General features: G+C 53.5%; 1 protein-coding gene and 2 pseudogenes across 6 annotated transcripts in view; 2 read left to right on the top strand and 1 right to left on the bottom strand.

Moving 5' to 3' along the window:
- Nucleotides 1-39,252: 39,252 nt before the first annotated feature.
- On the bottom strand, nt 39,253-39,685 carry LOC308530570 (cysteine-rich protein 1-like; annotated as a pseudogene). The gene has a single exon. The product of its transcript is annotated as a cysteine-rich protein 1-like (transcript).
- Nucleotides 39,686-47,971: 8,286 nt separating this feature from the next.
- LOC308530755 (histone-lysine N-methyltransferase PRDM7-like) lies at nt 47,972-61,153 on the top strand (annotated as a pseudogene). The gene is made up of 10 exons: nt 47,972-48,040; nt 48,134-48,257; nt 48,412-48,521; nt 52,026-52,182; nt 52,772-52,873; nt 53,073-53,344; nt 53,752-53,819; nt 54,925-55,118; nt 57,584-57,799; nt 60,977-61,153. The product of its transcript is annotated as a histone-lysine N-methyltransferase PRDM7-like (transcript).
- Nucleotides 61,154-68,119: 6,966 nt separating this feature from the next.
- The window catches only part of MZF1 (myeloid zinc finger 1), an 8,983-nt gene continuing 5,013 nt past the window's right edge, over nt 68,120-72,089 (top strand). The window contains exons 1-5 of one of the 4 annotated variants that reach the window (XM_081107259.1): nt 68,120-68,391; nt 69,877-70,329; nt 70,573-70,759; nt 71,805-71,872; nt 71,970-72,089. The exon at nt 71,970-72,089 is cut by the window's right edge and continues 1 nt beyond it. In XM_081107259.1, coding sequence (XP_080963385.1) covers nt 69,937-70,329; nt 70,573-70,759; nt 71,805-71,872; nt 71,970-72,089 — 768 coding nt within the window. In that variant the 5' untranslated portion in view covers nt 68,120-68,391; nt 69,877-69,936. Of the gene's footprint in view, nt 68,392-69,800; nt 70,330-70,572; nt 70,760-71,804; nt 71,873-71,969 lie in introns of those variants that run through there. The other 3 variants (XM_081107257.1, XM_081107260.1, XM_081107258.1) reach the window with 3 other exon arrangements.

Here is a 72,089-nt window from a genome sequence, read left to right as displayed (position 1 = left end):
AAACCACATCCGAGGACGGGAGGGAAATGCCACATGGCACCTGACAGCTTCTCCAATCGCACCCACCGATTCATGCCAAAAACCTGACATCCAACACCCACCCCATCACAGGGACTCAACCAACAGGCTCAAACACCGGCACGGCCGTGAGCTCACAAACTCCAGCCTGCACGGGCTCAGGGGCACAGCTGGGGGGGGGGGGGGCCGGACCCTCACTCCTCTCATGGATGGGGGCCCTCACCCCCCCCCAACAACACAAAAACACCTTCGCAGGCTTCCACTGGGAAGCCCATCCTTCACTCAACCACTCACACACAAACCCTTTGCCACCGTAACACATCACACCATTCCATACCCCAACGACAAACCAACCCTCCACAAAACCAGCTCCTCGCAACATGGGGGGCTGCCCTCACTTAAAACACTCTGGGGGGGCGGGGGGAGCAAGAAAAACGCACAGCACAATGGACACAGGGACCGTGGGAATCAAGGCACATAACAAATGCCAAAACACCTTTTTCAGGAACACCAGCTCACCTGCCACACGCTCACACTCAAGCAACCTTTTCAGGGCACATGCAGCCCGGCTTAGGCATTTCAGACTATTGGCCTCAGTGCAAAAAAGACAGGGACACACACTGGGGGAAGGGACGTGCCCACAACACAAACAACCCGGGGGCGCTCCCATCTCCACAACACAATGGAACGCCGACACTCCATTTGCATAACACAAGAGAAATGCAAATAAATACCCCACAAGGGTCACGATTTACAAAACAAAGACAGGGAAGCCCTGCATTCACGTGCAAAACAACCAAGCCCACAGGGAAGCGGGGGGGGGGGGGGCGGGGGGGGCCGACCTCACAAGGCCCACGGCAAGGTCAAGCTTCCAGCCCACGACTTCCTGGGCGCAGTGATGGCGAGCCCCTTCGGCTCGCTGTGTCCACTCGGCATTTCCAAAACCCGTCACTCAACTCTGGCGCCGTGTCACATACACAGATTTTTAGAGATTTGCAACCATAGGAAAACAAACACTTCTATTTCTGGTGATTTCTCTTGGTTTTTAAATACCATGAAACAAAGAAAAAAACAACCGAAAATACGAGTTCGCACATCACCTCTCACACGCGTATAGGAGCTTCACCATCACTGCACGACGGGAAACAACTCCGAGACCAGGAGGAACACCAGCCACCACCATCGGCACCCTTCACAACACACACAAAAAAGGAACACACTCGGACACTGGACACTCTCCCTACCTGCCAGTCTGCACTTCTTCTGAAACACACCTCCACACTGCCTACAGCACTTTCTGACCGAAAATTCATTCTGCCATTCCAGCCGACAACAAACACGGCTTCCACGACAAAAAGGACGGACCCACCACACACCCGCCTTTCAGGCACCCGCTGCAAAGGGACACCTCGACCCGAACGGCCCACTCACATCCTGCACGGATGATCACAACAAAATCTCTCCAACACACACAAACACACACACACACACACACACACATTCCTCCTCGCCGAGCTCTTGGCTCCACCTGCTGGACAACCGGGGACACGCATTCACAACTGCAGTCCTCTCACCAAAACCACATGGGCTCCTACACAGCTTCCTCACACCAAATGGACAACACGACCATGCTCTCCTCCCCCCAGGCTTCCATGCCAAGGAACACATTCATTCTCAATGCCGGTGCTTTGAAAAAGAATCTTATTTCTGGAGCGTCCTACTCGCATAAGGAATGAAACCAAAAAAAACATACAAACATGCATGGACCTTTCCACACACATGGCTTCTCTTGCCCCACCTCATTTTAAACACACTCAACTTGCCCTGGCAACTTCAAACGATTCACAACATTCACAAACCAGGACACACGGATGCGTGCTCATCACATTCACACTTAGCATGGGAAAAACAACACAACCATCCTCCTGGAGCATATGCACACTTCAACAGCAATGCCTAGGCATGCCACGGGCTCAAAATAGGCACACCGAGGCATCTTTCTTTCCGCTGACGGTGCCTGTGAAGGTTGCAAATGCACATCTTTCACAGGGAACACCAGCACAAGCCCATGCTGCTCGCTGCATCAGCTTCACACATACACCTGCTACAACCAACACTCTCTGCTTTCTGGAAAAACGGCACAAAAACAGCAGCTTCCACTCGGTCACACATGGCTCCCTCAATCACAGCGGCACCCAGGTCACGGAGGGAATCCACAATGCTCGCCTCTCCAGGACCATGGCGGCAACAATAGCTTCTCACAATACACAAAACACTCCAACGACGGACTGCAGGCTCCACCAGCGCGGACTCCTGCACAACGACTCCTTGCATCAACCATGCCTGCACACAGGGGAACAACTCACATCCTCAACGCACCTGCTCACACCAACCCAGGGCAGCGCTCTCCACGGCCTCCCTCGGCAGGCCTGCCAGCCTGGACACAAAAACCTCACAAGTCGACAACCGTCACTTCACTCCATTCAACCACGGAATCATGGCCCCCCTGGACAGCCGACAACACTTTCTGACATTTCTTGGGCCCCTTTTTTTCCGACACATTGGCTGGGACCTCACATTTCAGCACCAAGGACAGAAGCGCACTGTGTTTTTCTACAATGGCCACAAGAGGGCAGCAGACGATCGCTTCGCCTCACCAAGGCTCTCCCAGGCAGCGTCTTGTCGGGATGGCCCCTCCAACCTGCTGTCTTGCCAGTCCAAAGAAAAGAAAAACGCTTCAAAAGGCCTCAACAAAAAAGGGCTCCTTTCGAAATCGGCGCCTTCGCATGCGCAATGCACCAACGAAGCACACAGGGAAATTACGACCTTTCGCTCCCTTCCTCGAATGCAACGGGCCCAGGCCACAACATGCACAGCCTTTTCTCTTTTCAACAACACCTCTCCGGGCCTTCTCTCGAGAAAATACAACATTCACACAATGACCCCCTTTTGGGGGCTTCATCCTCAAACAAGCACATTTTCTTCTTCCATCTTTCACAAATCGGCCAAGGGAGGCAGAAACAACAGAAAACACACATACAAACATCCACCCCACAGAAACACATCCACAATCACTTGCCTCCTGCACTCACAGGGGAGCAAAGCCCTATCCCACAAACATGCCCTTCACTCACAATCACACAAGGGAGCCTGACACACGCAGCCACACACTCGGACTGATCACCGTGCCAACACACAAACATGCCCGCTTCCGACCTCACCACATTCATCGTGGCAACAGCAAAACACCATGCCTAGGCTCTGCCTCCACACACACAGCAAGGGACCACGCACTTCGGGACAATCACAGGAAACTGCTACACTCCACAATGCTACTCTTTAGCCTGCACCACGTGCTGCCTCCTCAAAAGGCTGACCACAGCAAAGCCTCAACAAGGGACACCCCACACACCTCTACCATTGGGAAACATTCACACTCCTTGCCACCTGTCCATCACCTACTATTTCTCCGGGTCACAGAACCACTTCTTCACAACGCATGTCCACGCAAATCATCTAACAACACATCTTCCTCATCAGACATTCACTAAATCTTCTAGGCTGTTCTGTTACCAAAAAAAAAACACAAGAACCAAGCAACGCTTACAAAAATGGACTTACATTCATGACGCGCGGGCACACAGGAAAAGGTCTCTCAAATTCTGCCTTACATCGCACACACACTTTCCCAGATTTACGCTATCTTACCCTCTTTCTCTCACCAACAACAGCTTTTCCACGTCCCTGTGCAGCTTCTTCAAGGGCCCTAGATGCTGCCACTTGGACATCTCGACCCAACATTTGGCCTCACACCAGCACTGACAACTTCGTAGGGACAACGTTTCATGGCCTCTCTCAAATGGGAGTACTCTGATTTTCATGATTATTTCACCCAGCAAACATGGACACAAACCACAAATACCAGGCTTCACATTTAAAACAACACTTTCTAGACAACATGGATGCTTCGGGGGGTGCTCCACAGGCTGCTGTGGACAGCCTTCACACCTCAACCTGACGCCTTCCTTCAGGATCACTTTCCCCTCCTACAACCACATAACGCCAGTCACATAGCTTACAAACACATGGGAGAAGACAGCTTCATTCTGAACTTCAACAACACTTGCACACCAACATGCAAACTCAAAAACCTCAGCTCCTCCACACTCACACCCACCTTGCCAACGCTCCAGACAACTTTCACCTCCACAACCTCCATCTGCACTCTTGACAAACTCACAAGCTTACAACACCCACACATCTTTCCAACCTTTCATCTGCGCTCAATTCACACCATGGGCACAACACAGCAGAACCCCACAAACACCACGATCGGACCTGGCCTCGCAGCCGCAACATGACTCACAGGCACATAGGGAGACACCTCAAACACATCATTTCTATGGCACCCTTCACTCAACCTGGACAATGGGACACAAAAAAAAGCTCAGGACACAACAACACAGGACACACGGACGGGGTGGCTCTGGCTTCCGCCACCCTCACAAACAAAAGTCACACCAACAAACGGGACCCAAGCCACAGCGGACGCACCTGGGACACCACCACTCCTACAGGACACTCTGGCACCTCCCACATCACACCTGGGCGGGAGGGGGGGGACTCTCCTCACATCCTGAACCTCACTCTCAGCCTCCCACACAGACAGCGCTCTAACCATTCACTCAGCAGGGCCATGGACCTTGCTGGCAGCCACATACTGCCTGCATTGTTTGAAGTGGGATTTCTTGAAGTCATCCTTTGCCTTTTAGCCTTTCTGGTGGTCTTCCTTGGGAGTGCCCTGCCTTGGCGGTTTTTTCGGGGGGGAGGCTTTCGTCGTTTCTCTGGGGGGTAGAGTCCTGAGGATGTGCGCCTACCAAGGGGCTCAATGTATTGCTAAGAGTCTTCGTGTGACCTCCTCCTAAGTGTCCTACTGTATTACTGTCCCATGAGGCGGTTGTCCTGAGTTTCTTCCCTTACGGAGTCAGTCCCATTCATCCCCTAACTGGAGGGAAACATACCCAGCTGGGGAAACCACCTTTCCCAAGAAGGTAGCCGTGCTCACAACACAGAGCGCTAACAAGGGGAGCAAACCTATCCAAAACACTATGCCCTAGACGCCAGGTCCCTGGGAACATCTGCTGTGCAGATGTCTGTTCCCTGCAGCCACGGTGTGTGTGAAGCAGCAAGGATGACACGGATCAGCGGATTGATTTTTTCTCTGGCACATCCATGTTTCTCTTTCTCTCTCTCTCCCTGACCCTGCCCCTCTCCCTGTGTGTCTCAGATCCACAACAAATTCAAAGTCAAGCTGCAACGTGTTGATTTTCCTTATACCCTCCCCCCAAAATGTATCCGAGTTTACTGCAACCACCCACTCCTTTTCTTCCTTAGTCATGGTCAGAATTCTGCTTCCTGAATGTTCCCATCATGTCCCATGCAAACCTGTGAACACACATCCACACAAACACCTGACCATACCATCCTGGACAATGTGCCCGTTCCTTGCGAAGTAACTGAGATTACTCCCATTGGAAATGGAAACAGATGGGACAAAAGGCTGTGCCTGAAGATGAAGGATAATGATTGTGAGCTGGAAAACATGTATGGAACACATGAAGGCGTGATCATTGCAAGCAGATACTGTATGTGGACGTTTGGGGCCGGCCGGGGGGCAGCAGCATTTGTCACGTGAATGAGGACTTGATTGTGACAAGCTTTTGTTCAACCCATGAGAGATAGTCAGCAGAGGTGCTGAGCCACTTGCCAATGGGTGGTCTTCCAAGGCGAGGCTCGGGACTGGGGTGCCCTTCGGGACCTGGGAAACAGAGCCCAGCTCCCAGCGTGCACACGGGCCCTGCCTCTGCATCATCAGCTCTAGGAGTCAGGGCTGGCTCCTCCAGAGTCAGCTCAGACCCACACAAAACAGTATTCCAAGGGGCAGGTTTCACCTGCTCCCCAGGTGCTGTGCCAAGATTGAGTCCATGTGGGAAACGGCGAGTGTCAAGCTCTGCCTCAATGCTTGGTTCTCAGACGTTCACGTCACTCCCCCCCTCCAAGTCCTCCATCGCTGTAGGGAAAGAGGTTCCCATTCTTGACATGGCAAGGACATCGTTTTTTCAAGGACTCTGTGCATACGAGTGTTCCACATCACAATGGATGCCATGTCCTTTGACATCTGCAAAAAAACACTCCCAGAAGCAGCTGCTCTGAAGACTTGCGAGTGCTGGCATCAGCTGGAAGAGACTTGTCGGGAATGCTCAAGTCCCCAAGACACTCGAGAGGGTGATGAGGTTTTTCAGGGGACATTGTGGAAAGGAGCACAGGTCTGTGTTCAAGAGCAGGTCAGTGGATCCCCCGTTTCTTGCACAGCCTCCAAAGGTGCTCTTGTTCTGTCAGTGCCCAGTGACTGCCATGACATCCTGTGCCAGAGGAAAGTGTATCAGAGACCATGAGCTATGCACACCTTGGTCCTCCATGTGGACTCAGCTACCCCTGGTCTGGAAGCAGGTCCAGGTGTTTGCACCTGAATTTATCTCAGCAGCAGCACAGACAGACAGATGGACAGACGGACAGAGACACAAGGGCTCTTGTCGAGGTTCCTGATGACAAACTTTGCTAATACTCTAATGCTCTTGTCCATATTTCAACTCTAAGGGGCATATGCCCATTCGGAATGACTGTTTTAGAGACGGAAACACCCAATGTTGTTCTTGTACCCATTTTTGGTACCATCCATGTCCCAACCATAGTGAAAAGAACAAGAGCTAGGATGCCCCCCATCATCGTGAAAGATGTGTTGTGTTTCCACAGCTTATTTCACACACCATGCAGGTGATATGCACGTAAATGCTGACGCAGAGGTGAGATCAGCAAACACCATTGACTTTAAGACAAGCACAGGGCTACTGCTCGCTCTGGCAAGTAGCAAAACCTACAAACTTCTCATGGCTTTGATTGGGGAGTCCAGCAAGTGACAATGATTAACAGGCATGCCTATGAGATCATGTGAGCTAAGTTAGACATTACAGCAGGGGTCCTCAAACTACGGCCCCCGGGCCGCATGCGGCCCGCTGAAAACATTGATCCAGCCCACCGGGTGTTTTTGCCACCGCTGCCTGTTGCTTAGCAGCCAACTCGTCCCGGCCCGCAGTGCGCATGTGTGGAATGCGCGCCGCACTCTCAGACTCCCCTCCTTCTCTCAGTCTCGGGTGTGATCGGATGAGTCACAAGCTTGCCTGTGCACAGCCTGCTGCTGCCTGAGGACCAAGGTAAGAACAAGTTAGAATTTATTTTTTTTTGGAAGTTAGGAGGTCTATTTCTTTTTTTTTTTTTTGAAGTTAGTAGAGCCTTTTTTCTGAAGTTAGGAGAGCCTTTTTAAGTTGGTTAGTTGGTTGGGGGTGGCTTCTAGGGGGGTTGCATCACAGTGATAATGCGAATGGTCAGCACTCAGAGGTCATGCAAATAGTCAGTGCTCAGTGGTCATGACAATTGTAAGTGCTCAGTATTAAGGCAAATTGTCAGCAGACAGTGTTAATGCAAATGGTCAGTGCTCCGTGTTATCGCATGGGGGCCCGAAACTGGTCATCTGCCTAGGGCCCTAGGGGAACTTACTCCGGCTCTGCAGACAGCCGAGGGAGGAGTAGGAACCACAACTGAATTGACAGTAAGTGCATTTATATTTTCATTGATATTCAGTTGTGTATGATGCTGTATGCTGTGTGCTGTGTAAGCCCCGGGTCACACTGTTGCGATCTCTGAGCAGTAAGAGTTCAGACATATGCTTGTATGGCTGAACTTGCATTACATTTGGAAGGAAAAAGGCATACGTGCCGTCTTCTCTCCTGCAGTGGAATCTGATTGCATGCATGCGTCTTCTCACCCAGGCCATCAGATTCCTGTGAGAGTTCACAGGTCGCAGTGCGGTTCGCACAGAAAGGTGTCAGCTGGAAAGGTGGGGGAGGAGCCGGCTCTGGAATCGTGCCGGTTCCCGCACCGCACCAGTGTGAGCCTGAGGTAAAAGCGGAGTTCCACCACTATGGGCACTGCTGAGGCGGAAATGATGTGGACTTGGAAGGCTGCACTGATGGACACTGATCACACTGCATTGATGGGCAGTGCAATCTGTATGTCTTGGTGTGGGCAAAGTTATTGATGGTATATTGTTTTTCTAGCGCTGTGTATATATAGTGGTATTTTACTAATAGCAATTTGGAATCCCTAGGAAACAATGATGTCGAGAAAGAGAAAAATTGACTCCAAGTGTAGGATATTCAAACAACAGTGGACTTAGCATTACTTTTTCATGCAGTACAAAGAAAGAGATGTGTGTTTGATATGCACAATACAGTGTCTGTGTTCAAAGAATACAATTTGCATCGACACGATCAAACTCAACAGAAAGATAAATATGCTTGTTTGCTCAGAGAAGTCAGAAAAGATAAAATATTAAAACTGATATTCCCATTGAAATACTAGTAGGTTTCTTGATTTCACTTTACTTGTTCTTCAGTTTAAATATTTATTTGTTACCGTTTGGTTTTTTTACTTCAAAATAAGATATGTGCAGTATGCATAGGAATTTCTTCATAGCTTTTTTTTAAACTATACTCTGCCCCTCCAACGGTATCAGGGACAGTGAACTGGCCCCCTGTTTAAAAACTTTGGGGACCCATGACTAACAACAATCATACTTAAGCTATACAACCTTGACTTACGACATACAATACGAAAACCTCCTGCCGGTTTGGCATGATAGCTTCACCGTGGAGCCATACCATAGGAACCATACAATACAAATAACAAACTAGCCCTGATCATGGAACACACACAATAACCTTTACAACACAATGGACAAACATACACAATAAATAAGATTAAAATCAGCACAGCTAAATAGAAAGGAGATTTTTAACAAAGGTCACATAAGAAACAGTAAACATAAAACAAGACACTTTCACACCTCACCTCAAAGGAGGAGACAAAACATGCCATCATGGAACTATGGATGCATACTTATACAATCAAATACTAGAAACACACTTGGAACAGGGCAAGAAACACAGAAACTGATCATGCTCATCAGCTCAACGCTGTCTCCGTGGCCTTCATTCTTCGCCCATGCCGTCCACGCCTTGGCGGACCTCTGCACTGCTGGGCCTGGACCCCGGCACAACGCTACTTCTACCTTCTGCCTAGTGCTTCATCACATACAATGAAGGGAAAACCATGTACGCTGTCTCCACAATGGGATGGGGACAGTCATTTCCCTAGCAAGGATTTGGCTTGGCTCACAACACATGACCCACAACAGTTCACTGGGCAGCAATACACACTCATACTGACCAACTTTCTAAACATTGGCCAAGGAAAACATCCACACTTACTATTGATATTCTTTACGAACGGTGACACTGACATGAGTTCGGTGTGCAGGATTGACTTCAGACAACCAGAGGGCTATTGCTAGTCAGGCAAGTAGCAAAAGCCCACAAAGCTCTCATGGCTTTTATTTAGGGACTACAACAAAGAACAATGGACTACAGCAAGTGACAATGATTAGCAGGCATGCTTATGATATCATCTGAACTAAGTTATACATTAAACTAGTCATTTCCTATGTTATAAAAAAAACTCTTTCCACCTGCAGCCGTGCACCCTCCCTTGAACTTTCCATGCCCTCATGGACTATTTATCACCTCAACGAAAGTTCTGCCTCTGAACAATATGTCTTGCTTGCAAGACTTTCTCCTGCTGTGGCGTGGCCTGCTTGCAGGCTCCCGCCTTTTCTGGGCAGAACATCCTCTTCTAGTTCACTTCAATCCACTTGACCAGCTACAACTTACAAAGTTTTTAACATGCTGATTTAATGACACTTACAAAGGCAACTTTGTATGAGAAATGTCATTTTCTAAAGTAAAATCTATCTAAAATACAAATGTATAATACATCAAACACATAACTGCTTGCCTCTCATTGATTTGGCAGATAATAACTACACAAAACAAGTTGGACATCACTTTCCAAACAACTGTTGTGTACATGGATGTCCACACAGGTCTTGTGTCTTGGACAGAGTCACCATCCAGTAGGGGCTTATGTGGGGAAATGAAAGACACGGTTCTGGAGTCCAAAAACACTGACAAGGTACCTCCGGGAGGATACGAGGAACCAGCACAGTGGACACACGTTCCCGGATATCACCTCTCCTGGCCACTGCGGCTTCCATGGTGTGTCTGGCCCTCGCTCTGTCTCACCCTAGGTCTGTGTGTCCCTCGGTCACCGACACCAGCTCAGTCTGCTCGCATCTTCTCAGTGGGACGGACTCTGGGAGCAGCAACACAATGCAGCAGACGGGAACACCTGCACGACCCTTCTCTGTCCATTTCACACCTCCTTCGCACCTCACTTTCCCCTGCTCCTCCGGCCTCACCACCCCCCCCACCCAAAGTCTCGCCCCTGACATATTGGCTTGGGAGACCCTGCAAGGACCCTGCTAAAGTGGCCTCATCCTCTTGTGTCAGGAACTTGGCAGCTGAGGGACACTCGAACATATTATTTTTATCTCATACACACATCGCATGGAAAAACATCAGCGGGGCTGAATGCTATGTGCATCATGGTGCCTTTCTTGGCGGATAAGGTGCTTCTTCACACCATCCAAATCTTTGTACTTTTTTCGTGTGTATCTTTTGCTTAATTCTTGACACAGGACATGTTTTCACCATTCATTTTTTTAGAGAGCGTGGAAGGGAGGGAGCAGGAGGAGAGAGACAAAACAAACAAGCAAACATGAGTATGCAACACACACATGGATGTTGACGTTCTCTGTGAACAGTGACTCTGAGATGAACTCGGCGTGCACAATTACGTTTAGAGAAGCAGAGGGCTATTGCTACTCAGGCAAGGAGCAAAGGCCCCCAAAGCCCTCATGGCTTTTATTCAGGATATACAGCAAATCACAATGGACTACAGCAAGTGACAATGATTAGCAGGCATGCTTATGAGATCATCTGAGATAAGTTAGACATTACACTATTCATTTCCTATGTTATAAAAAAACTCTTTCCACCTGCAGCCGTGCACCCTCCCTTGAACTCTCCGTGCCCTTATGGACTATTTATAACCTCAACGAAAGTTCTGCCTCGGAACAGTAAGTCTGGCTTGCAAGACTTTGTTCTGACGTGGCCTGCTTGCAAGCTCCCGTCCTTTCTTGGCAGAATGTCCTCTTCTACTTAACGTCATTCCGCTTGACAAGCTACACATGGGTCCTGGGCTCCCACAGGAGCCCACACCAGGGAAGACAATGAGACCTGCTCCCAGGTATGTGCTCTGGACCAGGAATACCACCAGCGGCCCTTCGCTGGCCATCCGAACGTCTAACCACCGAGCAACACTGGCCAGGGCCTATTCCTTCCGCTTAGCAGATGACAACACATGTGTTCATGTTCTTTGTGAACGGAGACACTGAGGCAAGCTTGGCGTGTAGGATGAAGTAGAGCAGAGGGCTACCGCTCACTCAGGTGTATAGCAAAGACCCTCTCATCCCTTCTGGCTTTTATTGGGGGTGAGCACAGCAAATAACAATGGAGTACAGCAACTGACAATGATTAACAAGCATGCTCATGAAATCATCAAAGCTAAGTCATACATTACACTATTCATTTCCTATGTTATACAAACACTCTTTCCACCTGCAGCAGTGCACCCTCCCCTGAACTTTCTATGCCCTCATGGACTATTCATCAAGGGAAGTTCTGCCTCCGAACAATAAGTCGTGTGTGCAAGACTTTGTTCTGACGCTGCCTGTGTGCAGGCTCACGCCTTCTCCCAGCAGAGCGTCCTCTTCTAGTTAACTTCTTTCCGCTTGACCACTACACACATGTCACTCTTTCTTCTTGCACAAGGAAGGCAGACAATCGACGATGATCACTCATCATTCATGCTTCTCTCTTCCTTTCTGAAATACGACAAATAAACATTTCGAAAGAACACACTGTAGCCCTGACTGACCACTGTCGCTCAGTGCGTAGAGCGACGGCCTAAGAAATGAAAGATCCCTGGTCCGATTCCCAATCAGGGCACATGGCCTGCTTGTGAGCTCGATCCCCAGTTGGGGGGGTGGGGTGGTACAGGAGGCAGCAGATCCATAATTCTCTCTCATAATTGATGTTTCCATCTCCCTCCCTCCCTCCCTCCCTCCCTCCCGCCCTCCCTCCCTCCCTCTGCCTTCATCTCTGAAATAAATAATAGTTTTAAAAGACTATGTTTCTACAAAAAACTTTACATTCGATTTTTTTCTCATGGTAGGTAACAACACATTCTCATGAGAACCCTGCATCTGGAGGTGCCATCAACAATCACAGCCTCCCTGCTACTGATGGCATCAATAAGAGCAGCCTACAGGGGAAGCACTGCCTCCGGAATGCCCACCTCTAGGCTACTCGTTGCATCCATCAGTGCAGCCACAAGGGGACTGGCTGACTCAGTAAAGGAGGTCTCTCCAGGGGACGCAGAGTAGAGCAGGAATAACACCTTATCCCGATACCCCTGCAACTCGCTGCACAGAACGGCTGCCTCCATAATGGGGTCATCCAAGGGACTGGCTGGCTGCAGCAATCACAATGGCCTCCAGCTGACTGGATGCCTCAGGAAAGGTGACCTGTCCAATACTGGCTGCCTTGTGAATGGCGGCCTACCCAGGACTGACTGCTTCAATAATGGCAGCCTCTAGGTTACTGACTGAATTAGTGAACGCACAGCTTCCCCTTGTCACTGCAGCAGCCAAGGCCTCCCTTTCCATGGATGGGACCGGAAGGGGTGCAAAATCCAGACCACTGACTTCAGTCAGTCCATCACGGGAAAAAATAATGGCACCCTGGACAGCATCGATGATTTTCTAAGGTTTTCTGTGGTCTTTCTTTGTTAGTTTGTATTTTCTTAAAAATATTTTTATTGATTTTAATACACAAAAGAAGGGAGAGGGATAGACAGAGAAATATTCATCACAGAGAAACATCCATCACAGAGAAACATCCATCAGCTGCCTCCTGCACACCCCCTACTGGGGATGGGCCCGCAACCAACGTACATGCCCTCACTGGAATCGAGCCGGGGACCCTTCAGTACGCAGTCCGACGCTCTATCCACTCAGTCAACCGGTCAGGGCTGGTTGTAGTTTTTGGGGTACAAGTCTTCATCAAATTCAAACAACATTAGCTAACACTTCAGCACCACGGACAGAAGATGGTGTTATTCTTTAAAAGGCCGCTAGAGGGCAGCAGTGGATACTTTTTCCAAAGGAATTGCCTGACAGCTTCTTCAAAGGTGTGTCTCATAAGTATAGGCGTGCATAGATGAAATAATCAACCTAAACAACTGGGAAACAGTCACCTGGAAACGGGTAACCAGGAACATACGAACCAATAACCATTAGCCTAGTAAATACTATCAAGCAACCTAGTAGCTCATAACTAGAAAATCAGTACCTCGTAACCTAATAACTGCCAACTGGGAACCTTTGGAACCTACTGACCTGGCAACCAGTACCTGCTAATTACTGACCTAGAAACTAGTAAGTGGTCATCCTTAACCTAGTGCACTGGTTACCAGTACACCGGTAACTAGTAACCAGTAACCTGGTAGCTAGTAACCAGTGACCTCAGTAAAGGTGACCTGTGCCATCCTCGCTGCATCGTTCACGGAGGACAGGCAGTACAAGCGACCAGGGCAATGAATGCCTCCACAACGGCAAACTCCCCCGAGGTCGCCTGCACTCCTGAGAATTTATGACCGCGCTGTACAAACTTCCTGCCTCAGTCATGGCGAACTCCAGCGTACGTCGGGCGCACTCTCGCGAGGTCGCCTGGTCTCGCGGAACTTTAAACCCTCGATGTACGGACTTCCTGCCTCACTAATGGCGGCCGCCACCGTACGGAATGTCGCACTCAAAGCGCACTCCAGGTCACACAGACGGCTGCCTACAGCCAACTCGCTGCCTCAATATACCCTGCTGCAGCCTGCTGGCTGTCTCAGTAAACGCCACCTGCCCCGTACGGGTCGCCTCGGTCCCGGACACACTGCTGTACGGAAGGACTCCGTACTGGCGGACTCCAACGTAAGCTGCACCGACGTAGCGGCGCACTCCCGCCACGTCGCCAGGTCTCGCGGTATTTGACACCCTCGCTGTACGGACTTCCGGCCTCAGCAATGGCGGCTTCCGGCCCGGCATGCCTCACTAATGGCGGCCGCGACCGGACAGAATGCCGCACTCATAGCGGGCTCCAGGGCACACGAGCGGCGGCCTGCAGCATACTCGCTGCTTCAGTATACGTCGCTGCAGCCTGCTGGCTGCCTCCGTGAACGCCACCTGCCCCGAACGGGCCGCCTCGGCCCCAAACACACTGCCGTACAGAAGGACTCCGTACTGGCGGACTCCAACGTAAGCTGCACCGACGTAGCGGCGCACTCTCGCCACGTCGCCTGGCCTCGCGGTACTTGACACCCTCGCTGTACGGACTTCCGGCCTCAGCAATGGCGGCTTCCGGCCCGGCCTGCCTCAATAATGGCGGCCGCCAACGGACGGAATGCCACACTCATAGCGGGCTCCAGGGCACACGGGCGGCGGCCTGCAGCATACTCGCTGCTTCAGTATACGTCGCTGCAGCCTGCTGGCTGACTCCGTGAACGCCACCTGCCCCGTACGGGCCGCCTCGGTCCCGGAGGCACCGCTGTACGGAAGGACTCAGTAATGACGAACTCCGGCGTACGTAGCGGCGCACTCTCGCGAGGTCGCCTGGTCTCGCGGAACTTTACACCCTCGATGTACGGACTTCCTGCCTCACTAATGGCGGCCGCCACCGTACGGAATGTCGCACTCAAAGCGCACTCCAGGTCACACGGACGGCGGCCTACAGCCAACTCGCTGCCTCAGTATACGCCGCTTCAGACTGCCGGCCGTCTCTGTAAACGCCAGCTGCCCCGTACGGGCCGCCTCGTCCCGGAAGCACCGCTGTACGGACGGACTCAGTAATTGCGGACTCCAGGGTACCGAATGCCTCTGTAACGGCGTACTCTCGCAAGGCCGCTTAGTCTCGCTGTACGGACTGCCTGCCTCAGGAATGGTGGCATCCAGGCATTGGCTGACTTAGTAATGGCGGCCTCCAGGGTACTGAACGCTTCAATCATAGCGGACTCTAGGTTACTGGCTGTAGCAAATTCGGCGGCTTCCAAGGTTCTGGGTGTCTCAATAACGGCAGCCTCTAGGTTTCGGAATGACAGCGTGAAGGCATAAGTTCACCATGTCAGTGCAACAGCCAAGGCCTCCCTCTCCGGGGTTGGGACGGGAAGAGGTGCAAAAGCCAGGCCCGTGACTTCAGTCCATCCAGGGACGGAATGATTGCAGCCCTGTACAGGCTCGATGGTTTTGTGTCGGGGGGGGGGGGTTCTTTTTTTTTTTTTTTCCCCCCTGGGTATAATTTTTCCTTTTGTTTACAGGGCATTAGCTGGGATTTCAGCACCACGGACAGAAGAACAAGGTGTGATTCCTTGAGTGGCCACAAGAGGGCAGCAGAGGATCATTTTTGCACAGGAATTGGCTAACAGCATCCTTTGAGGTTTCTGTAATAAGTGCATAGATGTATAGACGTGGACAGTATAAGCAGTAACTTCCTTGAAGGAGAAATAACAACGTTTATCCTATAAAACAAGAGTATAAGTCTGCTCTAGGATTACATTCTCATATATCGCAAAATAAGGAATCCTTGTTCTTAGCACATTTCTACAGGACTATTTCATCTTTCATTCTGAAAGAGACAGGCATAGGTATCAAGTTACAAGAACAGGTTTCAAACCCACTGTGCTACGGCACCAAGCTATTAACTGGAATTTTTATTCAGAAAAAATGTGTTTACAACTGATTCACTAGGTGAAGAAAATACTCAGTAATAATGACCGTAATGTCACTAAAGTAACTTGAAAAAATAGGAAGCAATGTTGGAATTTACTAGAATCCTGAAAAGGACGACTCATTTGGATGCTTCTGAAATACTATCAAACAAATTCACATTTTGCAACCCAAATTCATCTTTTGCTAGCAAATTCACCATTTCCAAAACAAATACACCTTTTGTAGAGGAAATTCACCTTTTGCAAACCTAATTCAACTTTTGCAAAGCAAATTCTCCATGTCCACAGCAAATTCACCTTTTCCACTTATGACCCTGACCCCAACCCCAACCCTGACCATGAACCCTCACCCTAAAACCCTAACACCAAACCCAGCCCTAGCCCCAGCCCTACTTTTGAACTCTAACCCTTGACCAAGCTAAAATTTAAGTTTTTAAAAGTGAATAGAATCCATAGCTAATGTTGTTCACTGGTTAGAGCATTTGCTTGCCAAGCATACACTCACCACTCTAGTTAAAAACAACACCAACGAACATATGAGGCAGGGTGGGTGGGTCACATCAGGGGAACCTCAGTGCAGCAGTCTACAGGGCCCTCCCTTTGCAGAGCTGGGGCGGGGAGAGGTGAAAAACACAGGGCCGTGACTACAGAATGATTGCCGCCCTGGACAGCTTTGATTATTTGGTGGGTGTGTGTTTTTTTCTGATTAGAATTTTCACTCGTGTTCACAGGGCTTTGCCTGGAATTGCAGCACCATGGACAGAGGCACAGGTCGTTATTCCTTGAATGGCCACAGGAGGGCACCAGAGGATTATTTTTGCGCAGGAATTGGCTGGCAGCGTCCTTTAAGGGCTAGCTGCTAGCATAATAAATATCTAGATCCCATAGACGTGCACAGTATAATCAGTAACTTACTTGAAGGAAAAATATAAGCGTTTATACTATAAAACCAGAGTATAAGTCTGCTCTATGAATACATTCTGATAAATCACAAAATCAGAGATGCTTGGTCTTAGCACATTTCTACGGGATTATTTTATCTTTCATTCTGAAAGAGACAGGCGTAGATATTGAGCAGAACCCCTTGAGTTACAAGAACACGGTTCAAAACCACTTTGTTTCAAAACCAAAGTATTAACTAGGATCTTTTATTCAGGAATAAATGTGTTTACAACTAATTTACTAGAAGAAAAAAGCGCTCAGTCTTAATAACCTAATGTCACTGCAGTAACTTGAAAGAATGTGAACCAATATTGGAATTGACTAGGATCCTGGAAAAGGCGACTCATTTTAATGCTGCTGAAATATATTCAGGCAAATTCTCTATTTCCAAAGAAAGTTCACCTTTTCCACCTCTGACCCTGGCTATCCCTACCCCCTAAAACTCATCCTCACCCGAAAACCCTAACCACAACCCCAGCCTTAGCCTCAGCCCCAGCCTTGATCTCTGACCCTTGACCCACACTCCGATTTAGATTTTTAACAGTGAATAGAATACGTAGCTGGTGTTGCTCACTGGTTAGACCATCGGCTTGCCAAACATACACTCACTACTCTCTAGTTAAAAGAGGAATCAAGGAACATATTAGGCAGGGTGGTGGGTCCCCTTAAAGGGAACCTCAGTGCAGCAGTCTCCAGGGCCTCCCTTTGCAAAGCTGGGGTGGGAAGAGGTGCAGACCCAGGAGCCGTGACTTCTGTCCAACCAGGGAAGGAATGATTGCCGCCAGGGACAGCCTCGATGATTTTGTGGGTTTTTCTTTTCATTTTTTTCTGGGTAGAATTTTTGGTTGTGTACACAGGGCCTCAGCGAGAATTTCAGCACCATGGTCAGAGGCACAATGTGCTATTCTTAAAATGGCCACAGGAGGGCAGCAGGGGATGATTTTTGCGCAGGAATTGACTGACAGCAGGATGCTTGGTCTTAGCACATTTCTACAGTTTATTTTTCATTCTGAAAGAGACCGACACAGGGATCAAGCAGAGCCCTTTGAGTTACAAGAACACTTTTTGAAACCACTGTGTTTCAACACTAAACTGTTAACTAGAATCTTATGTTCAGAAAAAAAATATGTTTACAACTAATTTACTAGGAGAAAAAGTACTTAGTAATAATAACCTAATGTCACACAAGTAACTTGAAAAAATATGACGCACTATTGAAATTTACTAACATTTTCATGCTGCTGAAATTCAGACAAAATTCACCATTTGCAAAGCAAAATAATCTTTAAAAGTATTTTTTAAAATATTTTTTTTTTATTGATTTCGGAGAGGGAGAGAGAGATAGAAACATCCATGACGAGAGATAGTCATGGATTGGCTGCCTCCTGCAAGCCCACAACTGAGGATCAAGCCTGCAACCCAGGCATGTGCCCTTGCCCAGAATCAAACTGGGGACACTTCAGTATGCAGTCCAACGCTCTATTCACTGAGCCAAATCAGCTAGGGGAAAATTCATCTTTTGAAAAGCAAATTCACCTGTTCCGCTTTAAATTCATCTTTTGCCAGGGTTTGATTCCAGTCAAGGGCACATGCCTGGGTTGTGGGCTCAATCCCCAGTAGGAGGCATGCAGGAGGGAGCCGATACATGATTCTCTCTCATCATGGATGTTTCTATCTCTCTCTCCCTCTCCCTTCCTCTCTCAAATCAATAAAAATATATTTTTTTAAAAAAGGGCTGTGAATTTCTCAAATGGTTTTTATTTATATTACTAGTAGCCCGGTGCACAAAATTCATGCACATTAAAAGGGAATTAATTGCCTTAATAGGTTTGGCTCAGTGGATAGAGCATTGGCCTGCAGACTCAAGGGTCCCAGGTTCGATTCCGGTCAAGAGCATGTACCTTGGTTGTGGGCACATCCCCAGTGGGGAGTGTGCAGGAGGCAGCTGATCGATGTTTCTCTCTCATCGATGTTTCTAACTCTCTATCCCTCTCCCTTCCTCTCTGCAAAAAAATCAATGAAAATATGCTTAGAAAGAAAAACAAAGAAAGGCCACCATCAGGCTAACGTGGACACCAAAACTCCCAGCTCTTACAACGTACACCCTGTAAATGGGGACCGTAGTGGATTCGGCACTAAACACCCCTGTGGAGCACCAGGAAACCCTTAGCTAGCGCCACAAGTGGAGGAGTGGAGGAGGCAAGCCTCAGAAACAAGTAAGTAAGTACCTGAAGTAAGTAAGAAGCCCGAAATGCTGCCCCAACTGCTCCCTGTGTGTGCTGCCAGAAATGACTACAGCTGATTCTCGCCGCACCCACCCATTTCTGTACAGGCTGTGCACCTGCTGCCAGAACACTCCCGGGCGATGCGATGGTGAACAGGGTTAACAGTCCTGACACATATTTCTCCAGGATACCAACAGCTGCATTGCGGAAAGACCCACGACAAGGTACAGGGACCCAGCAATGGAACACATACTGGAACCAGCAGCAGACAGGCATACGCAAGGCAAGTGCAGCCCTACCAGAAGCTCCTGGTGAAACCTGTTGTGCTTGCAGAAATCTGCAGACACAACAGGCGAAAACCACGCTGACTACATTAGAGCCCTCTGAGAATGCACACACCGGATGGCCAGTGAGGCCAGAAAATAGGCCGCAGCCAACGGAAACTTTGCCATCCTCCAGGATCACCTTCCTGGCAAAGAAAACTGTGCACAGGCAGTCTTCAGGGATGGTGCGGACCGACTTTATTGCACAGGTAGGTGGGCCAACTCCTGAGGATGACCGCAGATCTGGCAGAGTGGGACGATGCAATGGCTTCCTTGGCAATCCAATCTGACAATGGAGATGAGGGGCAATTGCTGACTGCACATCCATGCGCTGCTACGCAAGGAGGTGAGTGCCCATGCATGAGCACAGAGGGAACCACTGCCTAGCCCTCGAGGCCGAGTGGGTAGAGGTGGTGCTGCAAGAGAGAGCAGGAGTCACCATGGAGGGCAGGACGCAGATGAACATGTTATGGCATTGAGGGTGGAGGGAGGCTGCAACTTTCCATGGCAGGATAGGGGGTGACGGCACAAGGAGGAGGCAGGCAGAGAAAGGTGTCTTGATGAAGGAAATCACCCAGCATCCCTGGGGTCACAGCAGAGGAATGCATGCCCCCAAAACCGGCCATGGGCTTTACAAGAGATGGGAGGGAACCTGAGAAGCATTGGTGAAGATGCAGAGTTCCAATGCTCATTGCAACAGGATTGTGGAGGATCGCCAGAAAGGAAACGCATTTCCTGGGAAGAAAGGAACAGAAAAGAGAAACAGGTGAGTGGTGAGGGTTGGCTCCAAAGAGATGGAGGGCTGAGCTGCAAGTCTCCAGGGAGGCGGGGAGGCTCATAGGTGGCTTTTGTGCAGGCAGTCGCTGAGGCTGGAAAACGGGGCATGGAGAACCGTTTCAGAAACTGCTGGGGGAGGGGAGCCAGGAGTTGCTGCCGGTGAAAGGGGTGCAGAACACACAAGTTACATATAGCCCTAAAGGCAGACATAGTGACCAAGGCCCATCCATCCATCCCTTTCCACCGCACAGAGGACAAGGCTCAAGGAAGCTGGACAAGGCACCTTCAGAGAAGCGAATGTAAAACACGCTGGTGAATGGCACCTTGCTTGGATGGAACGCCCTGAGACACCACTGGGCACCATCGCCCACAGCCATGGACGCCGAGGGGCACGGGTACACACACACATGACCATCAAAGAGCAAGCCCAGGAAGCAATTAGCTGAGCTGCGGCCTCCATTGCCAAGACACTGCACTGGGCACCCTGGAGTGGAAGCACCCAAAGACTGTGCAGTAGCACTCCCAGCCTGGCCTCACACCAATCCCTTGCTGTCCACGCACCTCCCATGAACCCCTCGGCCCAGCTTGGGCAACGCTCACTTGCTTGCCTGACCCTGTCCTTGTCGCTCTGCCCACAACCCTGTTGACTGTGGCTCAGTGACTCCATTGAACATTGGGGACAAGACACTGTGAGGGTGGGAACTGGGGAAGAGTTAGCACAGCGGCACAAGCTGTGGGGTGGGGCATACACCGGGACATAACTCCCTCAGAAAGCACTGCTGAGGTGCCAGTGATGAAGGTGGAGGTACAGGTCACAGGGCAGAAGTGGGCTGAGCCAAAGCATGGAAGGAACACCCTGGTGGGAGAGGGGGGGAGGGACACCAACACAGCCATTCTGTCATTGAGCACAGCACGCTGCACTGGTGGGATAGCGAAGGGGCAAGGGAGGGAAGGCATGCTTGTTCACACACAGGGTGACACAGCAAGATCCAGCAACATACAAACCCTACTGAGACACGCACAAGGTGGGGGGGGGGGGGGCGGGAGCAGAGAGACACAACACTGGTACATAGGGCTCAAATCCATGGGCCTCAGACCACATGCCATGCTCTGCATACCCTAGCAGTTTGGCTCAACTTGACAGATTGAAGGGACATGAGGGGGAACAGGGGGTGTGAGCAAGGAGAAGCAGGCTCGTTCGGCCTCAAAAGGTTGACCTCATTTATTTCAGGGGTGTACAGGCAGGGTCAAAGCAAACCCAAAAAGGCACACATGGGAAACTGGCATTTCTAAGAAGGAGGGCACTACATCAGGGGGTGCACTGAGTGTACGCAGGCGCATTATCGGCAAACGGGTGGCAGGGGGGTGGGTGAAAACCGCAGTGATTTCTGGGGCCTCGAAGAACAAGTAGTCCCTGTGCTGGCCAACAGCATACAGAACGGCCAGCGTCAGTGCGTTTCCGAATGGAATCGTGAGCTCACTGATGCGCAGACGACTCTGGAAGCCTTCCGTCGCGTCGCATGCATCGAATTCGCAGGGGCACGGGGAGGGGAGCTGGTGGCGGGGAGCATAAACACAAGGGGGTGCCTGCTTGCCAATACGTAGGGACGCACAGGATCCTCCAACTTGGAGGAACACACACAGATAAAGCCACCGTGCAGGAAGGTGGTTTCCCTTTGCTCACTGGGCTCCACCACATAGTCCATGCAGACACTGCCAGGTGGGGGCCGCAGCCGGGGAAGATATTGAGGACAGTCAACGACGCTCGCTTGGGTCCGTGAGAGTTTATTTCGGCTCCAAGAAAACCCCCAAGAGCCCCACGGACATTCCAGCACCGCGAGACGGATCGGTAGTCGCAAATGGCATTGGGGGTGAGCACCAGGCTTCTTCAGCGGGGACCAGTAACGTTACTTTGTGTGATGGCTGGCATGAAGCCAGGCGGCAGGACTTCGCTAGCCATAACCATAAAATGACGTTCACTTTTACTTTTTTTTTTCTTCTTCCTCCCCAGACCCACAAATATACACCAAAACTCGCGGTGTTCGGCCACACGTTTGGCATGCACACGGGGACCGGGGGTTGTGGGAGGTGGGGGAAGCTTGGGTTGCATAGCGCTCCTGAACGACGGCTGATGGGACTCTGGCAGCGGGACACCGACAACCGCGGGGGACGGGGAAAAGCACTGCTAAAATCAAGGGGAGCCCGCTGATGAATCTAGCGATTGAGGGAGGGGGTTGGTGGGGGCAAAGCGAACATGTTCTGAAGGGGGAGATTTTTGAGATGGGTGCCGCTACTGGAAAGGCCTGGACAGCAAGCCAGTCAAACCTCCTTTTCCACCTAAACCACATGATGGTTTTCACCCAGAATACTCATCCGATACCCACGTCAAACCGCCCGCCCACAGGAACTCCACGTACTTCGGGGAGGGGGGGCGGGCAGGACTCTGGATGGGCGCTCCAGAGAACAAAACAAACCCATCTCTCCCAGAAGCCACACGATGACCAGCGGCTCTCTGACATCGAAGCTTCGCAAGGGGGAGGGGGAGGGAAGCTGACACCTGGCACCGCGGTTCTGACCCCTCCTCCGATGACCGGTGGGTCTTCACTCAGACTTTCAGCGCAACTGCATGGTTAGCAACAGCCCATCCACCCCTTAAACCGATATCGAAAAAAGGACTGGCACTTCTGTGGCAGCACGGCAAGTCGATGGGCACGCGACAGGCAAAAAGGAGTAACTACGTTTTCAGACGGGGGGGGGGGGGTATGCAAGAAATGAGGAAAGTGGCCTACAATGGGACTCACACCTAGACATTCCCATGACAGGCATTGCCTTTACACAGGAGATGGAGCAAGCATATGCTGACACCAAACGGGCTACAGTGGGAGCGGGCCAAAGGGGAACGGCATAGGCAAGTGTTGGACACATAAAGAAATTATCATGTGAGGCCCAGGTGAGTCACAAATTTCAGTGAAGAACTGGGCCAAGTGGGATTTGGACACCACAATGTACAAGGCATTCATGGATGCACAATAAAAAGCATGAGCAGGTGTGTACTCACCTACTTTTACAAACCAGTTCACTTAAGTTGACGCAGTGAGGGGGGTGCCACTTTCACAGAAATTCATGCCACCATTAAGCACAGGTGACCATTCTGCTCCCCCTGTAAATACTGACCCACCCTTGACACAATAGGGCAGTGCACGAATGCCTCCTTGCAACTTCTATGGAAACAGGGGCAGGGGAACACACCCTGTGGAACAAACTAGGTGCAGGAGGGGGGCAGCTGATGGGACACAGGGAAGGAGGCTGGGCATGCCATACGTGTCCACTGCTTCCAACAAACCATGCCAACCACCTTAAGATCATCCATGGGTGACTCCAAAGAGCCTTCCCCTCCGTTCTTGATTTCCAAGAAACATGCAGAGGGTGGCAAGGAAACAGGCAAGGACTTGAAAGGATGTGGCCCACCTTCACACAGGGTTATGGGTGTATGATGGATGCTTCATGATGCAAACACACATTCAACCTGATCCAGCTCAGGCAAAACAGGGAATGAATGAGGTGCATGAAGTACAGCTAAAAAATGGCTGATGGGGACACACCATGGAGCACCTCATGGGAGATGCAGTGCAGGGGAAAGTGTACTGCTGACAATTCAAGGCCTCATAAACAACAACACCCATATAGAAGCCAACCAACCCCTCCATTGGGACTCAAGACCCACACTTGCAATGAAATGCTATAAACACACAACTCCATGGGCACCACAAAATGGTCTCCCGGTCTCTGTCTTCTATGGCTCTCTCTCCCATCCGGAAGTACAACAATGATCTTGGCAACCCACCCAACCAATACACTGTGTGTGTGTGTGTGTGTGTGTGTGTGTATACACTCATGTGGTCACTGAAAACATAAGAAAGGACACAATTCACTCACAAACAACACTGTGCTCACAGGTCCTCTAGGACACATGTCAGCTCCCCACAAACACAACCTACACAGATAGAAGGTAGGGAGCACACACGGTCACAGCTTCGTTCTCTATGAAGCCGCACCATGAGGGGGCACTGGGGCATCACAAGCACAAAGCATCACTCCACACTGGCCAGGTGACAGCACGAGAACGGGACCCTCAAAAAAGTCACAGGTCCCTCCATCACAACAGCAACCTCAGTCGTCCGGACATGGCCACCAGGAAAGGAACATGCACCTAAAAAACAAAAACATTTATTACCAAAATCCATACACAGCATGTTAACAGCACTTGCCCCACAGAAGACCCATTCCTTACCCCTACCCAAGCCAGCAACCCAACCACACTCCCACCCACCCACCCACCCACCCACCCACCAACCATAGAGTTCAGGAGGCTCAAGACATACAAACCTCAAGGATGCCCAAACACAATAGCCTGCTCTATACCCCTACAAGTTATCAAATATCACTACCATGAACTTAAACATGGACTACAACACTGAACCCTACTTTCACATCCTGGATACAACAAGGACCTCTTCTGCAAAAGGACAATCCCTTTCAAACAGACTTGACCTAAGACAATGACATGGCACACGACAAGGCTGCCTACCCTGGACTCGTTGCAAGAACAATGACTTTTCACACCTAGGCGACAGTTTCTGGGAAGACAAAAACTTACATACCAAAATGTCAGTCTCAGCACGGGTTTCCCTGACAGTGGCAACAGCCCCCATCCCTGCCACCCGTCTGCCAATGACGGTTTCCTACTCAGGCACCATCACCTTACACATCTTCCTTCCTACATCTTCTCGGAGATTCTCCACCCAACCAAGGCGTGTCCCTCTCAAGTCACAGAGACAACCATCACACTGGGTCCCCAAACCATGACCTTTCCAAACATGGGCATTCTGGGACACGTTCATGCTATCCATAGCTCTTCTAACTCAACCTCTCACAGTGGCTACACGTCCAAAACCTTCAAGGAGCATCCACAGAAAAGGAACCCAGGCAACACAGACATGCTCTCTTCTACAACCATGTTTGCTGCAAGAGGACAGAAACAAAGACTCTGCCCTAACCTGGCCATCATCAGACCTCCATCCGCAAGCTTCCCTACAGCTAGCTATCACCAGGAACAAGTGCACAGACAGACCCTCTATCTGTACAGTACAATGCATGGCTCCAACATCACACTCTCCAACACTGACATAACATGCACACCCAACAAATGAACCAAAACACTCCACTCCTATAACAAGCCAGGGAACATACAACCAACAGATGCTGAAGTACACACACACACACACACACACTCACACACTCACTCCCATTGCTGGCCATGACACAGATTAGAACAGTGGTGTGGAAAAAAGACATGGGAACAGCAGGCAGGCACCCCTAAAAAGAAGACACAGGGTAGGCTCAAAATAACAGAAATCAAACACAAACAATATATAGAAGCCACTACTCACATACGTTGCTAGACAATACAACCTCCTCACACTCCAAAACCACACTTTCAGGGCAATCACCTGCTTAATCCTCCTCCTCCTCCTCCTCCTCCTCCTCCTCCTCCTCCTCCTCCTCTTCCACAATATTTCCATCTAATACACATGTCATACCACCAGAACACTTTCAATAGACAATATATCCTTTAAATAACATTTTTTCACATGAAAACATAACCATTCTTTAAAATAGATGCACCTGCACCTATTGTACAAACATCTATCTTTTCTTCCAAAGCTCAAGACGATGGATTCCCATGCACGTTGACGGCACAACACAAGAACAGAGAAAGAAAACCAGGTCCGTTCAAGAAAAACACACCTAGGGAGGATCTTGCCTCCTCTCCTACATGACACACAAATAGGCACAAAGATCATGCCTACAGCATGGGGGCGTGCAACACACCCATTTAAAACACAACACTCTTCAGTCCACACACCACTCATGTCAACAAGGACAAAGACTGGACACAGAAAAACATCTTCGGACCTTCACACACATCCATGATACCCCTATTCGTTCTCTCCGTCTCTCTCAGCTGCACAATTCTACAACTGCAATGCTCAGCCATCCTTTACAGATTCACACACATCCGTGGCTAATGGACAATTCCCAAAACCGACACACATGGACCTCCTCTCTAAATCACTCAGGTTCAGGAACATCCCCATGCCACTGCAAACACTGCCATGGCCACAAACCGCTTTGGATCACTGGACAGAGCATCCGCCTGCACCATCCAATACCCCAGGTTCCGTGACAGCCAAAGATGAATGGGTACCTTTCAGGTAGTCACAGCCGTCAACAGTTGGAGCTGTAAAGAAGGTAGATCATCCATGGTTCCACCTCTACATCCCATGCCTCTCCCTCTCCATGCCTCCCTGTAAAACAATCCAGAAAACAGTTACATTGAAAAACCTGCAACAATACAGATCACCAAAAGCACACGATTCCATTCAGCCTCTCACCCTCCCTGCTTTTCCTTGGACATTCCCCTCTTTCAAAGTCATTCGGCACAAGGTCCATAGAGTTCCCGTGGATACCACTGGCTGAGGACACACACTGTGCATTTTCAGAAAGGACGGTCACAGATGAATGGCAAAAAAAACCATGGCAAAATAAAGCCATCTAAACGAGGACATCGGGATCGTTCCACATTCTTTCATTCAGAGACATCCAGACAACACACATCCCCAGACACTTCAAAACGGCAGTCATCGCTATCCACCACACTCCCCCAAAAACCTGGGAGCTCCACCACCACTGCAGCTTTCACGAGGGACCGCTCACAGACAGCAGACCGTTCACACACCACAGAAGGAGGACAGACAGGCACCCCTCAAAAGAAACAGCACAGCCGAAACCGGTTTGGCTCAGTGGACAGAGCATCAGCCTGCGGACTGAAGGGTCCCGGGTTCGATTCCGGTCGGGGGCATGTACCTGGGTTGCGGGCACATCCCCAATAGGAGATGTGCAGGAGGCAGCTGATCGATGTTTCTCTCTCATCGATGTTTCTAACTCTCTATCTCTCTTCCTTCCTCTCTGTGAAAAATCAATAAAATATATTTTTTAAAAAAAGCACAAAAAAGGCATGCTCTGCAAAATACCTACATGGACAGCTTTTAGGTTAGGACACTCAAAAAGACACTCTTTTCTCAAATAGAAAAGAGTCATGCTAAAGAAAGCTTAACAGACAAGAATTCCATGTGGATGGCCCACTCCGCCAGAAAACTTGACAAATACATTGCATGACCACAAGGAGAAAATTCACATTTCTAACACAAGCAAGAAAAATGGTCTGACGTGGCCCCCCTAGCTGCAAGCACAAAAACCACTCTTCACATGGCCTGACCCTGCCTTACTCACACACTTGCTCTCAATTCAACATGGGACTCCTTCCCTCAAACAACACCCACCACTCCACAACAAACAAGGACAACCTGATTAGCAAGAACCCTACCCAAGACTGCTTCACCCAAAGGCCTCGCATCCCGCACTGGCCTGGAACCTTCATTTACATCCAAAACTCCCTGGCCCTCCTGCCCCACGTGACTGGAACCCCTGCAAAACGGCCTTTCGCAACCCCTAGTATGACACCAAATTCACAACATACCGTGTGGATACTTTACCAACTGCTTACGTGAAAAACTACCTTGGGATGACCCACATGTCATAGACACCACATGCCAGACCCTGGCCTGTGGTTCCAAAATGCTGCCAAAGGGAACGGGCGGAACGCTCCTGTTCCGTGCCACCCTACATCCACTGCAGGGGACCGAGGACTCACTGGCAACACAGGCACACGGAGGCTCCACTGAAAATACGGCACATCCAGGCAGCGCTTTCTGGCACATTGCCACGCCACACAACATTTCTGTGTCCTTTCACTTCCAAACAACATCCACTGCCTACACTTCTCATGACCCAGTAAACAAACGACAGAAAACACCACCTACACCTGACACACGTGAACAAATGACCTGCCAGCAACAAAAGAGCCCAAACTCACCCAGGAGGTGGACGACACACTCTGAGGCTGGACCACCACAATCAGCAAAGATCAAAACACACACCAGCTTCCCCATGAACCAGCTCATCAGAGAGGAACCAGAAGGATCAAAGCACAACATTCCAATCTTCTTCACAAATACACACACACACACGCACACACACGCGCACGCACACACACACAGGAATCCTCTCTATCTGTCCCAACTCAACAAACAAAAAATCAACTTCCAGGATGCCCGACTTTCACTGCATACTGCAAAACTTGGGGGACAACAGAGTCCTCCGTGCCACAGCCTCTCGATCCCCTACAACACTCCACACATGGGATCCGATTCGTTACCACACGCAAGGCACGAGCGGCACACACTCCAAACAAACCGCCATCGAAACCTCCTGCTCTGAGCCATCCAATACAAACACGTACCGGCTTCCTTTTGACCTACAAAAAGGAACGGCAATGCTTTACAGGGTCGACATGGGACACCTGCACATCCACAAACACGTACACAGAATGGGAATCACTCAACAACACGACAGGACGCAACCTATCTGAGAAAAACACAAAACACATCCTCATGGGCTCACCTGGGACTCTTTCGGATGCTCACTCGGAAAAATCCTTCCAAACATACTGTGCTGGGGGGGCTGCGTATCTGGCGCTTTGGCCAGACGGGTGATGCTGTGCTGTAGGTTCCTAAAACACACACATACAAAGGGTCTCACATCAGGCCAGCCCTTCAGATAGGCTCTGCTGGCCCCTTCCCAGCACACAGGCCTTCTTTCTCTGAAGCCCCGAAAGTCTCATGCCAAATTTCAGAGACAAAGGACTACAAAAAGTAGAAACAAACAAAGTTGTCTCGATATTGGAAGCCCAGAACTAGAAAGACACATTTTCCTCTGGGCCTCCACAGAATTGGCTACTTACATGGAACTCCTGGGGTCGGCACTGCACTTCACCCTCTGCTTCGGCAGGGTACTGTCACTATAGTCGCTGATAAATCCTCGCTTGCTCTTGAAGACCTCATGGGAGTCGGTGGTCTTATTCTCGCAAATGTGGTTCCCCAACAATACCATGACGCTCACCTTCTCTACAACAACACACGGCCATCCCGGCAAACGCTCCAGCTCTCGGAAACTCATGTCCCTAGAACCGACGCTCACCCTTCTGAAGCACAACACCTTCTTACCTACTCACGGCACAAAGACATCCACCCACAGACGCGCTGGAAAACTGCACAGGGAAGCTCCAAACAACAACGACGTCACATGGACGGCCAAACCGGAACTTCCACCTTCAATACATGATTTGCCTGAAAAAAAGAAGCAACAAACATTTCTACGGCAGCCTTCACCACGCACAGTGGGAAGGAACCCAAATCGCACCACACACACTGTTGGGCGGGGGGGGGGCCGCGGGCGGGAGAGGACCCGGCACAGGGCTGTCACAACTCACCAACACCTCCACCGGTCCACCACGGCTCCCTCCAACAGCTGCCCACACGAGTCCTGCGCAAACAATGGGACCAGACGACAACCATCAAAATGCCACATCACCAAGGATCACGGCACACACGCACCAAAACCCATCTTCCCCACACCCACCATGCCAGGAGGACCCCACACCGACTCACACAAACACACACACGACCTGCATCGGACGAACGGCTCCCACCTACAACCAGTAAAAACAAACACATGCAAGACTCAACACAACTCTAGAAAATTCACAATGACAATTCAACAATCTCTCACATCCAGCTTACTTTCTCTGCTCCCCTCCCTCCCTCCCTCCGTCCCTCCCTCCCTCCCTCCTTCCCTCCCACATCAAAACCTACTGCACCAAGGAGACTGCCAGGGCACCCACCTGGCCTCTTCCATCACATCCAACAGCCAGCGGGGACATCGGCCTTCCCTCAACCTTCTCACACGGGACATCTTGGAAGCACAGGCAGAGATGAAGGGACAGACGGACGGAAAACCGGGGGGGGGGGGGGGGGGGCGGGGACACCGAACTCTGAAAGACCTTTTAGAAAACGATCACACGCTCTTACAATGCTACTATGTTAAGAACACTTGCACACGCACAAGGGAGGACCCATGGCAACAGGCTCGCATACCAGACAACATCCTGGTCAGCTCAGAAACACACTTGGACGCCAACACTGCACGCATCGCCCACCTACATACTCCACCACACACCCACAACAGACACACATCCAAACACACCTCTCCCTCACCACCCACTCAAACCACACTCCAAAAACAACACCGTGTGCACAAGGAAGCAACAAAAAAAAAAACAAGACATGCACCCACTCCCACAGCAACGAAACAACAAAATCACCACACAACTCAACCACTTACCTCAGTGGACAACGAGTGGGTAGCCTGCCCCACGAAGAACGCACGATGACACACGCTCAGGCATTCAACATCCATTTCATCAGCCGCACAACTCCTGGCTCAGCCGCAATGCCTACAAAACCCAGTCAGGGGAGTCGCCGGCTTTTAAAGGACTTTGGGCGGGATTGGCAACGGCGGGAACTTTTCGGGGCGGAGATTTCTGCGCGCATACCCGGAGGGCACACATTCCAATGGGCTCCCCCAAACTCAACAGTGCCCTGCAGCAAAACGACTGCCCACACGGAAATCACCTCAAAAGCCACTTCTGGAGGAGCGGGGACCAACGCCATGGCTCCATCCAGCAAAACTGCACCTATCCCTCAACCTTGGGGACAATGTGCGCCTCGCAGGGCCTGCCTTTCCTCATCGGGACACGGACCAGCTAGGATCCCTACACACAACCTGCACGCTCAGCGGACAGGGCCTCTCAACCTCACAAACAACCCAAGGCATCCCCTGCTGCTGCCAAACGGCTTCAGCGGCTGGGACACACGCCTCCTCACTCCTACACAGTCGCATCTCACTTGCCCCAACACACCTGCCCTTCTCCATCTCTGCTCACACTAAAACGGACGCCGCTGATGACACCCTAGCCCCGAGTGGACCACGGGCTACGGTTCGCCGGCCCTGGGACACACCGACCACCTGTCCTTGCAACACACAACACGACCTTCGGCTTCCTGACATCACTCAACAACCAACAGTCGTACCTTACTTTGCGCCTCACAAACGTCCCTGTAATCACGCATCACAGGCACGCACCACACTCAGCCGGCTCGACCAGCCCACACGCACCTCGGGCCAGTGGACAGTCTTGGTCCGCCGATAGAACACAGGCGAGCTCTGGACCCTCTGCACACACACCTCCACGGAAACGAAGCCCGAGACAACAGCCGGCTCCCTCACCAAACACACAACCTCACCCTTCCTCCCCATTGCAAACCTAATATCATCCAAACATAGACAAATCCCAACCACACAGCACCATCGCCTGCCCTTTCGACATCCACACCCACACTTCCATACCAGCGAACATTCACAAACCTCCACCCTCATCACCTCCACAATGGCCCGTCCACCGATCCATTGAGCTTTGGCCCTAAGAAACCCCCCAGGGCTGGCAGGGAACAAGACCTTGCAAACACATTTCTTGGCCAAATGTCCAAAATGTCCTCTTCTGTTTTGCTTTGGGAATCGGCTGCCTTCTGCTCAACTAGATGCAACAGTGGGTGCACAACAAAACCACACACATGTATGTGACTCACTCCCTTCCCCAAAAATAGAAAACACTTACCATCCAAAATGCGCTAAGGCCGAAACCAGTTTGGCTCAGTGGATAGAGCCTCGGCCTGCGGACTGAAAGGTCCCAGGTTCGATTCCGGTCAAGGGCATGTACCTTGGTTGCGGGCACATCCCCAGTAGGAGATGTGCAGGAGGCAGCTGATCGATGTTTCTCTCTCATCGATGTTTCTAACTCTCTATCTCTCTCCCTTCCTCTCTGTAAAAAATCAATAAAATATATTTTAAAAAAAAAACAAAAAAAAAAAACACAAAATGCGCTAAGAAACATTGCATCTTAACACAACAGCTGTCTGTCTCACAGCATCACCAAACATGGACAGACTTGCCACTGCCTGCCAGACGGACCTTCCCACACAACAATCAACGACTTCCAATGGGCAGGACATGGACCACACTGCAAAGGAAACCACTTGGCCAACACCTCTCACTGGCTCATCGCACTCAGCCTGCTGGACCTGAAAACGGACCGAGCTCCCCTCATAGCCCACTCACTGAGCCCCCGACCACACCTCAGGTCGCACCACCAGGCCCTACCACGTGCATGCTCCCACTTACACTGATATCCGCCTCACTGCTCGCCTCATGGACCTTCTCATCTCACGGACTACCACAGCTTGGCCTCGGGAGCACAAGGGACAACTCCTTCAAACACAGCCCGCCTCTCGCCTCCACCACCACAGCAGCTCTACCCTCACAACAAACAGGAACGCCTTAGGGTTCAGATGCATGACCATGAAAACTGGATCAACTGACAAACACAAACCACACACTCCATGAAACAATCTGACCACAAAACCTATCTCATAGGACCACTCTGCTATAAATACATACAAGGACGATGCAAAACACACAACCACAACAAAACCAGGGACACATCTCAGGCACATGCACAGGAACACTCAGGGACAAGGGTGTTGGAAGCAAAGTGACCCTCTGTCTGCGGATCCAACGAGAGGACTCAGCTGGTCCAAATACACAATCACGCCACAAACACATGCCTTCTGCACCACAAACCTTACCTTGGTCCTAAATAAACCTCCTCCGCCCCTTCCTTCATTCCTTCCTTCCTCCCTCCCTCCCTCCCTCCCTCCCAGCAACATTAGGACCCTTTCAAATACCCACAGGCACTTCCTCCTTCCAAATCCTGACAACTCGTCTCAACTACTTTGCACCCCGATGCTGCCCTTGCTCTCTCCTTTCTAAGGACCTTGTTTTAGACATTGAACATCACAGGACACCTCAATGCATGACTTCAAATCCAGGCATGCCTGAGAGGTGGGGTAGGAGGGACAAAGCACAGTGGACGAAACCTCTGGGCTTCAGAAAAGAAATGAAAAAATACAGTGAGGTGGCTGCAGGACACTTCAGGCTTAACCATTCACACAATCACAATACAGGGAGTTCTGCTCCGAGCCACGGGTCCAGGGCTAAGCCCTCAGGGGGAGGGACAAACAAAACTACGAAAGGGACAAGGATATTTCACAGCTACCTCAGCTCAGACACAAAAGAACAAAAGCCGGCATCCACATGCAAATGCATCTTTCTCAGGGAGCACATTGTCCGAGGACATGACGAACCACTAGAAACTCCTTTGCAATTCAACGGTTGACCTCTCAGGCCATCCTTATGGGGGGTTTTCGGCCTGGTCCGTTGCTGAGGCCACCGCACAACACTTCCCTCGGTGACTCATGCGAACTTGGAAACGGCACATTCAACACATCCAGGAATCAACAGACCACAAACATCCCATCTGCTTTCTCCTACTACAAAGTCTTCAATGCACTTCCATGCCATCACGGACTCCAGCTCAAGACTCAATACTGGGATTCTAACCACATCCTGGGGGGGGGGGGGGGCGGGGACCATGGGGGATGCCAGCTTTTCCAAGGGCAGCGACCAACTCATTACACAAAGCTTACATCCACCACCCACCCCATGAGAGGTACTCGCCCAAGATGCTCAAACACCTAGGGAGGCATGGGCTCACAAAATCAAGCCTGCACGGGCACAGGGGCACAGCGGAAGGGAGGGAGGGAGGGAGCGAGGGAGGGAGACCACCCACCCTACCTCCTCACATGGCTGAGGGACCTCACCTCCCAAAGCCATCCATCCTTCCAGGAAAAGAGCTTCACATTCTTCACATGGGAATACCATCATTTTCTCGGGGACTCACACACCAAGCCTCTGCCATCTCACACATCACACAATTGCATTGCCAGCTACAAGCAAACCCTCCACAAAACAGGCTCCTCACAACATTGGGACTGCTGGCCTCTGTTCCAACACACTTGCCTGGGGAGAGCAAAAAAATACACAACACAATGGACAGGGGGACCGCGTGCCTCAGGGAACATGACAAATGGCAACACACCTTTTTCCTTAGCACCATCTGAGCTGGGACTCGGTCACAGTCAAGCAGCAATTTCAGGGGGAGACAGAGCCAGCCTTAGGCATTTGGGAGAATTGGGGTCCATGGAAAAAACACAGGCGCACACACACTGGGAGAAGGGACATGCCCACAACACAACCAAGCCAGGGCTGCTCACGTCTCCATCACACAAGGCAGCACCAACACTTGTATTTGCATAACACAAACGAAATGCAAATAGCCCACAAAGGTCAGGATTTACAAAACAAAGACAGGGAAGCCCTTGATTCAGGTGCAAAAGAAAGCCCAGAGGGAACAAGGTGGGGGGGGTGCAACCTCACGAGGCCCATGGGACGGTCAACCTTGGAGCCCAGGACTTACTGGATGAACCAACTCCAAGGGGAATATGGACCCAGCACAGGGAATAGCAGGCACCACCATCTGCACCCTCGACAGGACAGACAGAAAGGAACCCACTGGGACCCTTTTCACCCTCCCTACGGGGACGTCTGCACTTCGTCTTCAACACAGCTCCACACTCACTACAACACTTTCCGTCCGGGAATTCATTCTGCCGTTCCGGCGGGAAAAAATACGGGTTCCAGTACAAAAACGACGTAGCCACGGGATCCCCCCGCCCCGCTTTCATACACCCGCTACCAAGGGGCACCTCTGCCCTCAGTGCCCACTCAGGACCCTCACATGGTGCAGGGACGACAAGCACATCTCTCCATCACAAAGACACACACACACGTTCCTCCTCAGCGAGGTCTGGGCTCCCCCTGCTGGCCAAGCTGCGCTCCACATGCTGATACTCACCTGCATCACACGCTCCTGACAGGTGGACCCACGGCAAAGGCTCACCGATGTCCACCCGCCTCTCCAATGGGGAAAAATCCAGACTGGTTCCTATAGATCTGTCACCTACTGTTTGTCCTGGTCCGAAAACAACTTCTTTTACGAGGCACGTCGACAAAAATGATCTAAGGAGACATCTTCCTCAGCATACACAATGGATGGATTGTGTGCCATCAGAATAGAAACATTTTAGAAAATGGGGAAGAGGGAAAATCGTTACAAAAACAGCACACTTGGCAGGTTAGACAATTTTTAAAACGAGCAAAAAAACAATGCCACCTGGACAGCTGGGGGAGCTCCACAGGCTCCTCTTGACAGCCTTAAGATCACATTCCCCTCCTAAGACCAGGTATCGCCATGGACATATCTTAGGAAAAAATGGGGGAAAACTACAGGTTCATTCTTCACTTCAACAACACTTTCACACCAACATGCAAAGTGCAAAAGCTGTGCTCCTCTTTTTCACACCTTTGGAAAGGTCAAGAAAACTTTGACACCCAGAGGCTCAGTCTGTAGTCTTTGCAAACTTCCAACCTTAAAATAGCAACGAATTCCGCCCCCCCCCCCCCCCCCCGCATCTTCACTAATTTCACAGACCATGGGGAAGACACAGCAAAACCCCACAAACACCCGGACCTGGGATCACGGCCACAATACCAGTCACAGGGCCGTGTGCTTACACTACAACACATCATTTTTAGGACAACGTTCACTTCACCTGGGGAAGGGGACACACAAAAGGGCTCAGCACACAAGACACAGGACAGACAGAGGGGTGGGTGGCTGTGGCTCCTGCCTGAGAAATAACAGTCAAAGCAACAAAGGGGAGCCAAGCCTAAACAGCCTCACCTGGGCCCCGCCACTCCTCCAAGACACTGTGGCACCTCCTGTATCACACCTGAGGGGGGGGGGGTTCTACTCACATCCTGCACGAGCCACTCACCTCACTCTGAGCCTCACACTCACCAGCACTCTAACCGCTGAGCCCTCAGGGGCATGCACCTTGGTTGAAGGTGCATCCCCAGTAGGGGGTGTGCAGGAGACAGCTGATCGATGTTTCTCTCTCATCCCTGTTTCTGACTCTCTGTCTCTATCCCTCTCCCTTCCTCTAAGTCAGCGGTTCTCAACCTGTGGGTTGCGACCCCTTTAGCGCTCCAACAACCCTTTCACAGGGGTTGCCTAAGACCATCCTGCACATCAGATGTTTACATTTCCATTCATAACGGTAGCAACATGACAGTGATGAAGTAGCAACAAAAATATTTTGATGGTTGCGTCACAACATGAGGAACTGTATTTCAAAGGCCAGAGAGTTGAGAACCACTGCTCTAAGTAAAAAATAAATAACATATATATTTTTTAAAAAGATCCTGGAACTTGCAAGCTCTCTCCAACATCTTCTTCAAAGGCTGCAACAGGCAAAAGGAGAAAGATAGATATGTACATCAATATACACATAAGATCTCAGTGTTTTCTAGACTTCCATGGCAAACAATTCACAAAATGAAAATGACATCAAGATCTAAAGAGCAGTAAAAAGGCACACTCTGACGACCACAAGGAAAGCGTGGGGGCCCAACAGGAGGACAAGGGCATGAGTGCGGGTCCCGTGAGGCTCCACATGAACATACAGATCCGAGAGCATGGAAGAGGGGGAAATGGCAGACTTGGTATTTTAAATGTCAGGCGGCTTCACTCACCATTTCAGGATCATTCCTTCCTTTGGGAATCAAAGGGAAGCTTCACTGGGCCATTCAACCAACAACACCTTGTGCCTCTGGGCCTGGTGCTGAGCTTCCAGCTAAAGCCACGTGATGTGACCAAAAACTAGACCCACCATTTCAGCGATGCTGCCAGGGCAGCCATCATGCCATCCTGGGAGAGAATGAACTCAAGGCTCTGGGTCTGCAACACGGGCCTCCCAGCACTGACAAGGGATTCGCCGCACACCGCTGCACTGAGGCGGCCTTGAAAGTGAGTGAGCACCCTCCCTGCCTACTATGTTCCTTGCTATCTTCTTTAACTAGAGACTGCTGAGGCGTTCTTCTGGCAACTTCATGCTCTAGCATTGACAAACACCGGCTATTGCTTCCACTCACTTTTTCAAGTGGCCATTTCAAACCCTTCCCAGCCCCCTGCTGTTGGGAGCCATTAGAGATATTGGCCTAGACAAAGCCATCTTAAGAACAATAAGTTTCTGGTAGGAACTCCTAGTTATCAGAAACCACGTCTGTCCTGTGGTTTGGTCAGCAGCTAAAGATAATTATCTCATACCCTGAAGCAACTACCGCCACAACCGGAGCCTGCTACAACCCTGTTGATAAGCTAATAGGCTTCTCCACCCACCCCCCATCCCTAAAACTATATATTCTGCCGCTGGAAGAATAAAATTTGAGGCTTGATCAGGATCTTGTCTTGCCTCCATTTCTTCGCGTCTCCTATCCTCTCATTCCCTTACAGGAATCGTCACGGTACCCACGTTGCATGCCCCGCGGGTCGGGGCACCCTGCACTACAAATACACATGTTCTCCTGTGCCTCTCGACACCACTTGCTGTAGGCCTTTGCCCGTCCTAAAGGCAACTTTTAGAAGCAGGAACCAGTGCCTGTTCATTCATGAACTTTCTGAATCCAGCACAGTTCCATCCAGAACAAAGTCACTAACTGTGTGTGAAATAAACTGATGAAACACAACACATCTTTCACAATCAGAACATGGGGGCATCCGAGCTCTTCTTCTTTTCACTCCGTTTTGCAAATAGATGATAGAAAAATAGGTACAAGAACAACATTGGGTCTTTCCGTCTCTAAAACAGTCATTCAGAATGGGCATATGGCCCCTTGGAATGGACATATTGACAAGACCATTAGACGATTAGGAAACTTCCTCATCAGGAACCTCGACAAGAGCCCTTATGTCTCTGTCTGTCTGTCTGTCTGTCTGTGGTGCTGACATAAATCCAGGTGCAAAGACCTGGGCCTGCTTCCAAACCAGGGGGAGCCAAGTCCAAATGGAGGACCAAGGTTTGTGTATCTCATGGTCTCTGATACACTTCCCTCTCACCCAGGATCTCATGGCACTCACTGGGCACTGAGACAAGAGCACCACCGTTGGAGGGTGTGGAAGAAACGGGAAATCCACTCACCACCTCCCAGCTCACCTACTTTTAAAGAGAAACATCTTTTTACAACGTCCCCTGAGCCACGTGGGCACCCTCTCTACTCTGTTGGGTGCTTCAGCATTCCCCACAGTTGTCTTAGAACTGATCCCAGCGTCGCAATTCTTCAAACCAGCTGCTTCTGTAGGTTTCTCTTTAGATGGGAAAGAAAATTGCATGAATTATGATGTGGAACTCTCATACAAAGGGAGTCATTTAAAAAATGATGGCATTTCCATGTGAAGAATGGGAACCTCATTCCCTACAATGACTGAGGGCTTGGGTGGGTGACCTGAAACTCTCAGAAGCAACCATTGAGCCACACCTTCATACTCGGGTTTTCCCACATCAACCCAATCCTGACACAGCACCTCGGGACCAGGGGAAATCTGCCAGTTGGGATATTGTTTTCTCTGGGTCTCAGCTGACTCGTGAGGAGCCAGCCCACAGTCATGGAGCTGATGACGCCCAAGCAGGGGCCCTGTGCACATTGGAAGGTGGGCTCTCTAGCTCAGGTCAGGAGGGGCAAACCCCCACCCCCAGCCTCGCATTGAAACACCACACATTTCCAAGTGGCTCAGCACCTCTGCTGAGTATCTCTCAGGGGGTGAAGGAAAGCTTTGCACAATCAAGTCCTCATTCACATTAAAAATGTTGGTGTCCCCTGTGCCCAAACCTCCACAAACAGGAAGGATCGGGTTTGAGTAGTCACGCCTTGATTTGTTGAATACATCTTGTCCAGGTTGCAATGATTAACCTCTCTCTTCATGCCCAGCTTTCTCTACCATTTGTTTCCATTTCCAGTGTGGAAGGAAATGGAAAATTCTCCAGGATGCGATGCTCCGCTGTTTGGGTGTAGATGTGCACACACGTTTTAAACAGAGATACTGTGAACATTCATGAATTGGAATTCTCACGATGACTACGGAAGACAAGTGCTGGGCGTTTTCAGTAAAATCTGATACCTTTTGGGGGGAGGATAGGAGCAGATTTCACACTTTCCAGTTTTATTTTATTTTATTTTTTTATTATTTATTGTATTTTTTTTCCCCAGCTTGGTTTATTGAGTGCGTGGGGTCTGTGGAGCCCCAGGAGTTACGGCTGGGCATCAGCCTGGAGGGACAGCAGTCCAGGTCCAGGGGGCAGCCAGAGGTTGGGTTTTCCACAACCTGGGTCTACTTGAAGGTGTGACTCTCAGAGCCACCTCGACCAAAGCCTTTGGGTCCGAACATGGCGGGGAAGCAGGGGTGGTTGCAGTAAGGCTTGCCTTCATGCTCGGCATGGCCTCCCGAGGTCAGGGTCTTCCCGCACTTCTCACACTTGAGGCAGGGCTGGTGCCAGTCCTTCCCTGGGACGTCACCCGCTCCGCGAAGTACACCTCCTTCTGGCACTTGGGGCACTTGGGCATGGCGGCGGCGGCGGCGGCGGCGGCGGCAGAGCGGGCGGACAGACGGCGGGAACCGGGAGGCGCGCAGACTGTCCAGTTTTATTTTAAATCTGTTCTTCTGGATCTGACACAGAGACAGACAAGGAGACAGAGAAACAATCAGGTGATGGGGGTGCCCTTACCAGGAATCAAGGGAACTTCTTCGTTCATAGGTCAGCACTCAGCCATTGAGCCTCGCTTGCTGGGCTGTGTGTTGCTATTTGGATGACCCGTTTCTACGGAGACAATGCGGCCCTGGCTGGGTGGATTACCATTATCCCCCCCCCCATGCCAGGGGGAGGAGAACCTTTACCTTGCTGGTGTTCTCATGCTGCTTGGAGCATCAGGCCTGCTTCCATCATCACAGCAGGTGGGAGCTGTGCCATCAGTACAAGCCTATTTCTATCTTCTGCCTAGTGCTTCATAACATAGAATGAAGGGAAAACCAGGCAGATTGCCTCGACAATGGGGACCAGTCATTTAGCAAACATTCTGCTTTGGTGACAACACATGACCCCCAAAACTTCCTTGGGCAGCAATACACACTCATACTTACCAAGTTGCTAAACATTTGCCAAGTAAAACACTCACCCTTACAAAGTTTTTAACATGCTCACTTAATTACACTTAGGAAGGCAACTTTGTACAACAAATGTCATTTTCTAAAATAAAATCCATGTATAATACAAATGTATAATACATCAAACAGATGACTGCTGGCTCGGATTTATTTTTCATACACATAATAACCACATAGAATAAGTTTGAGATCACTTTGCAAACAACTGCTGTGTGAATGGATGTACAAAGGGCTCTTGGGTCTTGGGCAGAGTCACCATGAAGTAGGGGCTGTGTGTAGAAATGCAATACAGGGTTCTGGAGTCAAAAACCACTGAGAACGTACCTCCAGGAGGATACAAGGAACCAGCATGTGGCCACAGGTTCCCGGATGTCAACCTCTACAGGCCACTGCGGCCTCGATTATCTGTCTGTCCCTTGGTCTGTGTGTCCCTCGGTCACCGACACCAGCTGAGTCTGCTCGCATCGTCTCATTGTGGGTGACTCTGGCAGCAGCGACACAGGCAGGACAGGGGAGCACGTGCAGGACCCTCCTCTGTCCATTCCCCGCCTCCTTCACGCCTCGCTTTCCCCTGCTCCTCCCCGCCTCGCTCACCGAGATCCTCGCCCCTAACGTGGTGGCTTGGGAGACCCTGCAAGGACCGCGCTAGAGTGGCCTCCTCGTGTTCTGTCAGGACCTTGACAGCTGAGGGACACTCGGACATTTTATTTTTATCTTATACACACATCGCAAGGAAAAACATCAGCGTAGCCGAATGCTCTGCTCATCATGGTGCCTTTCTTTAGGGGTATGCTGCTTTTTCACAGCCTCCAAATCTTTTCCATCTTTGTACTTTTTTCTTGTGTACGTTTTTGTTAATTCTTACCACAGGATATGCTTTTTACAGAGAGAGGGAGGGAGGGAGGGAGGGAGGGAGGGAGGAAGGGAGGGAGGGGAAAGAGAAGAAACAAAAAGCAAACATGAATATGCAAGAGACACATGGATCTTTGGCTCCCACAGGAGCCCAGACCGGGGCTGGCCATAAAACCTGCGTCCCAGGTATGTGCTCTGGACCAGGAATCCCACCAGAGACCATTCCCTGGGCATCCGAAGGTCTAACCAGCGAACAACACTGGCCAGGGCTATTCCTTACGCTTAGCAGATGAGAACACATGTCACTCTTTCTTCTGGCAGAAGGCAGCCAATCTAGGATGATCACTCATCATTGATCTTTCTCTCTGAAATAGCACAAATGTATCTTTCTAAAAAACCAACTGTGGCCCTGGCCAGTGTGCCTCAGTGGGGAGAATGTCAGCCTGCAAATTGAAGGGTCCCTGGTTCGGTTCCAGGGCAGGGCACATGCCCGGGTTGCGGGCTCAATACCCAGTGGGGATGGGGGGGATACAGGAGGTAGAGGATCCATGATTCTCTCTCATCATTGATGTTTCCATCTCTCTCCCTCTCCCTTCATCTCTGAACTCAATAAAAATATATTTTTAAAAAACACACTGGGTTTCAACACAAAAGTTTAAGTTGAATTTTTTTCTCGTGGTACTACCATGTTCCCATGATAACCTGCATCTGGAGGTGCCATCAACAACAGCCTCCCTGGTACTGGCGGCATCAATAATGGCAGCCTGCAGGGGAGGGACTGCCTCAGGAATGCCCTACAGAGGCCGCTGAGTCTAGTGGGAATAACACCTTCTCCCGATACCCCTGCACCTCACTGCACAGACTGGCTGCCTCCATAATGGTGTCATCCAAGGCTCTGGCTGCCGCAATCACAATGGCCGCGGCTGACTGGCTGCCTCAGGAAAGGAGACCGGTGCGGTACTGGCTGCCTTGGTACCTTGGTACTGACTGCTCCAATCATGGCAGCCTCTAGGTTACGGACTGAATTAGTGAACGCACAGCTTCCCCATGTCACTGCAGAAGCCGAGGCCTCCCTTTGCAGGGCTGGGACAGGAAGGGGTGCAAAAGCCAGACCCGTGACCTCAGTCCATCCAGGGAAGGAATAATTGCACCCTGGACAGCCTCGGTGATTTTGTAGGGTTTTCTGTGGATTTTTTTTTTGTTTGTTTGTTTGTTTGTGGGTTTTTGGGTAGAATTTTTCATCAAATTCACAGGACATTAGCTAACATTTCAGCACCACGGACAGAAGCACAAGGTGTTATTCTGTAAATGGCCACATGAGGGACGCAGAGGATCGTTTTCGCAAAGGAATTGGCTGACAGCTTCCTTTTTTTTTTTTTTTTTTTTTTTTAATATATTTTATTGAGTTTTTACAGAGAGGAAAGGAGAGAGATAGAGAGTTAGAAACATCGATGAGAGAGAAACATCGACCAGCTGCCTCCTGCACACTCCCCACTGGGGATGTGCCCACAACCAAGGTACATGCCCTTGACCGGAATCGAACCTGGGACCTTTCAGTCCGCAGGCCGACGCTCTATCCACAGAGCCAAACCAGTTTCGGCGACAGCTTCCTTTAAGGCAGTGGTTCTCAACCTTCCTAATGCCGCCACCCTTGAATACAGTTCCTCATGTTGTGCTGATCCCCAACCATGAAATTTTTTCGTTGCTACTTCATCACTGTAATGTTGCTACTGTTATGAATCGTCATGTAAATGTCTGATATGCAGGATGTATTTTCATTGTTACACACTGAACATAATTAAAGCGTAGTGATTCATCACAAAAACAATATGTAATTATACATGTGTTTTCCAATGGTCTTAAGCGACCCCTGTGAGAGGGTCGTTCGACCCCCAAAGGGGTCGCGACCCACAGGTTCAGAACCGCTGGTCTAGTGGGAATCCCTGTTTCCCAGAACGCAACTCCCCGCCTACCGCCTGGTCCTCTCACATGCGCCTGGAAGACAGTCCGGGACCTAAATACCGTCGGGTGGAACAGAGACTCGATCAGGCGGCAGGAAGGCCGCGTCAGCCCAACACCTGCTCCGGCTGGGGGCTCCCGGCTCCCGGGGTCCCTCCGATACGCAGCGGGAATCCAAGTCCTGGACACCGCCCAGTGGCTGAAGGCTTCTTGACGGACACTCGCAGGACCCAGGGCAGCCAATCACCACGGGGGGTTGGGAGCGCGGGGCGGGCTCTTTCCACAGGATTCTGCCCTTGACTGGCAGGAAGGCTCCAGCCGGCGCCCCGCCCTTTTCGCGTTTCTGACCGCCCATTGGCGGGCAGGACCCCGTGACCGCAGCACTGATTGGCGGCTGGCGCTGACGCTCTGGAGGCGGGAAGCTCCCCCTCGCCCCGCCTCACACCTCCTGAGGGCGGGAGCGCGCGGCCAGGAGCGCGGGTTTGAGGGGACCTCGGCCAGGTGCGCAGTGCGGCCGGGAGACGGACAGGAAAACGGGGGCCTCGCGTGGGAACCCCTTGGCCTCCGGCCTTCAAACCCCCAGCCGAAGACCCGGGGTGTCCTCCCGAGAGGCTCCCACTCTGTCAGCCTCCACGGACCCCAAGTCCGCTAACCCGGAGGACCCCCGGTCTCAGCGCCCAGAGGAACGCTCAATCCCCCAAAGCTCAGACCCAGCACACCCCGAGCCCGGGCTCCCTAACCACGGCACCCAGGAAGACCAAATCCCCAACTCCGAGACAGAAACCCTGGAGGCTGTCCCTGAGACCCCAAATCTCTTCACAGGAGTCCCAAATCCTCTGACCCGAGCACCCAACTTTCCTGGCCAGAAAGACCCGGATTCTGTCCCGCGGGCCCGTCTCCTCAGCCAGCGACTTCTCTGCACCTTGAGGCGCCTCCTCCCGCATCCATTGCTCCAGGATCGCGGGTGCCATTCCCGAACCCGGTTCCTCTCGGCACAGCCCCCCCCCATTGTCAGGGCGCCACCACCTCCACCCCCAGGGCCCTCAACGCCCCCACCGCGCCCCTCAGACCCCTCTGACCGCGCCCCTCAGACCCCCTGACCGCGCCCCTCAGACCCCTCTGACCACGCCCCTCAGACCCCCAAACCGCGCCCCTCAGACCCCCCACCGCGCCCCTCAGTCCCCCCCGACCGCGCCCCTCAGACCCCACCTGACCGCGCCCCACAGTCCCCCCAGCGCTCCCCTCAGTCCCCCCCGACCGCGCCCCTCAGACCCCCCAGACCGCTTCCCTCAGACCCTCCAGACCGCTCCCCTCAGGCGCCCCTCAAACCCCACCTGACCGCGCCCCTCAGTCCCACCACCGCTCCCCTCAGTCCCCCCCGACCGCGCCCCACAGACCCCCCAGACCGCTCCCCTCAGACCCCCCAGACCGCTCCCCTCAATCCCCCGACCGCTCCCCTCAGTCCCCCCAGACCGCGCCCCTCAATCCCCCCAGACCGCGCCCCTCAGACCCCCCAGACCGCACCCCTCAGTCCCCCCAGACCGCTCCCCTCAGACCCCCCAGACCGCGCCCCTCAGACCCCCCAGACCGCTCCCCTCAGTCCCCCCAGACCGCGCCCCTCAGACCCCCCAGACCGCGCCCCTCAGACCCCCCAGACCGCTCCCCTCAGTCCCCCCAGACCGCTCCCCTCAATCCCCCCAGACCGCGCCCCTCAGACCCCCCAGACCGCGCCCCTCAGACCCCCCAGACCGCTCCACTCAGACCCCCCACCGCTCCCCTCAGACCCCCCCTGACCGCGCCCCTCAGTCCCCCCAGACTGCGCCCCTCAGACGCCTCAGACCGCGCCCCTCAGACCCCCCCAGACCGCTCCCCTCAGGCGCCCCTCAGACCCCACCTGACCGCGCCCCTCAGACCCCCCAGACCGCACCCCTCAGTCCCCCCAGACCGCGCCCCTCAGTACTCCCTGACCGCGCCCCGCAGACCCCCCAGACCGCTCCCCTCAGTCCCCCCAGACCGCGCCCCTCAATCCCCCCAGACCGCGCCCCTCAGACCCCCCAGACCGCACCCCTCAGACCCCCCAGACCGCTCCCCTCAGACCCCCCAGACCGCTCCCCTCAGTCCCCCCAGACCGCGCCCCTCAATCCCCCCAGACCGCTCCACTCAGACCCCCCACTGCTCCCCTCAGACCCCCCCAGACCGCTCCCCTCAGACCCCCCAGACCGCGCCCCTCAGACCCCCCAGACCGCGCCCCTCAGACGCCCCAGACCGCGCCCCTCAGACGCCCCAGACCGCTCCCCTCAGACCCCCCCAGACCGCTCCCCTCAGACGCCCCAGACCGCTCCCCTCAGACCCCCCAGACCGCGCCCCTCAGACCCCCCCTGACCGCGCCCCTCAGACCCCCCCTGACCGCGCCCCTCAGACCCCCCCAGACCGCTCCCCTCAGACGCCCCAGACCGCTCCCCTTAGACCCCCCAGACCGCGCCCCTCAGACGCCCCAGACCGCTCCCCTCAGACCCCCCAGACCGCTCCCCTCAGACCCCCCCTGACCGCGCCCCTCAGACCCCCCAGACCGCTCCCCTTAGACCCCCCAGACCGCTCCCCTCAGACGCCCCAGACCGCGCCCCTCAGACCCCCCAGACCGCGCCCCTCAGACCCCCCCTGACCGCGCCCCTCAGTCCCCCCAGACCCTCCCCTCAGACCCCCCAGACCGCTCCCCTCAATCCCCCGACCGCTCCCCTCAGTCCCCCCAGACCGCGCCCCTCAGTCCCCCCAGACCCTCCCCTCAGACCCCCCAGACCGCTCCCCTCAATCCCCACACTGCTCCCCTCAGACCCCCCCTGACCGCGCCCCAGACACCCCAGACCGCGCCCCTCAGACCCCCAAGACCGCTCCCCTCAGTCCCCCCAGACCGCGCCCCTCAGACCCCCAAGACCGCTCCCCTCAGTCCCCCCAGACCGCGCCCCTCAGACCCCCTACCGCTCCCCTCAGTCCCCCCTGACCGCGCCCCAGAACCCCAGACCGCGCCCCTCAGACCCCCAAGACCGCTCCCCTCATTCCCCCCAGACCGCTCCCCTCAGTCCCCCCAGACCGCGCCCCTCAGTCCCCCCAGACCGCGCCCCTCAGTCCCCCCAGACCGCTCCCCTCAGTCCCCCCAGACCGCGCCCCTCAGTCCCCCCAGACCGCTCCCCTCAGACCCCCCACCGCGCCCTTCAGTCCCCCCTGACCGCGCCCCAGAACCTCAGACCGCGCCCCTCAGACCCCCCACCGCTCCCCTCAGACCCCCCAGACCGCGCCCCTCAGACCCCCCTGACCGCTCCCCTCAGTCCCCCCAGACCGCGCCCCTCAGACCCCCAAGACCGCTCCCCTCAGTCCCCCCAGACCGCGCCCCTCAGACCCCCCACCGCTCCCCTCAGTCCCCCCAGACCGCGCCCCTCAGACCCCCCTGACCGCGCCCCTCAGACCCCCCACCGGGCCCCTCAGACCCCCCACCGCGCCCCTCAGACCCCCCTGACCGCGCCCCTCAGACCCCCCCTGACCGCGCCCCTCAGACCCCCCACCGCTCCCCTCAGTCCCCCCAGACCGCGCCCCTCAGACCTCCCAGACCGCGTCCCTCAGACCCCCCCTGACCGCGCCCCTCAGACCCCCCTGACCGCGCCCCTCAGACCCCCCCTGACCGCGCCCCTCAGACCCCCCTGACCGCGCCCCTCAGACCCCCAAGACCGCTCCCCTCAGTCCCCCCAGACCGCGCCCCTCAGACCCCCAAGACCGCTCCCCTCATTCCCCCCAGACCGCTCCCCTCAGTCCCCCCAGACCGCGCCCCTCAGACCCCCAAGACCGCTCCCCTCATTCCCCCCAGACCGCTCCCCTCAGTCCCCCCAGACCGCGCCCCTCAGACCCCCCACCGCGCCCCTCAGTCCCCCCTGACCGCGCACCAGACACCCCAGACCGCGCCCCTCAGACCCCCAAGACCGCTCCCCTCAGTCCCCCCAGACCGCGCCCCTCAGAACCCCCACCGCTCCCCTCAGTCCCCCCAGACCGCGCCCCTCAGACCTCTCAGACCGCGCCCCTCAGACCCCCCCTGACCTCGCCCCTCAGACCCCCCTTGACCGCGCCCCAGACACCCCAGACCGCGCCCCTCAGACCCCCAAGACCGCTCCCCTCATTCCCCCCAGACCGCTCCCCTCAGTCCCCCCAGACCGCGCCCCTCAGACCCCCCACCGCTCCCCTCAGTCCCCCCTGACCGCCCCCCAGACACCCCAGACCGCGCCCCTCAGACCCCCAAGACCGCTCCCCTCAGTCCCCCCAGACCGCGCCCCTCAGACCCCCAAGACCGCTCCCCTCAGTCCCCCCAGACCGCTCCCCTCAGTCCCCCCAGACCGCTCCCCTCAGTCCCCCCAGACCGCGCCCCTCAGACCCCCCAGACCGCGCCCCTCAGACCCCCCCTGACCGCGCCCCTCAGACCCCCCAGACCGCGCCCCTCAGACCCCCCCTGACCGCGCCCCTCAGTCCCCCCTGACCGCGCCCCTCAGACCCCCCAGACCGCGCCCCTCAGTCCCCCCAGACCGCTCCCCTCAGTCCCCCCAGACCGCGCCCCTCAGACCCCCCCTGACCGCGCCCCTCAGACCCCCCTGACCGCGCCCCTCAGTCCCCCCTGACCGCGCCCCTCAGACCCCCCAGACCGCGCCCCTCAGTCCCCCCTGGGACGCCCCAGCCGCGGCGGGAAGGAGGCGCCCCCTGGTGGGTCTTAATGGCCGCGGCCCCGGCCCCTGGTCCCGGTCCCGGTCTGTCCGGGGGTGGGGGGGGTGGGAGGGGTCCCCTCAGCGCCTCCTCCTCCCACAGGCACTGCGGCCTCGGGCTGGGACTCGGGTGGCCGCACCATGAACCCCGACAGGGACCCGCAGGAGCGCCCCGAGGAAGAGGCTGGGAGAGCGGGGCGCAGGCCCAAGGTGAGGGGGTCCGCGGGGGGTGGGGACAGGGTGGAGGCGGGGCGCCCCCCTTCGGGCCGGGGCGGACGGACGGACGGACGGTCTCTCCCCCAGCCCAGGGCCGCCTGCAGGGACGTGTCCGTCTACTTCTCCCGGGAGGAGTGGGCGCAGATGGGCGCCTGGGAGCGAGCGCGGCACCGGAACGTGAAGAGCAACTACGAGGCGCTGCTCAGCATCGGTGACCGGGAGGGGGGACGGGGCCGCGGGGGGCGGGGGCGGGGGGGGGGGGGCTCCGTCCAGGGCCCCGGGCTCCGCCCCGCCCGGCGCTGGCTCTGCTGTTCGTCCCTCAGCTCTTCGCCCGCAGGACAGACTCTTTCTTTCTCTCCTTCCAGGTCTCAGGGCCCCTCGACCCGCCTTCATGTGTCGCCGCGGGAGGACGGCCAGGCCCCGGGCGGAGGACTCCGAGGACTCGGATGACGAGTGGACCCCGAGGCGGCGAGGTGCGGGCGGAGGGCGCGCAGCTGCCTGACCCCGACCCGGTGTCGGTCGGGCGGCCTCTCGGGAGTTACCGGGGAGGAGCAAGAGGCAGAGCAGTTACACACCAGGGGCTGTTCACATAAACCCCTTTTTATGAATCATTTATTTTACAGAGAGAGGGAGAGAGAGAGAGGGAAACCTCCATCGCTGCCTCCTGCCGGCCCCCCACCTCACGGTTCATAGGTCGAGGCTCAACCACTGGGCCACACTGGCCAGGGTCATAGAACCTCTTTCAATGTGTAACAATAATTATATACAGATTTAGTGTTGACACTATCACAGAGGTCCCCCATTTCTCCCCCTTTTCTCACCTTCACCCAGACCCACCCCCCAAATCTACAATAATAAAACCATAATATGCAAATCCAGGGCGGACCAGCTGCAGGACCCACCAGATGACCGGGCTATGACACCCACTGGCGCCAGGCCAGCCAAGGCCTGTGAAACGCAATTGGTCCGGCCCCACCATCCCCCATGATGCCCTGCAGAGAGAGGCCCAGGCCACTAGCCACTGGGTCATCAATGGGGGCTCCCCGTCACCCCAAAGAGGGAGGTCCAGGCCACCAATGCAGAGCTGGGGCTGCTGAACGGGACCTCCCTCTGCAGGCGATGGATCGCAGGGCTCCCAGACTGTCAGAGGCACAGAGGGCACAGGCCGGGCTGAGGGATTCCCACCTCACCCCCCCCACCACCATTCCCCCGGTGCATAAATTTATAAATTTCGTGCAACGGGCTTCTACTTTAAATATAGATATTGAACAGAGGATGAAGTACAGATGGGGTTTTGTCTATTTTTTTAAAATATATTTATTGATTTCAGAGAGGAATAGAGAGAGATAAAAACATCAATGATGAGAGAGAGCCATCGATTGGCTGCCTCCTGCACACCTGTGGGATGAGCCCGCAACCCAGGCATGCACCCTTGGCCGGAATAGAACCCAGGACCATTCCATCCGCAGGTTGATGCTCTATCCACTGAGCAAAGCTGGCTAGGGCTATTTTTAAACATTTTAAGAAAATTAGCTGATGCTCCCAATAAAAGCATAAGCCTAATGAAACCTCAGAAAACATTTTCCAATCATCCTTGGTCTGTCCTGGGATTACTCTATAACTCAGAATTCTGAAAGATAAAAATCTCCAGATTTTGAAACAATTACCAACCAAAACTGATTTCTCACCCGGCAGGCGTGGCTCAGAGATTAAGTGTCGACCTATGAACCAGGAGGTCACAGTTCAATTCCCGGTCAGGGCACACGCCCAGTTTGATCCCTGGTGTGGGGTGTTCAGGAGGCAGCTAATCCATGATTCTCTATCATCATTGATGTTTCTCTCTCTCTCTCCCTCGACCTCTCCCTTCCTCTCTGAAATTATATATATTGTTGATTTCTCACCATCTTTTAGCTAAACCTTCTTGGGTGGCCTTCAGAGTGGAACAGAATAAACATCAGAAGGTGAGTATTTCCCAAATCCTGTGGAAAAGAAAATCTTCCTCCTGGATGCAAATGCAGGGAAGAGGAGGAAAAAGCAGAGTGCACCCTAGGAACTGCCACCTTCCTTTCCTGACCTCTTCAACAAAATGCCCAATATCATCTTAGTCGTTAATAACATCAGCAACAATAGTAGCTACCATGGGTTTTATCTTCACAATGCTTCAGACTCTAAGAATTCTACGTGAATAAACTCACTTAAACCTTACCACAACCCTATGAGGTAGGTACTATAACTATCACCATTTCTGAAGAGGAAACTGAGGTTTCAGACATATACAAGTGTTTGATTGTATGTCTGAAATCACAGTATCGGTGGTTGTGCAATCTAATCCATAGCTTCATCTCTAAACCACTTACAAGCTCATTAAAATTTCCATAGTTTTATGCACTTTCCACTGTCTCATCCATACATGATTACATCTTTCACTGACTGATGATTCCAAACACAGTTCTCTGCTATGCTGCAGTGAGAAATGCACTAAGACTTCCGACTTGCAGAAGCTCACTGATATATAGGCAGTTTGCACAATGCATGGTCCCAGATGAAGATGGATATAGCAACCCCAGCATCAGAGCCTCCCAGTCAAATAAAAGAAAGCATCTCTCAACTCTGGGGAGCTTCAGGTTTGACGATTCAGAAATAATAAACAATAAAGTGACTTAAGAACTTCATAGAGTGACACACTATTCAATAGAAGCTCATCTGGAACTGGTTTTGAATGCTCATTCCAGTCAGAAGAAGTATGGCTTCTTTCTCTGAGCTCTAATTAGGCCAGTGTCATCTTGTTTGAATCATTGGCTCCGCCTGCCTACCTCTGCATTGTGAGCTCTTTGGTTCACACCAGATTCTTCTCAGAAGTCCCAGGCCCAGCTCAGGGTCCCTGAGGGCCCCCTGAATGTTTGCTGAAAGAGTGCTTTCAAATTTACAAATTAAACTAGAGTAGGGTCAAAGAATAATGAAGATAAATTACATGTGATTTCAAATATAGAGATGGCTGAGAGGTACATTGATAGCAGGACTGTAATCTCACATTCATACTGTATCAATGAAGTGCTCACAGAACACTTTGGTGAACATCATTATATTTCATGTTCATTATAACATTAAGAATTAGCATGTTATAGGTCAGGAAAATGAAGAAAACAGGCTAGTAGCACAACCTTATTCAAACAGAATTGGTGGGAACCAACTAATCTAATTACAACTATTCTTTTCATGATATAGTAAATTGCATATTTTAGCATAATTTCCTTTATTGTCATGATAGGTTTCTGCCAGCCATTTCTTTTTAAAAAATATGTTTTTACTGATTTGAGAGAGAGAGGAAGGGAGAGAAGCATCAGTGAGAGAGAAAAACATGGATCAATAACCCGTAATTGGGGCATGTGCCCTGACCGGGAATGGAACCGGCAATGCTTCAGTTCAACCAACTGAGCTACACCAGCCAGGGCTCTGCCAACTATTTCTTTCTTTCTTTTTTTCTTAATCCTCACCCAAGGATATTTTCTCATTGATTTTTAGGGGGAATAGAAAAAAGAGGGAGAGAAAGAGAGAAATATCAATGTGAGAGACACACATAATGACTGGTGGCCTCCTGCATAAGCCCAGACCAAGGTCCAGGCCAGGGAGGAGGATCCTGCAACCAAGGAACTCGCGCTTGACGAGAATTGAACTCAGGACCCTTCAGTCTGCAGGCCGACACTCTATCAACTGAACTACACTGGTCAGGGCCCAACTATGTCTTATTCTCTTCCCAGTATCCTTCATTCTCAATGTTCTATAAAAGAAAGAGCCTTAAGGCATGGGTTCTAGTCTTCGATTCAAAACCCACATTGGCCATTTCTTTTTCCTCTAATATTCATACTTCCCAGGTATTTCCAAGAGTTGTTGAAGTGTTCATTAAAGTCATGTATATCATAAACCCTACATAATTAAATAAATGTATGCTACCTTTTAATATGTGACTTTCACACTGAAGGCAAAGTCCAGGACGCCATTAAGTAATGAGTCCAGTTTGAAGGAATTGTCAGGAACAGCAAAATTGTTGACCACAAGTGGCTCAGAGCAGACCCAGAAACCAGTGCCCCCTCCTGGAGAAGCAAGTACCTCCGGACAGCACCCTAGATCAAAATTGGGTAAGTTCAATAATTTGGAGATTTCAGTTCCACTAATTCCTCTAGAAAGGCTGGTCAGTATAGCCTAGGTATGTGGGGTGGACTTTCAACAGGCCTGGATTTGAAACTGGAGTTAGCACTGAAGCTTTGAGCTAATCTTACAAACTCTCTGAGCTTCTGAATGCTAATGTATATAGTGAACATAAGGAAACATGGGACACATATAGTTTGAAAGCATTACATTAAATCTCAAACAATTGACACATGCAAGTTGTCCAATAAATCCATCTGTGATAAGAGCAACCATATTCTCTTGGTGTTGTGTGCCCAGATCTTTACTCAGTGCCTAACACATAATGTGCCCTCAATACATACTTTATGAATGACCAAAGCTTGGAAGGTTGAACCTGATAATGGGATCATCTAGAAACTAAATTTGAATCAGCCATCGGTAGTCAGTGTGGCGTACTAGTCTTTTAGTTAATGGAGGAAAATACCAGATACTATAAAGAACAGGTGATCATTTGATGGGAAGACATTGTGTGTTTTCTGACAAGACAGGGACTCATGTTCCAGACCCCCTTCGTTCACCAGCTCTTCTCTCATGTAGACCTCAGGAGAAAGGAGATCGAAGTGAAGATGTATAGCCTACGAGAGAGAAAGGGCCATGTCTACCAAGAGATCAGCGAGCCCCAGGACGATGACTACCTCTGTAAGCTCACCCTCACCAAGGAGCATGTTATGTCCTTGATGCAATAATTTCACCTGGTCTTTGGGTGCCCAAATCATTCCCTTCCTCTCGTGACCGGGAATATAGGATTGAGGCTCACTGATGTGAGCTCCTTCTGAAGCTCTTCATGTGCAGGAACATGCACTGCACCCTGACTAATCCCTGTTGCTCTTGCCTCCAGATTGTGAGAAGTGTCAGAACTTCTTCATTGACAGCTGTGCTGTGCATGGGCCTCCTACGTTTGTAAAAGACAGTGCCGTGGACAAGGGGCATGCCAACCGCTCAGCCCTCACTCTGCCCCCTGGGTTGAGAATCGGACCATCAGGCATCCCTGAGGCTGGGCTTGGAGTGTGGAATGAGGAATGCGATCTGCCGGTGGGCCTGCACTTTGGCCCTTATGAGGGTCAGATCACAGAAGATGAAGCCACAGCCAACAGCGGCTACTCCTGGCTGGTGAGAACTTTACCTCTTCCCTGTCCTCTGGCTTCCCGTCCCTCCTGTGGCTTGGTTGGCCCCACCTTCTACATGCTAGGACATGGATGGGGACCATATGGTTAGTTAGCTCTGTGTACTGGGCGGACTTTGCATGAACATGGAGCTCCTCTGTAAGGATCAGAGGGTAAATGGGAGCAAAGTGGTACAGACTCCTCCCTTGTGGGGCTCCTGCTTAGTGGACAAATCGACTCCGACGTGTAGATGATGAGTAAGAAAAATATCCTGTGATCACCATTGGCAGTTGAATCACCATGCAGGCTGAAAGAGATTTGATGACAATAGAGTAAAGTAATTTTCCTATTATGCACACACACACACACACACACACACACACACGGACTTTAACCTCTTTTCCTGAAATGCAGATCACCAAAGGGAGAAACTGCTATGAGTATGTGGACGGAAAGGATACATCTCAGGCCAACTGGATGAGGTAAGGTCACTAGGCTTCTAGGTGCCAGAGGGGACACTCATGCCTCACAACCCACATGTCTGTCCTTCCCATCATGCCTCCCTAATGGTCTCCCTCAGTCCTCTGTTCCCCTTTTTTCTCCATACAGTGATCTTGAACATCAAGAGACATTTAGGAAAAGAGGTGGTAAAAGTACAGCATATGTCCTCAAAATACAAGTCTCCAGTTTGGGCACTGACTGGGAAAACCTTGAGGACCCTGGATTGCTCTGTGATTTATCTAACGGACATTAGTTAAACACCTACTATGTTCAAGTTAGAGGAAGGAATTCATTACTTACACAGATCACACAATCCATGACCCTAGGGAGGACTTACTGCAGACAGACATGAAAAATTTTATTTCATTAATATTTAACTATAGTTTTCCTATTTTTCAATAAGTGCCCAGTGCCCAGATAGCCTTAATCCAAGGATAGTCTAAACCTGTGAGGTCAGCACATCATCCCAGCCTCAGTTCTAACTACAACTGGGTGCTGGAGCCGGCGGAGTAATAGTGCTCATGGCCCTTTCCTGAGGGGCTCTCTTGTATCAGGGGAGACAGATTATGAATAAACTACTATTGTTCTGTGTTATTTTTCTAACACAGAGAGACCTCCACGTTTCTGAGGGAACCTGGGGGAGGCAACTGAATGATGCCTTCAATAAAGTGTGGGGAGACTCGAGAAAGGCCTCTGAAGAGAAGGTAGACTTGGGCTGAGTGTTGAATGATGTGAGCTGATCGGAAGCAGAGTGCTAGATCAAGCCCTGAGTTCTGCGGTGTGACAGAGAACCTGATTTAGAGCTTAGAGAAGCTAGAGGACACCGGGTTTGATGGGGAAGTCTGGAATGAGGCTTTGGGAATGACATTAGGCAGGATGAGCACTGTGAGCAGGACTTAGAGACAGGAATTCACATGACCTTGTGACAGAGGCTCGGACATTGAACAGAAGTTTCCCCAGGAGCATGGGGGTGGGTGCCATCAGTGCTGAGGGCCTTATGCATCAGTGAGGAGCTGGACACGATATGACAGGTAGTGGAAGCTCATCGCCTGTGGTTTTCTTTCCTTTCATCTGCCTCAACGCCAGGTACGTGAACTGCGCCCGGGATGACGAAGAGCAGAACCTGGTGGCCTTTCAATATCACAGGCAGATTTTCTACCGAACCTGCCAGGTCGTGAGGACGGGCTGTGAGCTGCTGGTCTGGTATGGAGAAGAGTATGGCCAAGAGCTGGGCATCAAGTGGGGCAGCAAGTGGAAGACAGAGCTTGTGGCCGGGAGAGGTGGGCACCACTCTTCTTCAACATGGAAAGAAAGAATTCTTAGAAGTTTTCATGCTCCAACTCTCAAGTAGAGTAAAATCCACTCTAGAGTCAGCAAAGCTTCAAATCAGATGCTTCAGAAATGGATGGCTCATCACATAGGTCTTTGATTCTTAGGAACAATTTTAATATTTTTATTTTTGTTCTAATTTTTAAAAATATGCTTTTATTGGTTTTAGAGACAGAGACAAACGGAGAGGGAGAGAAATATCAATCTGCTGCCTCCTGCATGCCCCCTACTGGGGATCAAGTCCACCACCCAGACATGTGCCCTGACCAGGAATCAAACTGGCTACCTCTGGGTGAACGGGACAATGCTCAACCAACTGAGACACACTGGCCAGGGCCAATTTGTGTTCCATTTTTAAAAATATTTCATGCACAAAATGCACAGCATCATATAGTGCTGAAAGGGTTAGAGGCAAAAAAAGAAGTTTTTAGGCACTTACCAGCTCTCTCACCTAGGTGATTGTTTGGGGGGGGGGGGGGTTAAACACTTTTAGCTGTTTCTTCTTCATTTACTCCATATTTCTAAATGAAATGTGTGTGTTAACATGCATTCATTATTTCAGTGACTTGTCATGTGAATTCCTACTCAGTGCCACATAGGTTTTCCTTGAGCCGGAAATACAGATTAACACGATGTCAGAATCACTGCTCCTGAGCAGCTGGCTGGTGAAGGAGGGAAGCCCCGGCAGACACATGTGCATGTGCTTAATATTACACAGTGGTTAGCGCTTCGGAGAAAACGGGCCCAGGACTAGTGCCTAGGGATCAGTGTGAGGGGAGGGTGGGTGTGTCGGATTCTGAAGGTCAGGGAAGGGCTTCCTCAGGAGACAACACTTACAACAGCTGTGGCACAGGGTCCCGGGCAGAGGGAGCGGCTGGTGCAGGGAAGGAAAGAGGTGGGGTGTTGAGCTGGCTGAGGGCTACTCCCGTCTCAGTCTCGGTACAGAGGGTGAGAACGGAGGTTGGACAGATGCCTAGCAGCCTGGAAATACAGCGCCTATGATCCAAGCTGAGATACTGGGGACTTCCTTGAGTGAGACGGGACAATTGGGCAGTTTTCAGCTGCAGAGTGGCATGTTCTAAAATTATGCTTTGTGAATTTTTTTGGAAAATAAACTTCAGTGGGGAATCCCCTCCGAGATTATTTCAACTCCAAGTGAGAGAGGAAGGCGGACTGGCTGGAGAGGGACGGGAGTCAGGAGTGTAAGAAGCAGGGTTGGGGAAATATTTTTGTTGTTGTGATTAATCCTCACCAGAGGATATTTTTCCAATGATTTTTTTTTTAAGAGAGAGTAGAAGGGAGGTAGAGAGACAGAGAGAGAAAGACATCAATAGCTTGTCTCCCACACACACCCCAACCAGGGCTGGGGATTGAGCTTGCAACCAAGGTACGTGCCCTTGACTAGAATCGAACCCAGGACCCTGGAGTCCCCAAGGCGACGCTCTATCTACTGAGCCAAAATGGCTAGGGCATGGTTGGGGAGATATTTTGAAACAGGACTTTGTAGTGTATTTGAAGCAGGCTAACACTGAAAGAAATCAAGTAGGAATACTGTGAGAGGAAAGACGTATTTCCATTTTATGATTTGTGGAAAACTGAGAGAGAAGCAATTGCTAGTTGGGGCCTATGGTTTCTCTATTTTTAACTATTTTTAGTGATTTGAGAGAGAGAGGAAGGGAAACGAAGAGAGAGATAGAAATATCAACATGGATCAGTTGCCTCCTGCTGGGATAGAGCACAAAACCTGGGCATGTGCCCTGACCAGGAATCAAACTGGTGACGTCCTGGTTCATGGGTTGATGCTCAACCACTGAGCTACCTGGCCAGGCCTGTGGTTTTTCTCTTTAACATGACTTAGAAGATACATGTATATGGAAAGGTCACTATATTCCAACCCATGTAAGGAGTGAAATGGCTTCTGATGGTCCTTGGTCTGTAAGACCTTTTTTCTTTTCAATCCTCACCCAAGGATATTTTTCCATTGATTTTTAGAGAGAATGGAAGAGGGAGGGAAAGACAGCGGGAAATATCGATGTGAGAGAAACACATCGACTGGCTGCCTCCTGCACACGCCCTGACCAGGGCCCAGGCCGGGGAGAAGCCTGCAACCAAGGCACATGCCCTTGCTGGGAATCGAACCCAGGACCTTTCAGTCCACAGGCTGGGTCTCTATCCACTGATCCACACTGGCCAGGGCTGTAGAAAAGACTTTTGATATGGGGTCTCTGGGTTTCTGAAGAAGAGTAGTGCAGACAAAGAAAAAGAAAAGTAGACTGTGAAGGAACACTTTGTGGGAGGCAGAGCTTGCACTGTCAACACAGAATGATTCCGGGGACGGGTCTTCCCAGGAGACAGAGCATACGGCACAGGCAGCCTTGCCCACACCTGCCCTGACCAAAACTTTCTCCTTCAGCAGAACCAAAGCCAGAGATCCACCCATGTCCCTCCTGCTCTGTGGCCTTCTCCAGTCAGACATTCCTCAGCCAACATGTGAAACGCAATCACCCCTCTGAGATTCTGCCAGGAGCATCTGCAGGAAAACACCTCCAGTCAGAGGAACCCGGCCCAGAGCGTCAGAATCAGCAGCAGCAGCAACATCCTGGTCCACATGACTGGAATGACAAAGCTGAAGGTCAAGAGGTCAAAGGAACGTCCAAACCTTTGTTTAAAATGATCAGGCACAGGGGAACTTCAAGGGCCTCTTTCAAGCCTCCCAACCGACAAGCAGGGAGCTCCAGTGAGCATGAGAGAATAATGGAGGAAGAGCCCAGCACAGGCCAGAATGTTAATCCAAAGAACACAGGCAAATTATCTGTGGGAGTAAGAATGTCAAAAACTGTAACAATCAAGCATGGAGGGTGTGGGCAAGGCTTCAATGATAAGTCACATATCGACACACACCAGAGGACACACTCAGGGGAGAAGCCCTATGTGTGCAGGGAGTGTGGGCGAGGCTTTACACATAAGTCACATCTCATCAGACACCAGAGGACACACTCAGGGGAGAAGCCCTATGTGTGCAGGGAGTGTGGGCGAGGCTTTACACATAAGTCCAATCTCATCAGACACCAGAGGACACACTCAGGGGAGCAGCCCTATGTGTGCAGGGAGTGTGGGCGAGGCTTTACAGATAAGTCCAATCTCATCAGACACCAGAGGACACACTCAGGGGAGCAGCCCTATGTGTGCAGGGAGTGTGGGCGAGGCTTTACACAGATGTCACATCTCATCACACACCAGAGGACACACTCAGGGGAGAAGCCCTATGTGTGCAGGGAGTGTGGGCGAGGCTTTACAGATAAGTCCAATCTCATCACACACCAGAGGACACACTCAGGGGAGAAGCCCTATGTGTGCAGGGAGTGTGGGCGAGGCTTTACAAAGAAGTCCCATCTCATCAGACACCAGAGGACACACTCAGGGGAGAAGCCTGGTGTTTGCAGGGAGGGTAAGTCAATAGCCCTAAATCGCACCTCAGCAGCTGTAGGTCAAGTGTAGGCACCACATACCTCATACCCCAGCTCTGAGGGGGCTTCAGAGGAAGCCTGCTGGCCCCTTTCCCTCCCCAAGAGTGTAATTAGTCCAGAAGTAACTGGTCAAACATCCTCCACTTTTATGAGGAGAGGCAATAGACAAACCGTTCCTTAAGTGCTGCCGGGATATAAACACCAACGTCCCTCATGGTGTTTTTGGCCTTGTTTTAATAAAGTTTGTGTCCAGACAAACCTGAAGCCGACATGCCTCATCCCTCTTATCACTGAAAGCAGAGTTCCAGGCGGGCCTCAGAGAACCCTCAGCCACAGACCTGAACCCGGGAAGGTGGAATCTGGCGTCAGTCCAGTGAGGTTCCTGCCAGGGAGAGGGATTGAGACAGACTCACCAGGAACAGGAATCGCCCCCACCAGCCCCTTGGCTTCTCCTGGCTCCTCCCCTGATTCCTCCGACCGCTGTAGCCTCAGAGGTGAAAGCCAGGGAGGGCGCGTGTGTGTGTGCATGTGTGTGTATTTGTGCGTGCGTGTGTGCGCCCCTGCACGCACCTGTGCTGCCTCAGTCTGGGCACTGGTTGCCCTCGCCCTTCTTGCTGCCTGTGTAGCGTTGGCATCTCGCCTGGGGCACAGCATGTCTGTCCACAAGGGTTTGAGTCTCAGCTCTGCCCTCACAACTGTGTGACCTAAGACAAGACCCCCAAGGTCTCTGTGCCTCTTTACAATCTATGAAGCGGGAGGCTGACCCGGCCTTTGGAGTGTCATTCAAGGTTGGGTCAACACTGGCGCCTCTGGCTCAGGGTGGCTAGCACGCGTGTCTCTCGGTGAACAGCGTCTGCCAGGCCTTGAGGTGGACAAGGGAGGCAGAGGGCGTGGGGCCCGGGAGCCAGTTCAGAGCTCGAGCAGCCCCACTGCTCTCTGCGTGGACTCGGCTGCCTGAGCAGGAGGCGTGGGGTCAGGCATGGACCTCCCCCCGGCCACCCCCTCCCACTGAGGCTGGGCAGGCAGCACTGCGAGTGACCAGGACACAGGCCCTCACCACCCTGCTGAGAGCTGCTGGGTGCACCTCACCTCACAGTGTGTGCGACGCCCACCTCGCAGCAGCTCCTGGTGCCTGGCCTTGTACCTGGGTCCGCGGGTCTAACCCTCCCCTGACCCGTCTGAAATCCTTAACTGCACGTTTCTTACGGGGAGTCTGATGGGTCAGGGACCCGCGTGAGCAGAGCAGGCAGGCCGTGTCGGTCATTCCTGGCCACCGGTTCACAGGTAACGTCCACCGAGGCCAGGAGCACCGACCCTCGTGGGCCCACGGGTGGGAGTCCAGCGAGGCTCCAGGGAGCAGGTAAGCGTCTGCCTGGGGAGGCGACGGGGCCACAGCAACCAGAGGCCCCGCTTTCCTTACAACAGAGCGGACATCAATGCAGGGAGCGGGCACACGCGGTGAGGGCCCGTCACCCCCAGCCTGAGGGACCAGCACAGCACCTGTTCCTGGAGGAGAGCTCCTGAAGGGGGCACCAAACCCACGACCTGGGACCATGGCCTTCCCTCTCCCAGCGGCTGGCGTGGCTCAGTGCTTGAGCATCGACCTATGAACCAGGAGGTCAGGGTTCAATTCCTGGTCAGGGCAGAGGCCCGGGTTGTGCGCTTGATCCCCAGTGCGGGGCCTGCAGGAGGCAGATCATCAATGATTCTCTCATTGATGTTTCTCTCTCTCTCCCTCTCCCGTCCTCTTGGAAATCAATAAAAACAAAAAGAAAAGACCCTTCCCTTGCCGTGACCAGGCTTGTGAAGAGTCTACATGAACTAGGGGATTTCAATAATAATTATCCATTATTCTTTTCTCTTTTTCATGCTTTTTAAGGAAGGAAGGTGTGTGTCTTCAGTTTTGTTTTCCCTCCCTGTGCAGCCCCCACCCCCAACCCCAGAGAAAACACCGTGAACTGTCCATGTTCTGTGGCCTCCGCGATGGGCAGGGGAGGGCAGATCCTGGCGTCCCTGGGTGAGAAGCTGGGACTGAGATACAGTGGGGAGGGGACCCCACAGCACCAGGTGCTGCTCACTCCCCCCCACCTCTCCAGTGTGGCCATCTGCCCCATGGTGGCCCCCACTCCACCTCTGTCTCCCAGGCCCATGAAGGTCCCTCCTTCACAGCAGGGCTGACCTGTGCTGTGCAAATGGCGTGCGGCTCCCAGACCAAAGTCACAAAACGGCACTTTTGCCTCAGCGTTGCTCACAGGGTCTCAGGGCCCCGTGAGCAGGGAGCTGGGAGTGTGCACCCCCCCACACCTGGCAGCTGCTGGAGCTGAGTCCCTGTCCTGCCCCAGGGACACCTGCTGCCTCCAGGGCCACTCCAGCTGCACCTGGTGGCTCCTCAGCTCCTGCACCTGGCCCTGTGCTTGCCCTCGATGGGGCCGGCCACAGTCTCGGGGCAGAAAGAACATCAGCCACCCAGGCAACAGGACGGCCTGGCCACTGCCTCCATCACACCCCCCGCTCTGTGACCCCAGCGGCTGCCACGGGTGTTGAGGGCTCCATCTGCTTTCGCTCAGCTCATCTGCCCCCAGGTAAGGGCACGGCCAGCTTGGCTGGGGACCATCGCTGGGCAGGTGACGGGGTCACTCGCCAGAACAGTCAGCCAAGAACCCAGACCAGCTGACCACCCTCCACAGCCGGGTCCGATGAGCCTGGTCTGAAACTTGGCAAACTTGTCTTGACTCCCAGACATGCCCGGCTTCTGGCTGGGAGCGCACTGATCACCAGGGGGCAGCTCCTGCATTGAGTGTCTGCCCCCTGGTGGCCAGTGCGTGTCACAGCGACGGGTCTTTCCACCATTAGGTCGATTTGCATCTTACCGTTTCATTATACAGGATTAACTCTATTTAAAATTCTGCACATTTTCCGTAACATACCTAGTTGAGGTTGTTTCTTATACAGTGGGGCCTTGACTTACGAGTGTCCCGACTAATGAGTCTTTCGAGATACGAGCCATCTCTCCGCTGATTTTTTGCCTTGAGTTGCGAGCTAGAATTCGGGTTACAAGCCAGCTTCGGATACCCCACCGCTAGTTGGCACAGCGAACGTCACAGTGAACGCCACATCAGCCCAGCATCACGTGTCTCACTCGTTCACTTTAATGATTTGACATATGAGTAATTTGAGTTATGAGCTCCATCACGGAACGAATTAAACTCGTAAATCAAGGCCCCACTGTATATGACAATTTTGACATAATTTTCTGAAATTCAAAGGTTTTGGCTATTTCAGACCTCAGGTCTCTGCTGGTGATGTGTAGTTGGTTTTCCAAGAGGTTCTTCTATCTTTTCATGGAGGTAAAAATACCTCAATTATAGCCACTCCTGCTGCCTTACTATTTTCATTTCCTGTGCTAAGCTCATTGTTTTGCATCATATTTCTTCAATTATCTTCTCCACTTCATTTCCACAACATTCGCTTGTCAGAGTACTTCTTAGTAAGGTCCTTCAATGCTAAACCAAATCCTGTTTTCATCTGTGTTTGGAGGTTTTCAAGGTTGAATTCTGTCTTCCCTTGAAAACTGGGTCGATTTTGCTTGGAGACACTTCTTTCGCGCCGTCCTGAGCCACCAGGACCTGCCGAAACCACGAAACATGTTCAGCCCCCGTTGCAGTGAGGGCTGCACCTGGGGGCTGAGAGGGTGGAGGCGGGCAAAGCACGCCTTTCACGCGATGGAGGAGCTCTGTGGTCGTGGGGAAGCGCTAAGACTCGCTGGCAGGGTGACTCCATGCGAGGCAAGCTTCAGAGCGCAGAGCGGACAGCAGGCGCTGGAAGGAGAGGAATGGAACATTCTGTGGAAAGGACATTCTGACGGCTACTCCCCTGCCCTCCGGCCTCCACAGGCAGCCCTCGCGCTCCCCCCCTCCCTCCCCTTCCCACCTCGTGGTGCTTTGTCCCCACAGCAAACCTCTGCTCACCGCCAGCACCAAGTGTCCCACCAGGAGGGCACCGCCGCCTCAGGCCTTCCAGGGACCAACTCCAGGCATCCCTGTCTCAGCACCCGCTGCTCATCCACTAGAACACGGGAACACCTTCCCTTGCTGTCTGTAATCTGGTGGCCCATGTGGTGTGTCTGCAGAGTCAGGTCGACACCCCAGAGCACCTGTTTTTAAAATGTGGGGATGGGAGAATAGGCGGGAATGAGGGGAGATCATGAGACTGTCCAGGGGAGAGGCTGGGCTGCAGCCAGTGTACTGAGAGGCAGTTCTGAGGTGGCCACTGAGCCCTGGGGACTGGACTGGATCTCCCAAAGAGCTGGGACCGGAGGCCATGCGTCACAAAGGCTGGAGAGAAGCCACCACGTGCCACAGAGGCCCAGGGAGGAAAACATCTCCAAATCCAGGACGTGGACCTGGTACCAAAAGCCACAGTGGCCACCCTGGCCCGGTGGTTCTGTTGGTTGGAGTGTCATCCTGTGCACCAAAAAGCTGCAAGTTCGATTTCCAGTCAGAGCACATACGGTAGGAAGCAGCCAATCCATGTTTCTCTCCCACATCAATGTTTCTCTCTCTCTCTTCCTCTCAAGAAAAAAAAAAATCAGCCCTCGCTGGTTTGACTCAGTGGATAGAGCATCAGCCTGTGGACTGAAGAGTCCCAGGTTCAATTCCGGGTCAGGACACAGGCCCAAATTGCCTCGGCCAGTTGGAGAATACCACCCTCCTGTGCCCCAACCCTGGTGGGCTGTGTGTCACTGTAAAAAAGGAAAAAAGAGCCAAACCGGTTTGGCTCAGTGGATAGAGCGTCGGCCTGCGGACTGAAAGGTCCCAGGTTCCATTCCGGTCAAGGGCATGTACCTGGTTGCGGGCACATCCCCAGTAGGAGGTGGGCAGGAGGCAGCTGGTCGATGTTTCTCTCTCATCGATGTTTCTAACTCTATCCCTCTCCCTTCCTCTCTGTAAAAAATCAATAAAATACATTTAAAAAAAGAAAGAAAGAAAGAGACCACAGTGCACAGGACAGGAGAGCCATGGGTGAGAAGTGGCAGTGTCTGTCCTCCAGAAACACAATGTCATCTGACACCAGGCCCAAGCCCCCCATCACGCAGGCCAGCTGCCGAGGTCTGTCCTGCATGGCCTGTGGCCTGAGCCACTCGCCCACCAGTCGGCCCCACCTGAGGCGAACTCGGGCTGCCTGCCAACTCCCGTGGGGCCGGCACACAGGGCCTCCTGACGAGGCCGCGGCCCGAGCCTGCCGCCTCCTTTCGCGGTGCCGTTCCCGGAGGGGGCGAGGGCGCAGTGGACGCCCCGGGACACCCGCAGGCGGCGCTCCCGGGTGGGACCGTTCTCCGTGAGGACCCGCAGGCCAGCGGTGGAGTGGGACAGGGCCTGGGCCGGGTGCTCAGAGCTCAGCGCACCCACACCAGCTTCCTCCGGCCCTGCACCCACCACAGCCTCAGTGAGAGCCAGTTCCAGGCTTCTGTGGGTCAGGCCTTTCCCTGCCTCCCAGACCATCCCAGAGCCGCTGGCATCTCCATCCTCAGCCTCCTGGGGGGTTCCACAGGGTGGGGGTTCCACACAGGTCTGCAACAGGCGGGCAACATCGGCCTCCGCCACGTCCCCGAGGCCCACGTGGCTGGCTAGTGCCCCGATGCCGCGGCGGAGCTGGGGTCGGTGTCGGGCGCCACAGTGCCAGGGGGCACGCACTCGGGCCAGAGCTTCCTCCAGGCTCTGTTCATGGTGGCGGGCTGCAGGTCTGCCCAGGCCTGGGCGATGTTGTCCACGGCCCTCATGACAGTATAGCTGCGCCAGAACTCCCGCGCGGAGGGCCGGCCTCCACCAGCCTTCTCCCGGACCAGCTGGCCCAGCGTGCGGCGCAGGTAACGGGCCTTGAAGGCGGCGATGACGCCCTGGCTCATGGGCTGGACCAGGGCCGCCGTGTCCTGGGCAGGAACTCCACTCGCACGTGGGCGGAGAGGCTGCCCAGGTGGGAGGGTGGCAGGGTGCACCGTCCAGGAGCAGCAGGGCCCGGTGCGGGAGGCCGTGGCTGGCGCAGGAGCTCTCCACCGCAGGGCGGAAGCAGCCGGTGAGCCAGTCCTGGAAGATGCTGGGTGCCAGCCAGTCGCTGCGGTTCGAGCGCCAGACCACAGGCAGGCCGGCCTTGGAGCAGCCCCTGAGGGCACGCGGGTTCTCGGAGGGGATCACCAGCAGCGGCTTCAGCCTGAAGTCGCCAGCTGCGTTGGCCCAGCAGCAGGGTCAGGTGGTCCTTAGGGGCCTTGGGCCCGGGCCTGGCTGCCCCCTCCAGCGCCAGCAGCATGCGCTCGGACAGCCGCTTCCAGGAAAGGCCCGTCTCGTCCACGTCGAAGACCTGCTGCGGGGAGGAGCAGCCCTCCTCCAGGATGCGGCGCAGCACGGAGGGGTAGCAGGCCGCGGCCTGGGCGTCAGCCACCGCCGGCTCATCCGTGAGCAGCAGGTGGTGGCGTGACTTGAAACGGGCAAACCAGCCATTGCTGGCACCAAAGGTCTCAGCCTGGGCGTCATCGCCCTGCTCCTGCTGCAGCTGGACGAAGAGCCGCCGCCTGGGCCTGGATGAGCAGCGTGCTGACTGGCGGTGCCGCCGTCTCTGCTCCTCGATCCGCAGGCTCAGCCGGCGCTCCATCTGCCCCATCACCACACCCCGGCAGCGGGTCAGCTGCTTGGCGCTGACGGGCGCCGAGGCCTGAGAATTGGCCCGGATCTTGTCTTTGTTGACACGGATCGAGGCGACTGTGGAGGTGGCCAGCCCCAGAGCCCGGGCGATCTGCGTCAGCTTCTCACCCTCTTCAACCCTGCGAAGCCCCTCCAGCCTCACGTGCAGGTGATGGACTTCCGGTCCCGCTGGGCACTGTGGCGGAGGCCGATCCCACCCAGGGGTGCCGTGCCCGACACCTGACGGTGGGGGGTTGTCTTCACTCCGCCTCCGAGTGCCAGGCACCTCGACGAGCTCTGTGCCCCTTGCCCCGCCTCAGTAGCTCCCACTGTGCCCACAACGGCAGCCTCATGACCTCTCTGTAAGAGAGGGACACACAGGCATTAATACGTGAGCACGTGGGAGTCCCACCACTGCCCAGCTTTGCCACGCACTGACACGGAGCACGGAGCCCTGCTCAGAGGCATGCCTGGCCCTTCTGCCCCCACTCCCCACTGCTCAGAGGGCTGCACACTCATTTTCAAGCATTTTTGCATCTAGAAGAGCGTGTCACTTACTACTTTTAGCTCACGACATCAAAACACAGGTGAGACTTCACTCTTTCTTCACCCCCCAAACCTATAACCACACGGGAGCCAAGAGCACCAAGAAACCATCACCACCTCCCAGACACGGACGAGCAGAAGAGCGACCCAGCTCCATGCTTCTCACTCAGACATCGGTCCTCAGTGAGGGAGGCGGGACCAGGACATCCACATCCTAACGCAGGGGCCTACGAACAAATAACCTTATGCGGCAAGAGGCACCGCGGTGCGATTGTTTATCCTGAGAGGGGAGGGAGCCCTGGGTGAGCCCAATGGGCCCTCAATGTGGTCACGGGGTCCTTGTAAAAGAAGGCGGGGTGGGCACTGAAGCCCAGAGCCTCCAGCAGAGCCAGTCCTGCCGGAAGCTTGACTTCAGATTCCCGACCTCCAAGATCTAAGACATTTAGCACTAAGTTAGTAGTGATATGCGACGGAGCCACAGGAAACTCACGCAGAAGGGAAACTCCCTAATTCCTGCTCCCACCGCCCCCTGAGGGAGAGCCACAGCCTGGCCAGCTTCCTGGAGGGCGTCAGGGCCCCTCCTCTCCTTTGCCGAACCCGGACCCGGGCCTTTGCTCCTGTGGCTCCTTCGGCCCAGAGCTGGGGCCCTTGCCTCCTGTCTGTATAGCCTGCTCCCTCTCCTGCAAACCTCTGCTCGACGGTGCCCTCCCCACCTGCTTCATTGTGCATCTGTCACAGGCGGCCTGCGGACTGCAGCCTGTCTGCCCAGCTCTCTGGAATACGCCGGGCACTTTGCAGGCAGCTGGTGGCGTCTGACTGAGTAAATGATTACGGGAAGTACATTGGTGGGACGGGCTTCCCGCCTTATCCCCTTTGCATCCTGAATGCTGTGAGAGTAACGGCCGCCTGGCTGGTCTGGCTCAGTGGACAGAGCGTCAGCCTTTGGAATGAAGGGTCCTGGGTTCGATTCCCGTTGGGGGCACATGTCAGGGTTGCGGCTGGATCCATACTGGGGTGGGGGGTGGGGGCGTGCAGGAAGCAGCCAATCAGTAATTCTCTCTCATCATTGTTTCTATCTCTCCCTCCCTTCCTCTCTGAAATCAATAAAAATATTTTTTTAAAAAAAAGAGGAAAATAGCCCTAACTGGTGTGGCTCAGTGGATAGAGCATCGGCCTGCGGACTGAAGGGTCCCGGGTTTGATTCCAGTCAAGGGCACATGCCCGGGTTGGGGGCTCGATCCCCAGTAGGGGGCGTGCAGGAGGCAGCAGATACATTATTCTCTCTCATCATTGATGTTTCTCTCTCTCTCTCCTTTCCTCTGAAATCAATAATAATAATATGTATATTAAAAAAACAACAACACGCAGTCGGATTATTGCCCTAGAGGGCAGCAGGCGGCCCGAGGTGTGTGGTGTCCTGCTTTGTGCCCTACTGGGTGACACAACTCAAACCCTGGGCTCTCTTTTCTCAGGACAGAAAGCATTTGCATCCTATTCACCTTTGCAACTTAGCAGCTGGACTCTGATCAAAGTAGCGGGAAACAGTTGCTTTGCTGAGGGAGTCACACAGGCTCCCGGTCATGTTTGTTCTCTTTGTCAAGTTTTGGGTGAGTTTTCCTCACAAGTCTCCCTCCAACTTTCTCTCTTGTTGCTGTCACCTTCTCTTAGTCCTTGCAAACCTCAGTCCATCTTACTGTGCCTCTGATTTCTGTCTCCTTCTCCCTTCTGGTGTCGTCCTGTGTCCCTGTCTGTGCCTTGACTCTCCATGTCTGCACTTCTCGTCCCTCTCCTCTCTCCCTTCTCTCCCTCCCACCCCTGACTGCTCTCGCTCCCTGTTGCTAATTATTCTGGCCACCGGCCTCCCAGGGCCTGAATCCCCGACCCGCTGGCTTCTCACCACATTCTCTAGGTCTGAGAGAGCAGAGCCCTTTCCCCGCTGTCTTCTGTCTGCTCACAGACTGGAGCCTCTCACCTGCAAACTCTGGGTCCCTCCCTGCACCCGGTCAGTCACCCCTCACTCCCCCCTCGCCCCTCCCCTCTTTATCCCAGTCCCCTCCCTACGCCCTCATTCCTCTTACTCAGGCTTTTCTGACGCCCCGGGTTGCGCTGGACCAGAGTCGGCTCCACTGGTTACCATGGACACGCAGGGACGCCTACCGCCTGCCAACAGGAACGACCGTCGCGATGCGCACGCGCGCAGGGAGGGCCGGCTGACTACACCTCCCAGGAAGCTCCGGGCCCAGCCTCTCCTCCCACCGGTGTGCGGGCGGTGCACCTCCGCAAATCTCCGCAGGGGCTGCCGTGGAGACCGGGGCCGAGGCGTCTCAGCGAGGGCCGTGATTGGAGCAGAGCAGCTAATCCTCGGGAGGCGTGGGAGGCATGCGCGGTTGGAAGGCAGCGCTGCCGCGGGTTCCCCCCTGAGAGGCTTGCGCACGTCGCTGGGGCCCCAGACGCCTGGAGCAGAGGCGGGGAGCACGGGAAGCGGCGGCCGGAAGTGTGACCTGATGGTTGGGAACAGCGCTACCCCGGGGAACAGGGTGGGAACAGAGGCGAGGGCTGGGGAAGGGCCCGGAGGCGCTGGGACTGCTGTGCAGTTTCCCCGGGAGACATAGTGCAGCTGGGAGGGGAGCCTGCGAGCGCGCATGCTCAGGAGAGCGGCCGCTGAGCGTGGGGGTGAGGGCGGGGACGGGTGGCGGTGGGCACCGGGGATTCCGGCCGCCCTGCGGGACCGGGAACGCGGGACAGGGACCTGGGCGCTCCCTGCCGGCGAGCCCGGCGCTGTCGCCGAGGCCCGTCAGTCACCGCATTGTCATGGCGACGGGAGCCCCGCCCCCGGTTGCCATGGCGGCACCTGGACCTGCCTGGCTCCCTAGAGCGGAAGTTGCCCGCCGAGGCTTCTGGTAAATGTAGTCCAGGAATCTCCGCGAGGCCCGGCTGGCTGGACGATGGTCCAACTTTCTTCCAGGGTTTTGGGGGTTGACCTCGGACCTAGAGGAGCAGAGGGTTGGCTCACAGGATCAGGCGGCCTCCGAAACCGATTCCACACCCTTAATGAACAGAGTCCTGCACAAAGCCCGCGCCTAACAGCTGCAGGAGCAGCGGAGTGAGGGCGGGGCGGGGGGGGGGGGGATGCTGGTCGTCCTTATTTGCAGATGACACATTCACCGAGACCAGCCTCCGGTCCGTGGTCGCAGGGCTGGTGTGGGCCCCGGGAAGCTCCCCTCTCACCTCCCGCGTCCACCTGTCAGGAAGCTGAGGAGACCGTGATTTGCACGGCGTGATAAGCAGGGCTCAGAGGGAGCTGAATTGGGGGAGGAGGCCACCTGGGGGCTGAGCCACACGGGTGACTTGGCCCAGGTGCTGGGGGCGACAGGTGCAGGGAGACTGCCCTGTGGAACCAAGACGGCAGGGGAGTGGTCTGAGACCGGGTGGAAGTGGGGGTGGTGCAATGATGGGCTGGCTTAGAGGGGCGGTAATGGGGCTGATGCCCGGGTGGTGGGTGTTGGTGACAATGACCTGTGAGAGGGAGAGCTACAGGGCAGGGATGAGGTGATATACATAGAAAGAGAGCAGAATTGCCCTGACTGGTTTGGCTCAGTGGATAGAGCATCGGCCTGTGGACTGAAGGGTCCCAGGGTCGATTCCAGTCAAGAGCATGTACCTTTGTTGCGGGCACATCCCCAGTAGGGGGTGTGCAGGAGGCAGCTGATCTGATGTTTCTCTCTATCCCTCTCCCTTCCTCTCTGTACAAAAATCAATAAAAAAAAATTTTAAAAAAAAGGAAAGCAGGATTTAGGGGAGAGAAGAGGTGACTTCTGAGCCTAAGAATTCTTTGGGGCTGGGGGTGACCAGAGATTCTGCAGGCCCAGCTAGAGAGGCCAGGGACTGGTGGCTCCTCCAGGGCCTGTGATCACCTCCCTGAGCCTCAGTGTCCTATCGGCCTTCCCCCAGGCAGGACTGAGGATGGGACAGCACAGCATACAGTCAGCACTCAATAAGCATTCACTCCGCTGTCATTGCAGCAGCCTCATCCCATCCGTCCCCAGGGTGAGCAGTAGCCTCGGGGCCAAGCCATCTTTCTGATGAGGCTGGCAGCACTGTGCTCCCCAGGGCACACAGCCCCGGAGGACGAGAGCCCCATCGTGGTGAAGCTGGAGGAGGAGGAGGAGGAGGAGGCCACCCCATGGGATCCCGGCCCAGAGGCTGCGTGCTGGTGTTTCTGGCACTTCCGCTACGAGGAGGCAGCAGGGCCCGGAGAGGCCCTGGCCCTGCTCCGGAAGCTGTGCCGCCAGTGGCTGCGGCCGGAGGTGCACTCCAAGGAGCAGGTGCTGGAGCTGCTGGTGCTGGAGCAGTTCCTGAGCGCGCTGCCCCCCAAGATCCAGGCCCGAGTGCGAGGGCAGCGGCCGGGCAGCCCCGAGGAGGCCGTGGCCCTGGTGGAGGGGCTGCGTCTGGAGCCAGGAGGACCCCGGAGATGGGTGAGTCGGTTGCCCTGAACATAACATGGGGCGTGCCGTGCTCTGCTGGACACGTGTCCCATGCGGGGTCATGGACACAGGGAGGGATGCAGGGCGGGTGTCGACACAGGACACCCCCTGCGCATTCCCCAGGGGATGGGTTCCCTGAAGGACCTACTTAGTCCAGACCTTGAAGTCCTGCATTGGGGTCCAGCCCCAGCTCCTAATGGACGGGGCCCCTAATGAGACGGGGCACCTCCCCAGGTCACAGTCCAGGTGCAGGGGCAGGAGGTGCTGTCAGAGAAGGTGGAGCCCTCCGACTTCCAGCCCCTCCAGCAAACCAAGCCTCAGACTACGGAACCTGGGCCTGAGACAGAGGTCACCACGCAGAGGTCACCACCGAGCCCTCAGGTGAAAAAGGAGCCTGAGGACCCAGCTGAGGACAGGCAAGGTAGGCAGGGCCCAAGGCCTCACTGGATGGACCTGGGAGCTGGGCCTGGACATCCTGAAGCCACTGGGCCAGGCACCTAATGGGTGGGCCATGGCCCCCTCCCCCCAGCCAAGCCTGACTGTCAGTTGTCTCCATGCTCTCCCCTGGCATGAGACAAGCTCCTGGGGTGTCCGCGTGGGGGAGGCGTGCGGGTTCCCTCCACAAGGAGATCCATTGAGGGACGTCAGCCAGTCACAGGAGAGGCGACAGCAGGCTGGGGGGTATTGATGTTCTTTGTGAACGGTGACGCTGAGATGAGCTTGGCGTGCAGGATTGAGTTTAGAGAAGCAGAGGGCTATTGCTAGTCAAGCAAGTAGCAAAGCCCCCAAAGCTCTCAGGGCTTTTGTTTGGGGAGCACAGCAAATAACAATGGGGTACAGCAAGTGACAGTGACTAACAGGCATGCTGATGGGATCATCAGAGCTAAGTTATACATGACACTGTTCATTTCCTCTGTTATACACAGACCCTTTCCACCTGCAGCAGTGCACCCTCCCTGGCTTTCCATGCCCTCATGGACTATTTCTCACCTCAAGGAAATTCTGCCTCTGAACAATAAGTCTTGTGTGCAAGACTTTGTTCTGACGTGGCCCCGCTTGCGGGCCCCCGCCTTTTCCTGGCAGAACGTCCTCTTCTAGTTAACTTCATTCCGCTTGACCAGCTACAGGGGGGTATGGGTGGGTGTAGATGAGGGAGGACCCCAAAGTGCTGGGGGCCTGACCCTCCCGTGCACACCTCCCGGGCAGGTGCCACAGCTGGCCACCCCCTCCACCACTCCTGTGGTCCCTTGGGCAGTGCCCCCCTCCCACATTCACTGTCTGTATGCCCAGATCTCACACAGGCGTGCAGGGCACAGACCTGAGCCACCTCCTCCTGGGCCTTCCAGAGGCCCCTGGAGCTACCCTGCAACCATCCCTCCCCACCTGGATCCCAGTACCCAGCGTGCCACTGGGGAGAGCCGTGGGGTGGGAACCGTGGGACCCCTCACCCCATCCCTCCCCTCCAGAGTTTCTGGATTCTGAGGCTCCGGTCAACCCCCAGGAGGCCGCTTTCACGCTCCTGCCTGAGGCCCAGGTGAGCCCCACAGGCCAGGAGCCTCAACGGGTGGAGGTTGGGAGGTCCCTCCCTGGGCCTCGCGGGGCAAGACGAGCCGTGACCACTGTGGTTTCAGGACTGTGGGATGTTGCTGGACCAGGCCTCTCCCCACAGCAAGACTGAGCCTGAGGGCTCCTCGTGGAGGGAACACCCTGGGGCCCCGTGGCAAGAGGAAGCTGGGGGCATCCCCTCCCCA

The sequence above is a fragment of the Myotis nattereri genome (assembly GCF_964212035.1).
Source record: "Myotis nattereri genome assembly, chromosome: 15".
NCBI lineage: Eukaryota > Metazoa > Chordata > Mammalia > Chiroptera > Vespertilionidae > Myotis > Myotis nattereri.
Note: the sequence above shows the minus strand (reverse complement) of the source record. Positions and strands in the feature narration are given on the sequence as shown.